The sequence below is a fragment of the Cyphomyrmex costatus genome, unplaced genomic scaffold (genome assembly GCF_001594065.2).
Source record: "Cyphomyrmex costatus isolate MS0001 unplaced genomic scaffold, Ccosl1.0 scaffold390, whole genome shotgun sequence".
Taxonomy (NCBI): Eukaryota; Metazoa; Arthropoda; class Insecta; order Hymenoptera; family Formicidae; genus Cyphomyrmex; species Cyphomyrmex costatus.
Window position 1 is genome coordinate 1 of NW_017278101.1, and position 57,383 is coordinate 57,383.

General features: G+C 32.6%; 9 protein-coding genes across 13 annotated transcripts in view; 4 read left to right on the forward strand and 5 right to left on the reverse strand.

The window, feature by feature from the left end:
- Positions 1-2,355: 2,355 nt before the first annotated feature.
- Alg12 (Alg12 alpha-1,6-mannosyltransferase) lies at positions 2,356-7,514 on the reverse strand. Its single transcript, XM_018543525.1, is given in 8 exon segments — positions 2,356-4,027; positions 4,111-4,359; positions 4,754-4,980; positions 5,267-5,411; positions 5,701-5,854; positions 6,188-6,361; positions 6,443-6,575; positions 7,204-7,514. Coding segments are annotated over 8 exon segments (2,880 nt in total). The 5' UTR covers positions 7,330-7,514.
- Positions 7,515-8,220: 706 nt separating this feature from the next.
- LOC108776860 (pseudouridine-5'-phosphatase) lies at positions 8,221-10,713 on the forward strand. The gene is made up of 6 exons (XM_018543590.1): positions 8,221-8,297; positions 9,413-9,563; positions 9,631-9,849; positions 9,940-10,172; positions 10,340-10,515; positions 10,659-10,713. Exons 2-6 carry the CDS (start codon positions 9,500-9,502, stop codon positions 10,660-10,662), a joined length of 696 nt encoding a protein of 231 aa, XP_018399092.1. The 5' UTR covers positions 8,221-8,297; positions 9,413-9,499; the 3' UTR covers positions 10,663-10,713.
- DNApol-alpha180 (DNA polymerase alpha catalytic subunit) lies at positions 10,537-17,473 on the reverse strand. The gene is made up of 21 exons (XM_018543589.1): positions 17,458-17,473; positions 16,816-17,019; positions 16,302-16,623; positions 15,895-16,219; positions 15,476-15,835; positions 15,011-15,361; positions 14,731-14,932; positions 14,225-14,493; positions 13,928-14,044; positions 13,673-13,856; positions 13,462-13,590; positions 13,205-13,380; positions 12,899-13,139; positions 12,701-12,840; positions 12,387-12,592; positions 12,040-12,304; positions 11,758-11,932; positions 11,520-11,686; positions 11,131-11,379; positions 10,971-11,046; positions 10,537-10,899 (listed from the first exon to the last, which is right to left on the reverse strand). Exons 1-21 carry the CDS (start codon positions 17,471-17,473, stop codon positions 10,679-10,681), a joined length of 4,395 nt encoding a protein of 1,464 aa, XP_018399091.1. The 3' UTR covers positions 10,537-10,678.
- A 4,704-nt stretch (positions 17,474-22,177) lies between these two features.
- Positions 22,178-24,793, forward strand: Tango11 (transport and golgi organization 11). 5 transcript variants are annotated; one of them, XM_018543566.1, is made up of 5 exons: positions 22,178-22,252; positions 23,498-23,734; positions 23,846-23,940; positions 24,003-24,148; positions 24,226-24,793. In XM_018543566.1, the coding sequence occupies exons 2-5, from the start codon at positions 23,509-23,511 to the stop codon at positions 24,431-24,433; spliced, it is 675 nt and encodes a 224-aa protein (XP_018399068.1). In that variant the 5' UTR covers positions 22,178-22,252; positions 23,498-23,508; the 3' UTR covers positions 24,434-24,793. The 5 variants fall into 5 exon arrangements, with proteins under 5 accessions (XP_018399068.1, XP_018399071.1, XP_018399070.1 ...); XM_018543569.1 differs by having other exon boundaries at positions 22,195-22,243; XM_018543568.1 differs by lacking the exon at positions 22,178-22,252 and adding an exon at positions 22,368-22,425.
- Positions 24,794-26,677: 1,884 nt separating this feature from the next.
- Ythdf (YTH domain-containing family protein) lies at positions 26,678-31,007 on the forward strand. Its single transcript, XM_018543542.1, has 4 exons — positions 26,678-27,368; positions 27,613-27,640; positions 28,307-30,084; positions 30,183-31,007. The coding sequence occupies exons 1-4, from the start codon at positions 27,333-27,335 to the stop codon at positions 30,222-30,224; spliced, it is 1,884 nt and encodes a 627-aa protein (XP_018399044.1). The 5' UTR covers positions 26,678-27,332; the 3' UTR covers positions 30,225-31,007.
- A 1,298-nt stretch (positions 31,008-32,305) lies between these two features.
- Positions 32,306-42,834, reverse strand: LOC108776811 (EF-hand domain-containing protein 1). Its single transcript, XM_018543526.1, is given in 6 exon segments — positions 32,306-32,351; positions 32,353-33,104; positions 33,580-34,031; positions 41,537-41,859; positions 42,479-42,615; positions 42,787-42,834. Coding segments are annotated over 6 exon segments (1,758 nt in total).
- A 2,318-nt stretch (positions 42,835-45,152) lies between these two features.
- Positions 45,153-48,258, reverse strand: NaPi-III (Na[+]-dependent inorganic phosphate cotransporter type III). The gene is made up of 5 exons (XM_018543563.1): positions 47,784-48,258; positions 47,006-47,212; positions 46,710-46,920; positions 45,887-46,542; positions 45,153-45,533 (listed from the first exon to the last, which is right to left on the reverse strand). The coding sequence occupies exons 1-5, from the start codon at positions 47,985-47,987 to the stop codon at positions 45,303-45,305; spliced, it is 1,509 nt and encodes a 502-aa protein (XP_018399065.1). The 5' UTR covers positions 47,988-48,258; the 3' UTR covers positions 45,153-45,302.
- A 4,120-nt stretch (positions 48,259-52,378) lies between these two features.
- Positions 52,379-53,674, reverse strand: LOC108776849 (cytochrome b-c1 complex subunit 7). Its single transcript, XM_018543579.1, has 4 exons — positions 53,520-53,674; positions 53,346-53,396; positions 52,645-52,817; positions 52,379-52,576 (listed from the first exon to the last, which is right to left on the reverse strand). The coding sequence occupies exons 1-4, from the start codon at positions 53,545-53,547 to the stop codon at positions 52,499-52,501; spliced, it is 330 nt and encodes a 109-aa protein (XP_018399081.1). The 5' UTR covers positions 53,548-53,674; the 3' UTR covers positions 52,379-52,498.
- A 2,828-nt stretch (positions 53,675-56,502) lies between these two features.
- Positions 56,503-57,383, forward strand: part of LOC108776821 (polyadenylate-binding protein 4-like) — a 10,888-nt gene continuing 10,007 nt past the window's right edge. Inside the window, exon 1 of the mRNA XM_018543539.1 lies at positions 56,503-57,296. Within this exon, the coding sequence (XP_018399041.1) occupies positions 57,104-57,296 (193 nt within the window). The 5' untranslated portion in view covers positions 56,503-57,103. The remainder of the gene's footprint in view (positions 57,297-57,383) is intronic.

The window sequence follows — 57,383 nt, forward strand, 5'->3', positions numbered from 1 at the left end:
TGTTCCACCACCGTCATTGGTTAATCATCTCCTTGCGCAACAGCACACCTCTATTTTATTCCATCATGCTGTGGGCCTGTGGGTGCGACCCACTTGGCGCTACAAATGCTTCGAAGTTTTTGACTGACCAATCAGATGAAAGAATTATACTAATTATCCAATCAAAAAATGCTTCGGAGCATATCAAATGGACAGCAGCCTGTTTCAGCAACAAAAGTATCACGAGATCAAAATTGACGAATGGAAATTAAGAGGAAGATCAATTACATTATAAATTATTATTATTATTATCAATTATTTTACACATGCGTTTCGATGTCACGTGACTAGGCGAATTAATTGAAATAAATAATGAATGGTTTATAATTTTAATTTTTTGCCTGAAAAACAGAATTATAATTATTGTGACTGAATTGATAATATCAACAGAAGATTAAATTATAATATCTTTGAATGTATTATCTTTTTCTGCAATAATTATCTCTTTTTAAAAATATATATCCCTTTTCTAAACATTTAATTGGTTTCTTAGTAACCACGAACAAAAAAGATAAGATCATTAATACTTATTTATTTTTGTGAGATCTAAATATTAGCAAAACAACTGGATTATCATTAAATCAGGAATTTCGAAAATGTTTAAATGGAATATGCACAAGGTAACACAATATAAGTAGCACAGAAATTTTTAATAACACGTTAAATATTATTATTAATTGTCAGTAATCACCATTGCTGTATAAAAAGAATCGTAATTCTTAATCTCGTTCATACAGCTTTAAATTATTGTATTATTGAGTTAATGTTAAAATGTATATCTATTTTAATAATAAATAAAAGTGAGAAATCTAATCACATATAGAGAGTTTCAAAGTACTTTTATATATATATAATAATTAAAATTATTTTATATTTTTCCTATAAATAAAATTTCTCAAGAGCTCATATTTATATACATAAAGCAGAACTTGATAAAAACAGAACAAATCTTTTGTGCCAACTTAATAAGTAAACGTAGAATATTGAATTTTGAGAAAACATTAAGAAATCTTTAACACTCTCAAATTAGATACGTATGTACAATGCTCCATTATCACGAAGACTATTCAGCACAAACCAATCGCTTCTAGAGTGCAACAAGGAGTTCCAGAAATTTAAATTGAAGCAGGCAAAGATGCAGGTATAGCTAAAATTCGAAGTAATCCTTAAAACTTGACTTAAGAATTGTATGAGAAAATCAATATTAATGCTTGCATCGTGAATTTATAGTGTGCCGATGGGCTTCCAGTCTATTTAAAAGGTGGCTTACGCAATAAAATTATATTTTACATTTTATCAAGTGTGGTCCTTTGTAACACAATAGAATCATTCTACATACTTAGTCAAATGGCACGTCCTGATTATGTACCAAAGAGTTCATAAAGAGTTCTTTTTAATAGTAGTTCATGTTGATACTTTTTCTCTAGAAGTTCAAATATTTTATTTGATATATCGAATTTTTGTAAATTAGAATATCTAAAAATTTCATTTTATGTAAAACATAAATACATCTGGTATATTACACACGCATTCAAATGTACATACGCGACTACATACGTTCATATACATTTATGTTTTCAATATCATTTCTAACTTTGAAAGAAATTTAATAAGGCGATTATTAGATATTCTGCAAATGTCGAATTATTCATTAAAAAAATGTCGAAAATTATTTATTAGTCTATTAAATATTGCATGATAAATTCTGCAGAACATAGAAATTTATAATTTACTTCACCCTAAATTTATTTAACATATAGTTTGCTACAAGCATGATGTAATATAATCAAAAATTTCTATATAATTCAAGTAATATTAAATGCAAAAATTATAAGAAGACAACAGTGTAACTCATACTATAATTTAATGTTTACAACTTATAGATATATTTATGTCCGTAATTAATTTCAAATAATGAGTAAAAATATATGTATAATAAGTCAAAATATAATTACAAATAAAGGCTATAAAATATATCTTTGTATTGTAATTATACATTATTAGCATATTTTGGCGTATTTGTATAATTTTGCACTCATAACGACTTAAATCACATCCATGATATAAATATGATATTAAAAATTGTATAGCACTTGTTTTCTATATCGTAGGTAGGAAAGTAAAAAAATGTTGTACTTTCTATATTGATAATAAGCGAGCATATATTAAAAAATACAATATCTTATGATATCACAGAAAAACATATTTACATTATGTTACAATATTACACATTTGTTTTGCTAGTAACACTTAATAAAGTTGGAAACATTATTAAATAAAATTTCTTACAACTCATTTTCTACTTCTGATACTTTTTTATAAGCTTTCTTTTCCATCAATATTTAAAATATTTAAATTGAATTTCTATGTAACTGATTTTCTTTGATTTTCTTGTATATAACTATCTTTATTATTGTGTAAGTTGGCTGCATATTCTTTTGATAAAAATTTTTTTCTTTGTTGTACTAGAGTTTTTAAAGCTTCGTTGAATTGCAGCAATGTTTCAGCGATTGGTCTTTCCATATATTTAGCAGCAATTTCGTCGAATTCATCATCCTCCTCAGAAGTTAACTCATGTTTAATGTATTTAAATTGATCTATTATTTCTTTAAGGCTTTCTCTAGCATCTTTCACCATTACTTGACCGTCATTTTCTCCAGAATAATCCAATTCCATAGGCGAATCGCTTTCAATATGATTTGCATTACTCATATCATTTGTTTCTATTGTATCATCATGAATGAAATTTTTTTCAAATTCTTTAAACTGATTTATTATGTTTCTTATACTTTCTCTTACATTCATTAATTTAGATGTTTTAATTTTCTCTTCCTTATTCTCTTTCTCTGCAATTTTGGCCTCAGGGAATTCTGCGTTAACTTTATGTTGTGACTTCACAATCTTTTTTGCATCTGTTTTTACATCTACAATTTTGTTTTCTTCATCTGTTATATCTTCAAATTGTGGTTCTAAATTATCTTTTATTATCTTCATTTTATCTCTCTTTTGTAAAATTAGTTTCTGTTTACTAATGGTACGTTCATCATCTTTTACGTGTTCTTTCTTGAATTCTTCCATTATTGCTAACTTATCTATAAAAATGGGTGGGTCTTTTAATTCCTGTTTTGATATTTCTACTTTTTTTATCATGTGTGCTCCTTTCTTTTTCATTGATTTTATTGGAAGTTCTACATTTTTGCGTTCATCATTAACCTCTCTCCTATGTTTAGCTTCTAGCATTTTTTCTTGAATAATTTTTTTAATACTTTCTTTAATACCTTGAGTTTCCTGACGTAGATTTGTATCCTCTTTAGATTTTCCCTTAATATTTTCTTCAAATTTTGTTTTTTTATTGGATTTCACATCACTGATATCTGAAACATCATTGAAATCTTCCTGAAAATCAATAACTTTTTCGTTATTATCTTTCGAATCCGACGATAATTTATTTGCACTTTCAGTTTCCCATGTAGTGGTATTTTCTGTAGATATCATGTTATCATCTATTAAATCAAGTATTTCTACTTCTTTTTTTATTGTGTCATTTTCTTTTTTAGTCTCTTCAAATTCGACATCCGAAAAATTTTGTTCAACAGTTCTTTTTGTTTCCTCAAGTTCTTTTAATGAGTCTACAACTTTATTAACTATTTCTTCTTTGAAAGATACATTTAGTTTTATATCTTTTATATCATCTACTTGGTCTATAAAATATCTTACAGAAGTTTGTAAACTTGTTTTATTAGTATCATACTTAATATTCGATTTTCTTTTCATAATAAATATGCTAGGTTTTGTTTTAATTCTAATAGATAGAAACATATTATAATTTAATGCTACATGCGAAAATCCATCAATTGAATCAATAATATCATGAGTTTTAAGATAAGCTTTTATATTCGGTGAAAATTTGCTTCTTCCTTCTATCAAGAGATGAGTAAATTGTAGCATTTCAGGATCATCAATAGTAAGGTTTTCTTGTTTTGAATAACTGTAACATAATAAATAATCTTATTATCAAAAGTTATTATCATAATGGAGATATTAGTACAAGAGTTAAGCAAAGTAACTTACATCCAAGAAGCATTTGTCTGTGTAAATCTTGATACTCCGGTTTGTGCAGTTAATACATCAATATGCACATGTACTGGCTTGATAGAGCCTCTCTCAAGTCTGTGTAATCTAGCAATTGCTAAACCTCCAGGGTAATTAAAACTGGCCACACACAGTAGAAACATGGAAAATATAGCATTTAATGCAAGATGAGTCAAAACTGCTATCGCAAGAAAACTATTCCACGTCGTTTTTGCTCTGTTTTCCCATCTAATTTTCAAACAATAAAAAACAATTTTTTAATTATTACATATATAGCTACAAAGATTTATAATCTAAAACTTAATTCTTCATCAATGGCGATTTGATGTCTATAACTATTAATTCTAAACTATTTTGTTGACAAAAAATAAATATGCATTTATTTAAAAATATATTTATTTAAAATCATATATAATTATTAAAAGAAAGATGATATCAGCATTTATCTCTTATATTTTTACTAAGAGCAAAAAATGTCTGTATAAAAATATGTATATAATAATCGTAATTTTGTAATCCTTATAATTAAAATATATTTGAAAAAATAATGTTGGTAAATTAAAATAAAATTACTGAGGGAAAATGAATTAAATCATAATTTAAATAACATACATATACTTACATTCTATGGCAAGCAGCAGCTGCGGCAACATTCAACAATGGAAATACATATATTATAAATCTCAATTCCTTATGTGGTAAAAACGAAAATAATAGAACGAATAAGATAGCTGGAACTGCAAGCACGCGAACTCTAGTATCCCAAAACATCCCAAAAGGAATTAGAACATATGAAAATGCTAGACCTCTTGGCAGTGCTGAATAGAAGTACCATAAAAATGGTAATGTCTATTTATGCGTTAAGTTCATTTACGTACTGATATACATATTACAAAATTACAAACATATTTAAAAATCTCTAGCAAACGAAATATCTCAACAATCAAAAGTGTCTTTTTCAGAATTTATGAGATATCGCATACTATAACGTGAGATTTGAAGCCTAGCTTAGGAATCGATCATATTTTGTAACGTGATAGATCAATTTTTTCTGACATTATACAATCTAAAATTATTCTGCAAGATATTGGAAATCCTTAACAAAAAATCTTATTATTACATCTGCAAAGGATACACCCCATTCACTGCTTTTGTTAAGAATAGTATTGAAATAAAACACTTCGCCTTCCGGCCACACTAAGCGTCTCCAGAATATTGAATCTGTAGCAATAGTAAGTGCTAAGAACAATACACCAGCTGGAACCGCAATTTTAAGTAGTCTAAAAATTATTATAAAACATTATTGTGTAATAAGCAAAGTAATTTGGAAAGAACATTATAAAGATTAGATATTTTTTTAATGGTGTGAAATTGAATCGGGCTTGTGGCTCAATGAAATCCGAGGAATTTTCATGGTAATATATTTAATACATATAATGATTAGAGATTTTACTTGAAAGCTTACAAATTTGTGCAGTTTTGCAGAAGACCCCATGATGATTTTAATTTCTGTTTGTAATCTTACAGCCATATTAGGAATCAATGGTCCATGACATAATATGTAAATACCTTTGTACAGAAAGTGTCTGGCTCGCTATATTGTGTAAGAGGAACAATCCCAAAAGTATGGCAAGTTCTGTTCTGAATATTATTATCGCTGCAGCCGATGACCAGATAAACAACACGTGACTTTTCCTCAACCATCCAAATAAGGCCAGTAGTACTACAATATCATATCCATTAATTAAAAAAAAAATATATATATATATATGAAATTGCATAACAATCATTTGCTACAACATATTTTGAAATACAATATATAATTTTGGTGTAATAATTAATTATATAAGAATATAATATATTCTTTAAAAATACACTCTTTTTTCCTTTTTTATGTTTCCATTCTTATTCCATTCTTATTCCTAACTCCAAAATGACAATTTTTTAGTTGTAGCAAATGGGCAAATCGAGTTAAATGAACATTTTAATACGATAAAAGAAATGTAAAAAATTAGCAAAAATGTATATATACACATAGAAAGTTTTATTTTATTACCTAAAGGCATAGCCATTATGTTTGGCAGTGGACGACTAAGATAGTATATAAAATGATATTGTGTCACAGTTATAGCCACAAACCACTTTGTAAACTGTATCCCAAAGATTTTTTGTAAAGCTTGTCTATACAACTTGAGCGTAAATATTACCAATAGTCCCAATGTTGCCCTTACTTAAAAAAAAACATAATATTAAACCTTTTATTCTACAAAAATATATAGGATTATTATATAAAAAAAATTACTGAACTTACCCACATATTGAGCAAAAAATTTATTGAGCTTTAAGTAATTAATACATGCCACCAATGGTGAAGCAAAACCAGATACAATAATAGGTCCTAAAAAAGAACGTGGCACAACTCCAGGAAATTCATGATGATCATACTGGAAAACAATAACAAAAATAACATTAATGAAAAATTACTATTTCTTAGATAATAAAAAAATTGACTTTAGACTATATATAAATTAATATATTTTTATGGACACAACATATTTGTAGATTATTTGTTTAAATAAAAGTGTCATAATTTTAGTAAGGTGAGAGGATGAAATTTATATTACATTACAGTTACAGTGTTCAAAAACTCATGACATAATTTTAATGAAAACACAATTAAAAGTAACATAAAAAGAATAAAGTAGAAATTCTATATGTTCACTTATTCTAATTAAAACATTGTTTCAACTTAAACTGTTCAAATTACTCTACTAAAAAATTGTTAATTTTGAGAATCACTTTTCTATCAAAAAGCAGTAATATATTTACCAGAAGTGTCAATATAGAAAAGATAACACTTGAATAAAGAATGAAAAAATACGAAATCGCCCGCTAATGCATTAAATGGATTCGGAGCGGCATCAGCTGATCGCGAGTTTATAAATACGTGTATCTGGTTACTAAATATAATACGGCACTTTTTGTGCGCTGGCTGCCTAATCACAATCAGTTGGCCAGGGTGGATCAATGATCGTCGAGTAACACCAATCCGTTTAATGTTTTAGTCATTACCTCCGTTAAATTGAAGCCGTGATAGAGAACATCGTGCATCGCCTGCAGATTGAAACTTTCCTCGACTTTTGTAAATGGACAGTATAATAGGTGAATCACCGACACCAAGATAATTAGCTGATCCATGATTAATCGTACTTGTGCTTTTCATGCAAAGTATACGTTGCCACCGTTTGACCTCTTGGATTCTGTCATGATATAAATTCGACGTATCGACACAAAGAGCACTTTTTTCTTTCGTTTTGCCCAAAGCACCGCGTGTCACCGTGACGTTATTACACGGCAAGTACCACGTATACTGTTACAAAACGAAGCAATGTACAAAACTTGGCGCATGCGTCTTCTTTAGTTCTCACTCCACAAATTGATTTCTTGGTCCGATATGCATATTCTACCTGTTTTTCTTTATTTCAAGATTTTTTAAGTAAATGTCTTAACCTTTAGATAGATGCACTGACAAAATTATACAATGATTGAAGGCTTTGGAACTTTCCTTCTTCAAGGAGGCTAAATACTGGATCGTACATACAATATCTGGTCTTTCACTCGTGATATTGTAATTTCTTTTAAACAGATTGGAGGTTCCAAGAAATTTATTCGGGAGATTAAAAAGATGAAGAAAAAGTAATTCTGACTTTATACGCTTACTTGAAAGTTAAGATGCTAATATTACGGCTTTGAGATTAGTTTACGATATCTTAAGCATGATATACGTCATGATCTTAAGTACTGTACTTAAGACGATTTTAAATGTAAAAACTGACTGAATACTTAATCGGAATTTGGTCGAAGTCATTCCAGAAAAATTTATCTTTGTGCTCATTTATGTCTAGCCGAAAAATATTTCTACCTGGGGACATTTTTTTTGATGATTGACCGGGATTAATCGGCTTGACTCTCGCGCGAAAAACGAGGATTTTGTTGCGCAAGCTCACCGATAAAGAGGTGAATGATCGTCATCTGGTGACGAGAACTGAGAAGCAGCATTCATGTCTCATTTTCAGTAGATTTTCAGCAGCACAAGCAGTCTAGTCTCTAGTGCAATTCGGAATTTACGATAAACTGACGATAACATCGTGTGCATCGAGAATAAGGTAGTGCTAGGTTTTAGAAAACTTCTCTAACCTTTTACTAAACCTGGCAAAGCTGAACTATTTCGGCGTTATTTACAATTCCATTTGGTCTGTCAACTGATCAATTGCTCTCCTGCGATCTTTCGTAGATAGGTTACCGGCAAAAAATCAATCGATTACACTCTTCACGTTCTCGAACATATTCGTCCCATTTTCTATTTATCATTTTTTATTTCAAGAATTTTCTGTCAAACGAATCGTTACAAAAAAACACTTGTAATATATATTATACATATATGATGTATTATATTATACATATATTGATGTATGTATGTACATAAAATATATTCATGTATAGATGTAAATTAGTGTGTATATTAATTTAAGATGAAATTAAGAGAATAAAACATAGGGTCTGTATGATTCGGCATGCAAAGCAATTGCCTATATGAATTTTTTTTAATTTTAAGTTGAATATTTAAATAGTTTTTAATATAAAAAATTGTTATCTTTCTACAATTCTTTCTTAGATCTGTACTTGTAAATTTTACTTTTATCTATTTTTATTTACTAATTGTTTTCATATAAATATTTTCTCTATTTCGAGACTTGAATATTTAAATATTGTTTATTATGAAAATATGTATCTTATTTTTGTATTTATATAAATTATTTTTTACAATTTTTTCGTGGAGCTATACTCGTTAAAACATTGTTTGTGTGTGATATGAGAAATGCTATACTAGAACTGCTAAAATACACTGCTTTTGTTTACTAAAAGTTTAATATAAATACAAATATACATATCAAAAATGAATCAAAAACAACTTTAATATTTTCTGCGATTAAAAACAAATATTCTCTTATTTTATTTTTGAATATATATTTTTTACATACCTAGTAACCAACACTCTCAAAGGAATTATATGTATCATATCAAAAATAAAGCTTCACTCTCATTTCCTTCATAAATTCATAAAACTTGTTCGAAATAAAAAACATTTGTCTTATTATATAAGATATCAATTTCGGTATCGAAGTTAATATGATGAAAATAGAAAAATGTATTATATAATATAATAATAAGAAATAATAGATAAGTTAGTGAGATATTGACGTAATACCACTGTTTGCAGCATCGTATTTTCGTTCGTCTTCGCTGTTCCATCTTGTTTATGTTCAAAACATTTGATTTTTAAATATCCTAAAATTTAAATTGCAAAATGTCCATCAACACATACAACAAAGTCACGCACTGTATTTTCGATATGGACGGTTTGTTGCTCAGTAAGTATTGAGATATGTTTCTAACTATACAATTCATAATTAGTCTTTATCATGTTTTGTTTTTTAGATACAGAGCATCTGTATAGCAAGGCTTTCAACCACATCACTAATCGTTATGGCAAAGAATTCACATGGGAGCATAAGGCGCAAACGATGGGTTTCAAGACCAAGGATGTTGCTGGATACGTGGTTGAGACGTTAGAATTACCGTTAACAACGGAAGAATTCAAGAAAGAAATTGTTGGACTCTATCAAGAGTTGTTTCCGCATACCAATCCCATGCCTGGTAATACTCTATATCAAGATACATATATTGATATTGGACTATTCATTAGTTAATTCTGATTGAATTACTAAACAACAATCTGTGTAACAGGCGCCGTTAGATTATTGAAGCACCTGAAAGAGAATAATGTTCCAATTGCGTTAGCCACGAGCTCGGATCAAGAAAACTATGAATTGAAAACTAGTCGCTGGCAGGACCTCTTTGAACTCTTTCATCATAAGGTACTCGGCGGCTCGGATCCCGAGGTGGCGCACGGAAAACCGGAGCCTGACATATTTCTCATAGCTGCCAAGCGTTTCCCTGACAATCCAGATCCTTCGAAGGTAACGTGACAATCTAGATTCGTCAAAGAGACGATCATTTAATTGTCAAACATAGCATGTGAGATATTTTTTATTAGGTTTCAAACTACTATATTTAAAGACCAAAAGTGACTGAAATCTAAAAACTGAGTATCTTACAGTGTCGAAGATTACAAATTTCTTTTTAGTGTCTAGTTTTCGAAGATGCACCGAATGGTGTGAAAGCGGCACTTAACGCCGGAATGCAGGTCGTTATGGTGCCAGATCCGATGCTGCCCAAACGTTATACAACTGAAGCGACCCTAGTCTTAGACAGTCTTGAGAAATTTCAACCGGAAAAGTTTGGACTACCTCCATACGAGATGTAATACATCTTTCTTTGAATTTATCGTATGTGTTACGGACTCGTGCTAATGAGCCGTATATGCACGGAATTACCTCATAAATAATTTAATTTATACGATTTTCTTAGTCACAGTCTTTTTGATTTATATCTTATATTTTTAGTTGACCGATGCATTTCTCCTTTAAATTTCTTTATCTGTATCGTCGGATAGATCCCCTAGTTCATCGAAATCTTCGCGCGAACCATGACTCACAAACATTCCCGTAGAATTAGCAGTGGCGTTGCTGAATATTCCTGTGATATTTACACATGAAAATTTATTTCGCTTCAATTGCCTGTCAATTGCCTCTTTTAGGGTGTTATATGCGGCTATCATATCCCGTGAACATTGAGATAGCAGATCTGTAAAGAAAAGTCCAATTCTTACGTTTTTCTAGATATTGTAACGTAAAGTACGATAAAATATTTATTACGTTTGTAAGCCGGTTGAGTGATGTCGAACATTTTATGATAATAGTACAATTGATTGTACAGATCTGTCCCAGAATACTGAAAAAATATACAAAAGTGTATATTAATGTTGTACAGCTTCAAAGTATATAAAAATATATGAAATTGACACAATAAACTTACAACTCGATTCATAGAAACGTCCTTGCACACTGAACAATCTGGAAATTTCTTTGGGAAATCCAACGGCAGTCGTCTCGTTCTGTTGGAACAAAGTGGATTTTCGCATTCCAACCAACCACTGTAATATTTGCTAATTGCTCTTCTCATGGCAAGCTGAACTACATTCTGTATCACATTTACGTATTTCCAAGGTGGTAATTTACAATCCTGATTAGGGCACATGCTAAGTGATAACTGTCGACCAGAATGCTGTAGACAATAATATATATAAATATATAACAATATAATTCTCATTAAAAATAATCAATTTAATTAAAAGAATACTTAAAGAATAATCTTGAAATTATATAAAACACAAAAAATTAAATACAAGAAAGAAACGCACTTACAAATTCTGTAACAGTATCCTTAATAATTATTTCTGTATTACATCGTTCATTGTTGCATTTAAATGTCAAAGGAAGACAATTGTTGAACCTATCATCATTAATAGCTAGCGGTAAGTTCAGAGTTGCCTCGCAAGCTATCGTCTTAGGTTTATAAATAAATTGTAAACCTGATAAACAAATTGATATGTAAATATACTGCATTATTCCATTTCTACAACTTATAAAAACTCTGAAGTACCTAAATTGTTGGCTAAGAAAACATCGTCGATACCCTCGATTGGTTCACAAATTCGTAATACCACAGGGAATATTTGACTTAGCAGATAATAATTAACATCCACCTTTAATTTTTCATTATTCTTTACTTCGTCAATGTGATACGCCCGTTCCGTAGCACTCGCATTGGTTCCGTCCTAATATTTAAATTTTTTCTTATTTTTATATTTTTCTTTTATCGATATTTTTATTTCTATGATTCATTCAGAAAATTTATTAATTTAAATTGTGAAAATAAAAATACCTCACATATAACGTATGGCAGGGTATCACCGGCTTTCCACATTCGACCACCTGCTTTATTTAGTCTAAGTGCTACCATAACATGAGATAATTGTTTTTTATCTGGATACGCATCCGGATTTTTCGACAACTGTTTAGTAATAACAAATGATGACAGTGGCGCCGTTCCTTCTTTTACATTTTTTGCAACATTCTGTAAAATCTGAACGACTTGTTCCAAACGCGTTTCGCTTGATTGATCGCAGAGAAGTATATCCAAAATTTTTCTATAAAAGAAAAAATAATTCAAGAGTAAATTTAAATAAAATTAAAATCTCTAAAAATAACGTCAAATGTGTATTTGCTAACTTTCCAGTGTCGCAGGCTAATGGACACCAATCTCTTCTGACGATATCCAAACCTTTGTGTTCCTGTATCAATTGTATTTGACCATTTGGTAATTTCGACATCGTAACGGCAGCGTATTTCTTCTTTTGTAATAGCAATAGATATTTGAATACCCCGTCGATATCTAACTCGACTTTCTTGTATCGGTTGTTGACTTCACGCATAATCTAAAAAATATTTGACTCTAGTGATGCTAATGATACCTTTGCATAATATAAATGTAAAATGTATTATGAATTATAGTACAAAATCATACGATGGAATATCTTTCTCACCTTTCTGCCGATCGAGAAAACATCGTCATATTCTAAAATATTGGTATTTATCATTAAAGAATCGGTGTCGCCATAAATTACTTCGTACTGCAGTTTTTCAACTAAGTGTTTCGTATCTTCTAGAATCTCCCGACCTTTGGCTGAAAAACCGGTAATGCTTTAAATTATTAACATACGTTTTAAATTTTTATATCTTACCTGTTATTAAAGCGGCAAGGCCTTTAGCATAAAATCGACAATGTATCGCTCCCAAACATCCATACATGGAATTAGCCGTGAGCTTCAATGCCATTTGCCTGATATGATAATCCATTTTCTGTTCCGGTGATAGATTTGGCGTTTTCATAAGCTGTTTGATTTGCTGTCTACTTTGGACTAATTTCTGAATCTCTGTCGGAACCACACCTGGCTCCAGATTCGACTCAGGAATAGTTAATTGCTACACCATGCAAATTGCGTTTTAATATAAATATGCTGCTCAATGTTTACATGTGAAAAAATTACCTCAACGTCAGTATATGCTGCACCGGGCACAGTGGTAAAACACAAATTGTATTCTTGTATAATGCTCGGATATAGAGAATTGAAGTCCATCAAAAGTACTAGTTTGTCATAAAAACCTTTCTTCGGATCAAGTACAAGACCTCCAGTGTACGCCGCAGCCTTTCTACGTGGACCATCTAACAAATATCTGACATTAATATACAAAGCATAAATAGTAATTTCATAATAACAATATACATAATATATAAATAGCTTACTATCGTTTTGTTTCTTCTTTTCAATTTTTTTATCTGGCGTTATATAATCTTTTAAGTTAAAAGCATGCAGCAACAGATACTCATTCCTTTCCGCTCTTCCGCCTAATAGCGTCCTCGATAAAATATTACCTATATTTATTCAATTATTAATAAAAAAAAAACTAATTGTAATTAATATTTTCTATTAAAAACAAAAAATATTGAAATGTACCTGCTAAACAAGTAATTTGAAGTGCAAGTGGTATAACATTAAGATCCATCACTATGGTTATAATGTATTTTGCTTCTTTTAATGTCACATGCATTAGATTTAACAGTTTATCCGCTGTATTGAAAAATGATAGAGTTTCCGCTGGTGTGATCTCTTTATATTCATGTTCCTTTATCTTTAATACCTAAATATTTGTCAAAATTAATTGTTTGATTGTATAAATAATACAGTATTAATGTGCCGAATATGACTTACTGCGCTGCAAAGTGATTGCAGATCATAACTCCTAACTTTTAAGTTCAATTCTTTTGCCGAAACTTGTATATCACAAATTGGACGACCAACAAACGCTTGATTAAGGATTATTTTTCCCTGTATAAATATTACTAAGATTATTGTATAATCTTGTGTCAGAAAAATTATCCTCAGATGTTCACATATCAATTATATTGTATAAATATAGTTTTAGTATTATACATTATATAAAAATATAATATATTAATTGTACTATTTTAACTTTAATTTATTGAAAAGAAATAAGATATATTTTACCCTAAGTAAGGGAGGAGTCGTTGATTTTAATCTTCCCATTCTGTTCCAATTAGACACTTTCAATGCAAACATTCTCTGCATTAAAACATCAAATTGAAATGCACAGTCGTAGCCTATTATTAAATCAGGATCCACTGTCTGCATTACAGTTAACAGTTCTTCAAGTAAATCGCTTTCAGTTTCACATTTTATTACTTCGGTATTCGGAACTTTCAGAAAGGTATCACGAATTTGCCGCGGCCACGGAGTATCTCGTGGACGTGTGACAACTGTATAAAGGTGCAAATTAATATTTAGCCTTCATTAATGTTTTGATAAAATAAATGAAGAAACATCTACGATTTAAAGGTAAATGGATGTCTTACTTTCTGTCGAGGCTAATAAAAATATTTTTTTCTGTATTTAAATTACAAAATAATATTAACATTCTAAAATATCAATTTAATTATTAAAGAAAGTGAAGAAAACAATTAGTGAATGATATTGTAATGTAAAAATAAACTTACAACAAAATTGACGTTCATAAGGTGGCTTTGGTGGTTCCTTATCGACATTGTACTTACAATGAATTAATACAACAACCATAACTACTTCGTTCTGCAACTTTGCGTTTAAACACATTCTCACATTTAAAGTCGCTATCACCATTGGAGGTTTAGCTTTCTCTTGGGAACACAGCGATATATTGTCCATGTCTGAAGTAACCACCTGTTGCATTATAGTATAAAATTAATGTAACGAATTAATTTTTTATTGTTATAATGTATGTAACATATGTTTACGTACAATCTGTGGGCACCAAGCAAATCGCCCTGCAGTGGGCGATATATTCTTAATGTCTAACCAGCAAGGTCCTTTAATTTTACGTTCAATAAGCAACAGCTCTAATGCATTCACTGTTGTACCAAATACGTATTCTATCGCTGGACCCGAATAATCAGAATCGATTGCTGGATAACGTGCATTATATCTGACTTCCAAGTAGTCCGAAGTTTTCGGTGTACCCTCCTTTTCAAAGGAATAATGCTTTTTCACTTCTTTGCAATTGAACTCCATTATACGCATCTTGTTGGCGTACTCATCGAACTCTTTATATACATCCTCCATGGTAGTTAATTGTGATTCAGAGTTTTTTATCTGCCATTCACAACAATAAAAAAAACATTCATTAGTAACAATTTAAAAATACAAGTAGATCCATATATCAAATAATACTAGAAACAAAAATATAACTTTGAAAAATATACGTACATATTTTCTAGGCAAGAGATATATTCTCCTTGGTATACAATGCACCATAACACAACATGAACAGTATGTATCATAACTAGATACATAAGTTTTACCAAAGAGATACACAGTACCAGGATTCTTGTAAGGATTTTCATATGCATCTAGATAATAGAATCTAAATACTTCCTCATCTTTTATCTTGACTAGTTGCGGCGCTACTTTTGATAAGTCAACGGCATTACCAATTTTCATACTTTTGACAGAAGTTTTAGGAGTAGCAATTTTTACATCTATTTTATTTTTTTGAGATTTAATGTTATTTGCCAATGAGGAAAAGTCAGTATCCATACTTCCATCATCAAAATCTATAGTAGACAGCTGCAACAATTTTATATATAGCACTACTTTAATATAAATAATAAAACAAGACAACTCACATCTGCAACACATTCACTAAGATCCACTGTAGGACTATTTTCTTCTTCAATAATTTGACTTGCATTTTGCTTATTTGATTCTATTGATTTCTTTGCATTTTGATCTTCTGGCTTTGAATTTTCTTCAACTTTTGAACTATTATTTAATTCTACTGATTTACTTGTGCTCTTCTTCTGTGACGCATCAAATAAAGTCATTTCATCTTCATCTTCAATTATTTGACTTTCACTTTGTGCAATATTTTTAAAATTTGACGCATCAGTTTTCACTGATTTTTCAAATATTTTATCAGCTTCTCTTTGGTTTATAAATGAAGCTGTTTGTCTGTAATAAACATATATATATATACATAAAATTAAGTTTTATAAAATAACATACATGTAATAAACAGAACTCATCAACTTACGTAATGTTAGAATGAACCGTATGACAAAATTTATTTTTGTTGCTACCCGATTTAGAACTATTTGTTATCTTTTTATCAGTAGAAATCTCACTAAGCAATTCTCCCAAAATATCATCATCTTTAATCTGAACTACATTAGCATCTTTCTTAGAAGGCATATTCCTAATCATACTTTGAATATCTCCTTTCTTCTTGTTGTCCTCCTTCTTTCTTTTTCTAGGACCAGCCATGTTATTCTTCTGTTTTCTCGCTTCCTGAATACTTTCTTCATCCAGATCATCATCAAAAATTTCCCTTCCATCTTCAATATAACCGCTTTCTCCTTCAATGATTTAATATTAAAGTTTAATATATTTTTCTATATCTTTTTATATCTCTTTGAAGTAGAGATTTTTAGACATATCTTATGAAATATTTTTCAAGTACGTCACTTTTTCAATATAAATTTAAATCTGTTTTAATGATAAAATATTTTTTAGTAATTAATAAAGTAATATAGAAACCCTTTTAGTACCATCATCAACTATCCAATCATCTCGTTGACGTTTTAAAACAGTATTACTATATTCTTTCTCATCTACCTCATCGTAAACATTTTCTAGCTCTTCAATCTCGTACTTGCGCTTACTACCAGTTCGAGCTTCCTTCAATCTTTCCAACGCCGAGAGCCTACCAGTCTTATCAATCTTCTGACGCCTGGACCTGCCAGACGTAGATGCTAAAATATGATTAAGTAAACTAAAATTATAGTGATTATTTTAATAGCACATGATATAAGAACGTAATATAGTGAAATACATATTACTGTACTATGAAACAGACCTATGAAAGAATTATTCTTTCAACAATTATAAAAATATAATTACCACTTACTGAATTACCAAATATACATTATAAACTTGAAGTCTATTTCTCATATGAGCTACAGTAGTATATACTTTTAAAGTTTGAAATAAATATGTTTTTTTAGAGAGATGGAATTTGGCGAAAGAAGATTTGTAGTGCAGTTTAGTGCAGAAATAAAAACAAATCTAAACAAGTAAACAAAAGGTATGACAAAAATACAAATAAAAGATTCAAAGCATTCATAAATGTGTAACACACTTATCGTGGCGTGATGTTTAAAAAATATATTCGGTGGTACACACACACTTACCCTGCGAATCGTCCATTATATTCTTCTCGTGAAACACTTTTGACAACACTGACATGCACGCGGCATTTCACTTCGTAGTTCCATGAATTTTGGCGGGAAATAAAACTCCCAACTTTTATGTTCAGATTCTCACCAGACTGCCACCAAGGTATCAAGCCCAAAACACATGAAATGCGTAAGGCCGCAATCACACTACGCATTGGAGATTGTTAATCAATATGGCAACTTTATGCTGGATGCTTATTGGTTCAACAGTTTTAGGCCGGAATCAGACTACGCATTGAAAATTGAGATTGAAGATTGAAAATTGAAATTTGATCAATAAAGAAATTTTAGCTCCTATTATTTTGAATAGCCAAAATTCAATCTTCAATCTCAATTTTCAATGCGTAGTTTGATTCCGGCCTTAAGATTTGGTACATGAAACAGGCTAGACTGTCCACTCTCAGGTTTCTCTCTGTTTATACTATCTTATTTATGGTTCTTACTGATTCTCATGTGTGTGTGTGTATGGCTTGAAATTTCATCACTTTGACGTCAGAAATGTTGCAAGATTGCATGGTTGCAACCAGGAAGTAAGATATAAGGAGACTCCACTCCGTAAAATAAAGCGGGGAGCACAGACTTTTGCATAACGCATAAAGCATGTGCATAAGGAATTTCATTGGTCCATTTTCTTATGCATGAGTCAGTGGACCAATCAAATTCTTTATGTATATGGTTTATGCGTTATGCAAAAGTCTGTGCTCTCCGCTTAAAAGTGGACCCATTTTAGGTTTCGAGTTCAGCTTCCGATTCTGATGAGTGCGAGTAAAAGAAATGATCATTTCTCTTACTCGCACTCATTATGCGCAGCACTACTAAATTCACGAGCGCTACGAGTGTCGAGAATCGGAAACGGAACTCGAAACCTAAAATGGGTCCACTTTAGGGAATCGATCATGAAACTTTTTCCCTAGGATGAAAAGTGAAAAGTGAAAAATTTCTCCATTAACTTCAATGATAAAAATTCTCACTTTTCACTTTTCATCCTAGGGAAAAAGTTTCATGATCAATACCTAGGTCATGTCTTGTAGACTGGCGAGACCGAGTGGAGTCTCCTTATATCTTCCTTCATGGTTGCAACACTGCATCGCACAGTTTGAAATGGTTTGAAAATACGCGCAATGCAGCGATAGCCATTCAACAATTTTACAGGAATCTGAGTCTATTGTGTATCTTGAAATAAAGTGAAGATTATAAAAGTGAACAAATTCTCTAGATATTGACCAATTAAATTGAATATTCTAGTGAATTTACTCACTTTTGTAATTTTTCACCTCATATTTTGAGATACACAATGACTCCCTGAATATGCTTCCAACCATGCTTTTAACGAGATCTTGCAACAAAATAAAACAAATGAAGAAAAATTGTGAAAGTTGCAGAATGGACAGTAGACAATTTTTTTCGAGGTATCATTGCTCTATCACAAATCTCAAAATTTATAATCTTGCTAATAATTAATAGTAATAGAATGTAAAAAAATTCTTAAGAGTTTAAGTTTTTGCATAAATGCTCGTTTCTATCAATGTAGTTTAATTTTAATTTTTATTCAATTAATTCTTTATTTCTTTCTCATTTTAAGAATTAGAAATAGATGTAGAGGAAATTGAACCAGGATTAAAATTAATTTATTGGTATAAATGAGCCTATATAAATAGATGCTTTGTTGCACCATTGATTTCCTTATCTCTTTTGTGCTGCTACTGCTTTACATCTCATGTTAATTATAATACTTTAATAGTAGTTACTAGTTATCAACTTTTTATATTTTTATTAGCTTTTCATGTAAACCAAAATCCCGCAAACCATTAGAAGGATATATACGTCGTTTGAGTCATCAATATGAACCATATAAAAGGAAAATTTTTCGTAAGGTAAATAATTGATAATATTCTATAGAATTAGATCCAAGTTTGATTATGAAATACTATTAGGTAATGCAATGTAAAACGAGAGTTTTAATTCATTAGTTGAAAATGTGTGATGTGCAAATGTACAGACCTGATTTAAAACGATTTTATGAAGCAAAATTGACGCATAATACAATTGATCAATTAATGAATTAAAAAACTTGTTTATATCTTACTTATCTCTTAAACAGTATATCATTTATAGATTTCTGCTCCATCACTTATGTACGTTCAACCTGTAGCACAAACTAAGTATGAAAACTCTTTTAAAAGTTGTGAAGACTCATCAAAGGAAAGCTTTATAATAGAATCTAAAAAAAACTGTTCATTAACTCAAATTTACCTACCTAGAGGAAGATTTTCTTATTTATTACCGATATCTCTGTCTAGGATAATAATAATAGTTGTTATCATTGGTACAATTATAGCACTAATTTTTTGTACATAACAGAAAAAAGTACAAATTGAAAAAAAAAAACAAGTTAGGTTGATTGTCTATGTAAAAAATATGAAGCATAATATTACAGTCACCAAAATTAGTCACCAAATTTGTTGCAAATTTAGAGCAATTGTGTATTCTATATCACATTTTGTCAGATTTATATCGCCAATAATTTTTATTTTTCATATAATAATTAATTGCTTCATGCTCTTTCTCTAAAATGACAAAATGACTATAAAATTATTAAATCAAAAACTTTAATTTTCTCTGCATCTATGACTAAGTTTTCATCGAAGGTTTGGATTGGGTTGCAATGTATGTAGGAATTGACTAGTCACAGTTAAGTATTCTTCTTTTATAGTTGAATAAGACGCAAGAATGCTTGACTATGGTTGGTCAGTTCTTACACTTTGATCCAGTTTGAATTCTCGATAGAAACTTAGTCTGTAATCAGTGATATTTGTGTGAATAATTGTTATAGATGCAAGAGAAAATTATCAAATTTTTTTCTTAATTTAAGACAACGTAAAATTCAGATTGTTAATATTTGTTATTATTATTTGTTATTGATTTATATATATTATCTATATATACAGACATACATATAATCTATATTTATTATTTTATTATCAGAGTATTATACAAGATTAATTTTATTAAATTAATTTTGAATAAATCTTTTTTGTTATAAAACACTTATACACATATAAAGAAACATCAAAGAAATATAAAAAAATCTTCCAAAAGAAATATAAAGAAGAATAATGATATTACACATACAATGTTATACATATCTAGTGCTTTCAAATGGCATATAATTTCAAAGTGTACTAAATATAATTATTAGAATTATTTTTATATATAATATTGCATTTTTATACAAATGCATAAATTATTAGTATAATAATCAAGCTTTGTCAAATATTGTATTTTGTTTACTACCAATTAATGAAAATTTTGAAACCATAGGGAATATTATAGATCAGTATTACAATTATGCTTATGAAGACAATAGAAATTTGATTTATAACAATAAGATTTTCATTTTGTACGCAAATTATGATTTGATTATATTATTTGTAATAAACAGTTATATTGTAAACGTATTAATCCTTTTTTCTTTCAAAATGTACATTTTATACAGGGAATGGAAGTAACTCGTTACTTGTAACGAAGTTACAGTTACAAGTTACTTTTTTGGTAACTTTACTGGTAACTGCGTTACTTTCTTTTTTTGGTAACTGTAACGGTAACGAGTTACATTTTTTGGGTAACGGTAACGAAATTTACAGTTACTTTTGTCGTTACTTTGCACACGATTGAACACGGTTCGATTGGATACATGCTATTTATAGCGCTTATCAATAAGACTTGAAAGCCCTTAGACATTCGGCCGTTATGATTCAGTAATTATTTTACACTTCTATCTTCTATGTAATACATAGGACATACAAATATTTCAGTTTGCTGCATATTTTACAGGTTTTAGAATTACAAAATTGTGTTTAAAAAAAATTAAAAAATAAATTAAATAATAGTAAAATGAGAAGGGCTACGAACCCAAAAGCGAAGCAGTTTAAAAGACGATGACAATAAGTGTGGAAACATCGTTTGTTTTTATCTTGTTTTATCCATGTTGTTGTTCTAATATATATTTATACATTTAATTACATTGTCATCGTCGTTCTTATCGGAAATAAACTGTTTCATTTTTGGCTCGTAACCCTTCTCATTTTACTTTTATTTAATTTATTATTTGAGCCATTCTACATTGTTTTTTTTTTTTAAATAAAACTATATATATTTATCAGTATTACATATAAAAAAAAATGCAAAAGTACATTTTTAAATTGATTTAAAAAAGTAACGGAAAAGTAACGAAAAGTTATTTTTTAAGTAACGGTAACTGTAACGAGTTACTTTTAAAAAGCGATAACTGTAACTAGTTACATTTTTTACTCGGTAACGAGTAACTGTAACTAGTTACTTTTAAAAAGTAACTTTCCATTCCCTGATTTTATATATATATATTATTTTAGTAATTCATCTTGTAATGAAGTTTTGTAATGTAACTAGTTTTGTAAAAATTAGTACTGAATTTCGCGCGTCATGTTCGATTCAATCATGGCTGTGGTTAAAGTCTCGCTTCGAATCGTTTGATAGACCAATCAAATAAAAGAATTGTATACATTGACCAATCAAAAACGCTTTAAAGCATTTTGTAGCATCGCGTTCATTGTACCCCATCTCCGATTGGATGAATGCAGCTCTCGTAACCACTTTGCATAGTACATACGTCAGCCTTCATGACTACATAACCTATGTTCGAATTTTAACCCGTCAAATTTGTAACGAACTTCGGAGAGAGGTTTTATATCTGACGAACCAGGTATTAAGGGTAAATATTCTTTTCTTTACGGAGAAATGCTCGCATAACAACATTTGTTGGTTGGTTACTAACAATCTGTATCTATTTATAATTGTTTTGCGGATGATAATGTAATACCGGATGATTTCGGCGCAGCCTCGATAATGACTTCTAACCGTATATCTAAAGTTTGTCATGGACGAGTGAGTGATAAAAAAACAAAGAGGAAGATTATACGCTGACCCTTGTGTCTCGACTATTGCTTGTGTGAAATGTGTTGTTGACAAGGAAACATTGTATTGTTCACTTAATTAACCAGTTGAAAAAGAATACTTATTTTGTATTTAAGATAAAGAGTGTTCTTTTTATAGCTGAACTAATATACATTCATTATACTTAAAATAGAAATAGATATATATTTGAAGTTTAACGAGTTGGACAAAGTTGCACTCTGCATAAAACATATGATGTGTGATTTATCATTTTAATTTTGTTCACCAAATATTAAATAGTCAAAGTTTTATAGCATTTTTTACTGGAAAAATTAGTGCAACACTGATACAATTTAGTGCAATTTAATCCTTTTAAGGTTATGAAGTGACAATAAAGAATATGTAATTAACAGGGTTAAATTATTTATTAACACTAAAAATGTGTGAATTGATTTGCATTCAAGTGCATTCTGTATGCACCAGTATTGAACTAATTTTTCTAGTAGAAAACAATGCAATTCAGTATAGAAACAAAAATAGGATTAAAGATATATATTTTAATAACACATATTGTAATTTAAAATACCTATGTCTTTATATGTACATATATCTTTAATCTTATTTTAAACCCTAAATATATATCAATTTTATTTTAAGAAGAGTAATTTAGCTATAAAGAATAAACGAATTAATTTCCTTATATATATTGTTATATATTAGGATTCACACACTGTTCGCACATTATATTAACTCTACATCTGTTTGCAAAACACATTCGTTTTGCACTTTTTTATATGATATATAAAAATTTTGTGTCAATGACAAAACATGGATTGATATTTTCATAGTTCTTTTTTTAAAATAGTCTTAAGCAATGTCTTAAACAGCTAATATGCTCTGTAATTGACTTCTGATATTTTAAAGATTGTATTTGAGACAATCTTCTTAAATATAATAATATCAACTATGAATATCAACCTAAATACCAATCATAAAGCTTTATTTTTTGTGCTCAATATTATACATGGATTTACATAATGATCGTTTTATAATAAAAATGCAGTTTCAGTTATAATGTCAAAGACTCATAGTCCAACACATTTTAACGGAGAAACAGACATCTTTTATGATCCAAATTTTCCTGCGGATATCAATACGCAGATGCGAGTTCCCAAAAGCATTCGTGTAAACGGAGATTACCCAGACGAAAACATTACTATCACAAATAGAGCTATGTGGAATCAAATACCTGCTATGGAGAAACTTGAAATGCATGTTCCAGACAGGATTCTTGTTGTCGGTGAGATTTTATTTTAAATGACTGAAACATTTTGCATTTATTACAGAAATATTTTACTATGTTACTTTGCTTACTCTTTTGTGATAGGCTTGTATAAATTATTCGTTACAGGACAAGAGCAACATGTTGGTACCAAGGCACCACCACCAGAGATAGTTTTAGAAAATGCTGTAATGCGTACCGAGCCTGCTATAGTCAGAGTACAGGTAATATGTTTATAAAATTCTAGATTGACAGTTTGTCATCAAATTTTTATCGTTATCGACAGACACCTCCAAGAATCTTGACTCTGGACAATCACTATTTCCCAGCAGTGGATGAAGATGACCCTCCTATAAATCACAATGAAGTTGCAAAACCAGTGGATGTACCTAAAGCTTATAATGCAGAAACACAGATAACGAGACATGTCAGGTACAACATTTTTGATACTAGGATAAAAAATCTATTACAAAATACTTTATTTCTTATTTTGTTATACTTTTATATAGAGAACAAACACCCTTTAATGCTCTCGACGTATCTCTGCCGCCCACCGAGGAAGTTCAGCATTTACGTCGTCAAGTAGGTAAATTAAACCGCAGAGTGATGGCACTCGAATTAGACATGCTACATCGCCAGCAAAGAGACAAGCTTCTATATATCGCGACCGTAGCATATTTTATTTTAAAAGCCTTCTCCTGGCTAACCAGAAATTGAAGCAATTAAAAAGGAGAAAGGAATAAAAAAGAAAAATGCCAGAGATATTTATTTGTTTAAAACAAAAAGTAATAAACCAGCATCTTGAGCTATTCTTGCTGTAAGAAAGTATAACCAAAGACTTTTTATCACAGTCTCGTATGATCAGTCATTGGAGATAAACGACGACGCAAACACGATATAGTGTATGCGTATGAGTGTTTCTACATCATACAATTAGAAAGACAGATGAAAAGTATAATGATCAGATTGTCTTATCGTATTAAAAGTAAATCTTACTTAACTTTACAGAATATGTACTTTGTTAGATTTGACAATATATTATTGTTAATGTATATAAAATATTCGGGGAATTAATAAACTGGGTCAATTTTCATATGATGAATATACCAGATGATAGTCGCATGTCTACTGAATTCATCACATGAATATCGTTGAATATATCTCGAATTTCTTTTTCAGTATTATAATGACAGTTCTAGAAACGATTTATTTCTTTTTGCGATATATCATGCAAGTGGTATTCGTTGTTACATTAATTGAAGTAGTACGATTTATTCTTAAATAGTTATTTTCTGTGGCCATAGCAATTAGAATTGTAATCTTATCTAATATTGTGACTAATGAGATAAATAAAGTTATTATCAAAATTTTATAACGTTACAACTGTACGTCGTATAAAATTATGTAATTAGGAATCATCTGTACTTATAAAACACTATGAATTAGCATGAAAACTTTCCTTGTGACAAACTTATACTTTATTTTTGTACTTCATATATCTTTTGTCGTTTAGATTATAGCTAATTGCTTTCAACAATTGTAACAAAAGTATGTGCTAATATATTTTGTGAAACATTATCTTTGTTATATTTTATTTAGAATAATATTTAGAATAAAAGTCTCTTATATTTTCCTTTAAAAAGTTAAATTTAAAAAATTTTGGAATTTTTGTTATTTTTAATTTTAATTACATTCCTACACTTATTTTTAAGTTCAGGTAATTTAGATTATTGAAACATTTCTGGCTGTCGATAATTATTTATATTTCTTCAGGTTTCTTATTTTCTATATTTTTATGGAATTGGATGTGATCCGAGCACAATTGGTAAAAAATTATTGATTAAAGCACATGTAATTAATTTTGCTATGATGCTTGCTAATTATTGACAACAAGAAATTTTTTCCAATAATTTAAAATTTAAAATCCCTAAATTAAAAAATAAGTATTGGATCGTAATTACTGGTTAAAAATAGTACCAACCCAAATTTTAAAATTTCCTAGAACTCTAAGAAAGTAAAAAATCTATACTTTCAAAAATCGATAAATTGCTAGATGGGAATAAATAAAAGGGAGGATATTAATTAAATAGAAATAAAATTACAAGAATCGAAAATTTTTAGAATTTGAAGTCTAAGAGTCTAAGATCACAAACCGCAAGAATTTTATTTCTTAAAAATAGACAAAATAAATAAGAAAATAATCAAAGAAAAATCGAAATTTAAATTTTACGATTTCCAAAGATTTATTATAAATTCTTTTTTTCGTTATTTACGTTAAGATTTATCTACACGATCATTGTTTATTTCCATCAATGTAGATTCACTTTAATCCCAGTAAGATTTATTCTCTCTCTCTTTATATTATTCTAATTCTCTTACACCAGTATTCGTAGTTGTTCTTGCGTCTCCAATCTTAAGATGTTATAATCCAATTACAATACTATATATATTAGCATTTTAAGACATTACTTGAGATGGTTTGAAAATATAAGAATGGGATTATAAATACCGGTAATTGGAAAAAAAATAAAAAATGGGTTAAATTAAGATTAAAGTTAACCTACATTGATAAAAATAGACATACTATAACTATTATACTAATGCAATGGACAATTATGGTTGGATATTTAAATGCAATATATCACAACATATGATATTTAAAAAGAGAAAGACACGACATCGCCTTAAAAGGAAAGAGAAAGATATATCCGAAGATGGCTCTTTATCACTGCAGCTAACTTCACGCAATAGATCAGACCAGATATATGTATGTGTGTGTGTATGCATTTTTGTTCTTGATATAAAAATATTTTTGCATTTAACAAGGCAAATCTACATTCAAGTTTTAAAAAGAAGGTACAACGGCACGAAGTAATTAAGGAAAACGATTCTCATCACGACAGATTTTTCAAAGTCTACTTGGGGAAGCCTGGTGACATTCGTTCGAGAGCGCGGGTTGGCGTGCCTGCGAGTGGACACGGGAGGTCAGTGTACATCACGTAGTTGTTGCTCGAAGCCGAGGAATCCGTTCGGAAACTTCGGTTACTCCTGGTGGCCCGTTGTGCCGCAAGTGTAATACGCAGCAACGAACTGTTCCGTCAAAGACTTCCGAGCGGGCCGGGGACATTTGGTGCGCGGTCAGGCTCGGTCTGCTTACGCTTGGTTCGCGCTCGACGAGACTACGGCCACGTCGGGCGAACGCACGCGCGCGCGCGCGCGGAGGAACAGCGGGAAGAATCGCGGTACATAGAGAGAAAGAGCGGAGTCGCGGACGCCGTGCGCGAGACAACCCGGGAGTGCGAAGCAGCAACAGCAGCAGCCGAATTCACCGCGAAGAAGCAAACAAACCAGCGAGTGAACGAGAAAGAAAGGAGAGAGAGAGAGAGAGAGGGAGAAAAACACAAGCAGACGAGATCGCTGGATGCTAATCGCGCTTTCGCGATCGTCCCACACAGCCGGTGCATCCTTCGACTCGACCGCCTAAGTCTATCCTAAGAACCTAGTTCGTCCCCCTCCGATACGATCGCCGCCGCCACCGCCGCCGCCGTCGTTCGACGCCCGCCGCCGACGACGACGACGACGACGACACGCGAGGCAGCCGCGCGAGTCGCAGGTTATGTCAAGCGGATTGGCAGGCGCTGTCTCAAACCAGGTCAGTGTGTTGTGTTGACGCGTTACACGCCGCGCCGCACCGCGCTGTGCTGTGCTGTACCGCGCCGCGCTGTGCTGTGCCGTGCCGTGTCGTGTCGTGTCGCACCGTTGCTGTTGCCGCTCTACCGCGGCAGACAACTCACACATACCTCCCTTCCTCACGTGCCTCCCCCTTGTTACCGTTACGCTGCCGAGGGCTGGCATTTCTCTAAATTTTGTATGTTTTTTCATGCAACGGCATGCAGCGGATGAAAGGACAAACTAGCAATCAAGGTGAGTAACCCCACCAGCAACTCGCACCCTGACGACCTTCCTCCTTGCTGTTATACTCGTCGTCTAGAGCTCTCGTAGAAGAAGCGCGCGAGTTGAATTGAGAGCAGCGAAGAACGAACTCTTTTATTGGAGGATAATACTACGTTAATCATTTGGATACTCGGAGAAATGTAGTTGTGTATATATTGAACGTGTGAGAGGTTTGTGATAGAGCTGAAGAATAGATCTTGTTGCCTACATAATGAAGAGATTGAACCTGTTCTCTACAATAAAATTAAAAGATTTTAAAATGCGCTGTATAATTTAAATCTCTCTAGTAGAATACAACAATGTTGATGTTTTTTTTTTTCTCATTACATTTTAAATCTTTTAACTTATATAATTGTAACTATCGAGTTATATACATTGGATGTGTGTACTTCCCTTTATTAGTTTATTATCTAAATGATGTAATTTCATTGATGTAAGGTAACAATAAAGTGCTATAAATTATACTGTTCTAGTATCTACAATGCGAGTTTATATTTATTTTGAAAAACTTCTTGAAATAATATTAACAATCTATTTGAGGAACGAGCAATATTTCGACTGCTGTCGTGTCATATGCACCTAATTGCTACATATACTTTCGAACACTGAATAAACACAGAGTTTTGTTTCGGATAGTGAGCAATGGTCCTAAGGAACACCAGCAGCAACAACAAACGGAGCATGCCGCTGGCGAGGACACTGGTTTTGACTCGTGGCGGGGTGGCAACAATGCTCAGCATCACTCAAATTATCCAATCGGCACCGGCGATCCGTACAGCCCGTACTATGCCGGTACCTCGTTCTCTTATCAAACCTTCGGCGCCGGCGATGGCACGTGGTCGAACGGTACCGATCCAGTCGCCTTTTTGTCCAGTTATGGCGGTCAAATAAGCCATGATGCGTATGGCATGGATGGCATGTTCTCAGCGTCGGCAGCTGGCGGGGGTTTCAACGCGTTTGGCCAACCGCCATTCAATTACTTCCACGGCAACGGCGACTTCAATACATGGGGTACACCAAGGAGGACCAAGTACGAGGATTACTATCAACCGCCACGCGGCAACGAGAACTATGTTAATCCGACGGCAAGCGGTACCGGCGAGATCAAGACCATTGAGCAGGGTGTGCAGGGTCTGTCTATTGGCGGCAGTGGTGGCAGTGAGCTACCACGACAAGATCAGCAACATCCGCAGCAGGCTACGGCACAACAGATTAAATCTGAGCCAAAGGAACCGAGAAAGATAACGTGGGCAAGTGTGGCGAGTCAGCCGGCGAAACCGGTGCCGCCACTCTCATCCTCGCAAGGAATGAAGAAAAAGGCGGGCATGCCGCCACCGCCTATCGTGCCAGGTAAGCACAACATGGACATCGGAACGTGGGGCGAGGGCAAGTCTTCCGCGCCGCCGCCTACGGCGCTTCCACCGCCGCAGATGCCGCCGATTCCGCCACCGCCTCCGCCCGTCCAGAGGCAGCAACGACCGCAACAGCCCCCACAACCGTGTTGGAACAGGCAGCCGTCCACAACGGCAACTCCACCGATCCCGCAGCCACAGTCACAAACGCAAATTCATATGTCGCCGCAATCACAGCAGCATCAGCAGTCGCATCAACATCACCATCAGCAACAACAACATCAGCAGCAAGTGCAGCAACAGCAACATCAACAGCAGCAGCAACAACAACAACAGCAACTTGTCCAGGGCAATCCATCGCATCCGGTTCTCGATGAACTGAAAGTAAAGAACGACTACAATCCTGTGGATTTTGATCAAGCTGCACCTGGCGCGAGGTTTTTCGTGATCAAATCATATTCAGAGGACGACATCCATCGATCCATTAAGTATGAAATTTGGTGCAGCACGGAGCATGGTAATAAGCGGCTGGATCAGGCTTACCGGGAGGCAAGTCGCGAAGGTGCGCCTCTTTATTTGTTCTTCTCTGTAAATGGATCCGGTCATTTCTGCGGCATGGCGCAGATGGTCTCCCCTGTTGACTATCAGAGCAACAGTAGTGTATGGTCTCAGGACAAGTGGAAGGGTCAGTTTCGCGTCCGTTGGATATATGTGAAAGATGTTCCTAATGTGCAACTGCGACACATTAAACTTGAGAACAATGAGAATAAGCCGGTGACCAACTCGCGAGACGCACAAGAGGTCCCGCACGCGAAAGGTATCACAGTACTCCGTATTCTGCATACCTATCGTCACTCTACGAGCATCTTCGACGACTTCGGGCATTACGAGCGCCGGCAAGCCGAGGAGGATCAGCGTAAAGCCCCAACCAATCCTATACAACATCATCATTCTTCTTCTAATCATAGGAATAGAGGACATGCCTCAGATATGTCCAGAGACCACCATCCGCATGGTCATCAGCCACATCAGCCTCATCAGCCTCATCTGCATCAGCGCAAGGTAGATTCTATTGATTTTTTTTTATCTGTACTATGAAATCTTCAAACAGGATTATTATTTGCTTACGATTTAATGATTATTACATTATTTTGTTTCAGGAGCGTGGTGGTCGTAGTGGTAGAGGAGGTTCGCGCCAGTAGCGCTCAATATTGGAGAGACGTAATGTTGTTAACGAGGGTAATCGATGTAAAGGAAGCACGCTACGACTAATAATCACGTCCTACAATTTATCTTTGTTTTCCCGGATCCACGATGGGCTTCTTCTGATTTCCTGTGATCGAACATTTGTTATTGACCTCGGCCGTGTTGTTCTTTCGTTAAAATGATTAATCAGATAATATTAGCATCGCGTCGGCATCATCGTAAAATAATATATAACCGCAACTTCTAAGGAAAAGGACGAGAAGAGAAAGAGAAAGAGAGACTCCTTAGCGGAAGGATAATGCACTATTTCAAAGGATATTTGTTTAACTCACTGACGATTATAAAGTTTATAGTGTGGTGTTGCGTGCTATTCATCGAAAGGTGTTTCTTAAACGTACAAATCATAAAACAGGATAGAAGACAGGAAGAAAGAGGGAAAGGGGGAGAGGAGAGGGAAAGAAAGAAAACGCGGCATAGAAGAAAAAAAATTAAAAAAACTGTAACATGTGGACTAATCCTTGTAAAATGCTTAAACTTTTGTTGAAAATGAAAAAAATCTATACAAGAACATTATATTATAAACAAGTGTCATTTGGATTGATTATATATCGTTTTAAATACCAATGAACATTCAATCTGGTGCCTGCAGCTCGACAGAAGGGTCGAATTCCCCCTTAATTGTTAATCAGGTGCAGGGGCTTGTTACAACGTTCTCAGTTGTATTTATAACCATCATGCTTCACAAAATGAATTATACAGAAAATTATTGGCGTTTATTTTAGCGCGTATTCTATATCTGTATTGCGAATATATCATCTATTATTATATTATTCATGGACTACAGAGAAATGAGTTGAGAATAATATAACGAAAAGTGAAATAATATTACAATTAATCTACTATAATGTACACAATTACGACGATCATTATTATTGTACCATTTGATGACATTTCATGAGATATGATTCTTATTGTTAAACGCATCTCTGTTCTCTGTTTTTTCATTAGATAATAACATTCTTTGCAATGATGGCAACGTTATATTGTGAGTGATACTGAATAATGTAAACGAATTCATGTTCCTTGATCAATATGAAAACAGGCTCTAGTATGAATTGAAAACAGACTAGTATTATTATGATACTAACATAAGTAAATCTACTCAAGTGTTACACTCCGATTTTGATGAGTTTTTAGTATGTGTTCTCCAGATAAAAATAAGCGACACATATTTTTTTATACAGGCCCATACGCACTTTTAAGGGATGAATCATCCCTTTGAAAAACATCGGTTTTTTTCTTTCAAAGCGAACATCTTCGAAACTATAAGAGGTAGAAAAAAATTTCTAAAATGAAAATTGAAAAATTTCAAGAGTACTTTATAACTATAATAAAAAAAAATTCAATTTATTTATTGTATATCCCCACATAAATAATTAAAATTTTTTTCATTAAAACTATTAAGTATTCTTGAAACCATTCAATTTTCATTTTAGAAATTTTTTTCTCTCTCTTATGCTTTCGAAGATGTTCGCTTTGAAAGAGAAAAACCGATTTTTTCAAAGGGATGTTTTACCCCTTATAAGTACGTATGGATCCGTATAAAAAATATGTGTCGTTTATTTTTATCTGGAGAACAACATACTAAAAACTCGAAATGTAACACTTAGGTAGAACATCTACTTACAATTAAACCTTTACTTGTAAGTAGATGTTCTTTTTTATGATCGATTCTTTGTTGTGAATCGATTTTTTACATTTAAAGTTAATTTTTAAATTTTACAAAATTCATATTTAATTACAAATTTGCCAAATTTTAAATACATTTTTTATTTAATTTTATATCAACTCAAAAACTTGATAATTCGACGTTTAGCTTTTGATTAAAGAGAAATTTTGAATTTGTTTCAAGGAAACAATTTTTTAATATGTCATTCAGGATTACTCTATATAAGGCAGTGCTATTTTTATAAAGGACGAAGAGAAGAATTGTTTGTAAAATTTATTAGCAAACCTCATAAGTCGAAGCAGTGGTATTGAAAACGCCGATAAATCCATTTATGCGTTAATTAATTAATTAAGCCGTTGTCAATTCTTTATGACCAGTCATATCAAATTCTTTCCATGCATTTGCCTATATTAACATCATCCTCGATGTTTTTTGCGGTTACATCCGTGAAAAGCTTTTGTTCATCCTCCAGCGTTTGTATCTTTCTAGCTTCAATGTTCACGTCATCCTGTAACATACCCTGTCGAAGAAAATAATTGCGCAGATTCTCCAGGACTTTCTGGCAAAATTTGTCGCGATTTGCGTCAACATAGCGATACACGAATAGATCAGCGCCAGTAATGATAAAGCGATGACTAAACACGTTGATGCACTCGCCAATGAAAAGATCTTGCGGCGTATAGTACTCCAGATTATTCTTTTCTGTGCTCGGTTTCGGAATCAATCTGGAGGATAGAAAACAGCCCTCATATCGACCAGAATTTGGCTTCTCGGTCTCATTGATTTGAATGGTGCCGTCACTTAGACTATATTCCAGCACGAAATCACGGTCCTCATCCTCTGGGTGTATCGCATCCATTCGTGCGGAATAGCGCAACTTCTTCGGGAAGTTCGCCAGTTGGCGAATGACATTTTTTTTAGGTGGCTTCGGTATAAACGACAAACAGCTGGCATACGTGTCCTCGGGGCTACCGAACTTTATGTGCGGTGGTATCTCGTACTTCGCTGCTGGCCTTTCCACTTTCATGGGGATAGGAATCGTGTCCGGTTGCGGTGTACCTAGCATATCGGAGTAATATTTGCGCGTGAAAGCGTCGCAGTCGTGCAGTAGGAAGCGTCGTCCGAATAGGAGGACTGTTTCGCCTACCTGAAAACAAAGTAAGGCCAAGATTACATATATCCGTTTATTACGACAAATTTTTCAAACCTATTGATTGGCTATAGGATAGAGAGGTACGAGACCCTCTCTGTCCTGAATGTAAAAGTAAAAAATATTCTGAAATGTAAAAGAGAAGGTCGTTTGTTGATCTTTGGATCTTTACTTGGGTCTCCTTTCAGACAATTCTAAGATTATGAAACAAGTAGATTTTATAATTTAATTTAAATCATTGCTTTAAGTTTTATTTATTTCATATTATCTATTTAAACTACAATATTGTACATCAAAATGTATAAGGCCAAAATATTGTGTGTCTTCCAACAAGCGATATAGTACAACACAGTGATTATCTTACCCTTGTTTAACATTGGCGAACAAGGATGTACTAACACACTGTGTTAGTACACCATGTCATCTGTGTTGCTTGTTGGAAGGCACTCATTATAAGTCGATATGGTCTTACTCTAAAATCTCGCGGTGTACAGTACTCCACGATCTCGGGATCTCCACGTTCCATATAGATACTCGGATGCCATGACGGCAAATTCTGCCAGTTCTTAGGCACACGCATTCGCTTCAGCAGCATCGCCACGGGATCCTTGCCATCATTGGGTTCATGAATCTCTCGGATTGCCACGGTGTCGTCCGTTAAGAAATACATCACCCGATAACGATCATCGTTCCACGTTGCATCAAAAACCAGCACCATACCATCGTATTCTAGAAAGCGTCGTCTGGAATCGTCGCCCACCACTCGTGTAACTCCTGTTGGTGTCCTGCACATGGCATCGCGCCGTTCAGTGTAAGGATCCGCAGGAAGATTTTCCTTTTCACCGACATCGATACCTTGACTCGTCAGGAACTCCCTGGTGAACGGGTCACAATCGACGATGTGATAAACCACACCATAAATACCTAGAAAAAATTGTTTCATTTAATTAAAGATCATTTGTACATTCTATCTAACAAAATATAAATGTATACACATATGCATGTGTATATTTATATTTTAATAGTTAAGATTTAACATTTTAATAATATTTTAATAGTAATATTGTAATTTTGTATATACGTGCACATACGTATATCAAATGCTTCAGAATTTCTTTGGACATAATCAAAAAAATTCTGAGGCTTTTGATTGTGATGAAATGAAACGTATTCCAAAGAAGAAAGTTTTATCAAAAAAATACATAAAGATAAAGATGTGTATATAATATGTATACAGGGTGTTTAACAAATAATGAAAAATTCTGTCACATAGAATGGACTAAACTGAGAAGAAAAGTCCTTTACCTTTTCACAATAGTTAATGAGATATTAATTTATAAAAATATCCAAATTCACCCGGCCTACCGCCAAATGCAAGCGCGCGGCTGGATACGACCGCCAAGCGAAGTGCACCGCGCGCGTTCACCGTTATTTATAACAAACAGACAATTGTCTAGCGACAACCATTGCCGTTTGTTATAAACAACGCGTGCCTAGCAACGGCGAATGCGCGCGTATGAGTAATGGACACAGTATGCATGATCTTCACTGGACCATGATCTTCCGTATTGCATTGCTTAAAAAAATGAAAAAGTAGCAGAATAAATTATTACTTTTAGTATAGACTTAAGCAGCCGAAAACTAATCATAACAATGCCGTATTAGTATTATCTTAAAATATTATTTATAAATACTAGTCAAGGATTAGATATAAAACGAGGAGCGCGGCCTTAGTGCCATATAGATTAGAGCGCTCATTTAATTGTTAACTTCGACCTGCTCTCCTTCCAAAACTACTTATTTATCAAACGCAATTTTGTAAAAAGAGAAAAAGTTGTTTCTTTTAGCATAAAGTATCACGTCTTGTACTTTGTAGGCGTAAATTTTGAAACACAAAATTTTAATTATAAATATATATATTACAAATATTTTTAATTTTATTTACAATATATACTTTCATTTTATGCATAATCTTTTATTATTCAACAAAAAATCCTGTTACTTTGTATAATTCAAACATAAGATGATTTGTCTATACATATCGGCTTATAAATATCAGTCACAAATAATCAGTCAATGTTATTAAAAAAATATAGACGTTATCAGTTTGTGAAAATGATTGTAAAAAATTAAATAATTTGCTTCATAATGATTTTATGCAGTAAAATGATCACATTAGCCTACAGTTTTAGATTAATAATTTTGAAATCGAATAAGTGGATTTAAATAATTTATACACAATAAGTATTATTTATATTATTGCTTTATTAGTATATATTGTTTTATACAAAATTTAATTTTATTACTTTTTTCCATCAAATCATAATTTTACATAAAGATCAAGAGAAAAAAGAATTAAATAATTTTCAAACTAATAAGACAAATTTTTTTTAATTTTACATAATAAAATGGTTGCAGAACTTCCTTAAAAAAAACTGAGGACCCAACAGATCAAACTGATATTATCTAGGTAGCATAGGAACAGTTTAAGAAATTGTACACATACATAAAAAATGAAAAAACATATTGACATAACCAATTGTTGAGCAAGTATTTCTTCATTCTGTGTTCGTTGTTTTATCAATCTCATTTTCGTCTAAATGAAGAAAAGACGAAGAACGTAGCGGTTGATTCGATTGCTGAGCAGGTATTTCTTCATTCTTTGTGTTCGTTGCTTCGTCAATCTTATTTTTGGACTTCGTTTCGAGTTCGTCTTTGAACGGATCCTCTTGATCTTTCTTTATTTCTTCCCAGAAATAATCTTCGAATATTTCACAATTCATTACTTGCTCATTTGGCAGAATCAATTCTTCACCAGTTCTATTCGGCAGATAATTATTACATTCAAAATCAAAGTCCTCATCGTCTAATTGTTCCATCGAATCATTACGATTTTCACGTCTTGACACCAGAACCCATTCTTCATCATCGCTACCCAGCAGATAATTATTATTAATATCAGTCTCTTCTACCGCCAAATAATCGAAATAATTATATTGTAGTACGCCAATCATCAATCTGAAATTTTTTTAAGATGTCACACAAAATTCATTTATATTCTAAAAATTTGTTTGAAATAGGTATAGAATTAGATAGTTATAAATAAAGACCCCAGTATCTGAGAATGGATTGAAATGGATTAAAATGGATTCAGATTTTCTGAAATACGGATTCATGAATGTTCAAATGCTTTTCAATCCGAATACGTTTTTATTTATTTATAGCATTTGCATGGAGCATATCTGTATACCTTTCAATCTAAAAATATTTTCAGCTTTTTCAGTGACTATAGTGAATACTCTACAATTTAAAATTTTGAATAGAAAACGCAGTTTTTCAATCCAGTTGCATCCAATTGAATCTAATTGAATCCAATTGAATCAAAAAAAAAAGTTTTCGCTGTTTAAAATACGAATTCGAATAGACAAAATGTCCAATCCATTTTAATCCATTCTCGGATGCTGTGACATATAATTATTCCGGAAATATTATTTCGAGACGAAAACTTTTGAAATAAACAACATAAATTAAAAGGGCGAAGTAAGAGTCAGAAGTAAATTACATTTAAAACAATATTAAAATGTCGACACATTTAATTCTAAAGAAACAAAAGAAATAATTACCAAAAATTGCTTAAAATTAAAAACATGATGCCCGTTATTTAAAATTAAAAACATGCTGCGCGTAACAAGTTTCGACTCCTTGATTGAGTCCTCTTCAGACTTCAAAATAATCTCTTTCGTAGATGAAATTATTATTACTTAGTCAAAATGTGTAATATTGTTGTTGAAAAATTTGATAATTCGTAAGTTAACAAAGTTTCTGTAAAAATTAATGCGACACTATACAAAATGTTATGTGAGAATGTTGTAGTTTATAAGAAAACACTTAGCAAAAAAATTTGAATTTACAAACTGATACTGAAGGTCTCCACAAGGCATATATACCCATTATAAACAAAATATGATCTTTCAATGTTCGTTTCACTTGTCTTCTCGTCCAGTCTGTTATCATGTGTCAAAAGAAGTACATCTCTTTATAAAATGAGCAGAAATTTGTTGTTCTGTACTTTTACAACGCATTGCCGTTGCACTGCATTTTATATATTATACTATTGAACACATTATTCAAACATGGACTTAATTTATATCTATTATTTAATTATTGTTTTGGTAAGTGTTTTCTTATAAACTACAACATTCTCACATAACATTTTGTATAGTGTCGTATTAATTTTTACAGAAACTTTGTTAACTTACAAATTATCAAATTTTTCAACAATAATATTACACACACACATTTTGAATAAGTATTTATAATAATTTTATCTACGAAAAAGATTATTTTGAAGTCTGAAGAGGACTCAATCAAGAAGTCGAAATTTGTTACGCGCAGCATGTTTTTAATTTTAAGTAACGGGCATCATGTTTTTAATTTTAAGCAATTTTTTGTAATTATTTCTTTTGTTTCAAATTTAGAATTAAATGTGTCGACATTTTAATATTGTTTTAAATGTAACTTACTTCTGACTCTTTCTTCACCCTTTTAACTTATGTTGAATATTTTTATATTAAGAGTCCTTGAATATTTTCATCTTATTTGTTTTTGAAATAAAATTTCAAAATTCTCGTATCAAAAATGCATTACTAGAAATAAATCATCGAAATGACTCACCTCGCTAATAATAATCTGTTAATAAAATTCTACAATTGCACCATTATTATTGATAGTTGATCACACTGAACATATAGTTGATGAAATATATAAAAGTAAGTTCAAACACCACGAGTAAACTGGAGTCTGTAACTGGAGTAAACTTCTCACGTCGAGATATCATTCGACACTAAAACTATGTGCTACAGAATTCGACTGTGGCATTTCATGAACGAACAGCACAGTAGGACCAATCACAATTCTGTATAGTCATTATAGGAAGGGGAGAGGGCATACACTTTTTAAGAACGTAAGAACAGCAAACGCAAATGGATTGAGATAGATCAGGGCTCGGCACGAAAGCCGAGCGTCTTAGTACGCTCCTAAGGGTTGAGAGCGGCATTTGGTTTGCGCGTGGGATGGTGAGGTAAGGGGGACAGCGGTAGGCGGAGTCGATTCGAAAATCGGCCATAAGTTGCATTTCGTGCAGAGTCCTGAAAAGTGTTCAGATTCCCACTCGAGTGCCACTCAGGTATCCTTCTATCCTTATTGTTTACCGAATGTTAAACAAGAATGACATGACACCCAGAGAGTACTCGGGTGGGAATCTGAAGACGCTCAATAGATAGTAATCTGTAATATAAAAATTTTAGTCAATTAGAGCTGACTCAATGAGAAATGACAATGAAATCGATGTCGAATCAACATCAATTCAATGTCGATTCCATTGTCATTTCTCACTGGTGAAAGTTTTTAAAAATTCTTGACTGTGATGAATTAATTAATTCTTACGGCACAAAATTACTGTTATGGAAAGTATGTGCGGACCCTCTTAAGTATACACAGCTAGTATACTCTGTATATTCAAATCTTGGAATTTGTATGATATATGAAAGTTCTTTGTTGAAGAACTACAGAAGAGCTACAGAAAGAGTTTTCTTGAAATTATATTGTGCTGTGACGGATACTTATTTTTTTTTTTTTTTTATTAATTATGCTGTTTCTTCGTATATTTCCTGTTATTCCAAAAAAAATTCCAAAAGAACATTAGAGAGAAAAGAAAATTTCTTGTCTATTCATTATAGCAGATAGTATACTTGCAGAGCTTATTCTTCTATAACTCTCAATGCAAAAGTTTCGTTATTATTATAATACTATTGTATATTTTTCATTATTAGTAGTAAGAAAACTGTAACGTTTTTGTTATAGCAATAACGAAACATGCTTCAGGCTTAGTTTCACAACTCACGATTAATTCTTAACCGAGGTTTAATTTATTTTTTATAATTTTTTATAATTATTTCTCATCTGTTTATAATTCTAGAAATGCAAAAAGATGAGAAATAAGTCGAAATAGGGATGCTGGAATGGGGGAAAGGCGCAGGTAACTCTAAAGCCTATATTCTACAATGTGCTTTTTGTTTTCCATTTTTTACTTTTTATTATTTTTCACATTTTGTCTTTTTGCTTCTTATCCCGTTTTTCGTTTTATGTCGCTCGAAATAAAAGTTAACGAATTTCGAAAGAAACAGCGAAACACTTAGCAAGAAATACAATTGTCGATAAAACGATCACAAAGAGGACAAAAGCAAGAAACAGAAAATAAAGAGCATATTGTAGAATAATCACCCAGATAGCCAAACATGCTGAAGCATAGATGAAGTGGCAAGCCATGTTTGTTTGCTACTCCTGTGCCGAATCTAGTGCAGCCACGTGTCGTATATAAAAATTTTAATGTTAAAAAATTATGATTTTAATAATGAAACGTACTCGTATCTTTACATTGTAGCAATACCTCCGTTACCGCGGTCAATGATACACGAAAATGTCTAACGAAGAAATTGTTTGGTTCTGAAAGGGACATGTTTTGATTACTTTGTTTTTTATCTAGATAGAGGCGCCAAAAAGATATGAAGATCACCTCCATTTTTTTAAATAAAATTGTATAATTTTTTTTACACAATATGATTCCTCTAATTATTCTCTGTATATGTATAAAAGTATTAAGGTAGATGTATCAAAAACCCAATGGTTTACGAGATATTTTATGACATATGTATGTTGACACAAAACGTTAAATATCTCGTGAACTGTTATTTTTTTTATATCGTAGATACCTTAATACTTTTATAGATAGAATAATAAGATGAATCAATTAGTGTAAAGAAAACACATTATTGCTTAAAAAAATATTTAGATAAAATTGATACTTTTTTAAATAAGCAATTATGTGTTTTTCTTACACTAATTGATTCATCTCATTATTCTGTTCATAAAAATATTAAGGTATATGTGATTATCAAAAAATTAATAGTTTGTACGAGATATTTTGTGTCAATATATGCCAGAATAAAATATAAAATATCTCGTAAACTATTGATTTCTTGATACATCTACATCTGACGTTAAAGATAAAAAACAAGGTGACCAAAACATGTCCTCCTCCGAACCAAACAATTTCTGCCTTAGACATTTTCGCGTATCGATTGACAGTAACGAAGATATTGCTTTGTAATAGAGTTACTGGGACACCCTGTATATACAATATATATATATATATATATGTATATACATACACACTATTTATATATAGAATATAGTACGTATGTTTTCCCTGTCATTATTACTAGGTACATAAATTCGACAAAGCTTGCCAATATTGTGACAGCAAATCATGTCGCAATGTGTCAGCAAAGAGTGTTGCTCACATGTACGGATGTGCCTCATATGCCGACTCAATTGTTGCAAATATGCCGACACATTGCGCAAACGTGAGTGCACTATGTCGGCACAATATCGACATTTTCGGAAATATGTACCGAGTGTAGTGATGCATTTTGATACAAAAATCTCGAAATATCGTCTCGAAAGTTCTCGTATCATTTCAAGTATAACATTTCAAATAACATTTTAAAATTATCATATATCGTTTGTTTTTCTCGTCTTGCTCGTCTTGAAAAAATTGGAAAATTATCGAGATGATGCGCTGCTTAATTATTAAATGAATATAATAAATAAATGACACGAGATAATCGATATTCTCGACTCTACTGAAAAAAATCACGTCACAAAATTCCATAGATAATGAAACCATGTATAATTAAAACAGGTAAATTACGTAACAGATTGTTCCAAATCAGATTTTTTTTAAATCACGTAATTTGAAAAGTCACACAATGATATGTTTTTTCTTTTTATTCCTATTATTTAATTCTTCAAAATTCGATAACTATAAAATCAGATGATATTATTTCTAATATCATATGATTTTTCAAATTACGAGATTTTAAAAAATATGATAATAATTTGGAACAATCCATTATGTAATTAACTTGTTTTAATTACACGATTTTGTTATGTAACTTTGTGATGTGATTTTTTTTCAGTATGGGAATGTCTCGGTATAAAATTCGAGAATCTCAAGAAAGGAGAATATCGGTCTATCAAGGCGAAACAATTTTATTGATCATTTGTTTTTGTCGAAAATATATCTCGATATCAATATATTTCGAAAAAAATATTTTCTCGTCCCATCTCGTTCGAATGCACCACTAACCGAGTGCCTCCAATAAGTATTAATCTATTCTTGTTATTCACCGAATATTAAATAAATTAATTTTTTTAGGCATTCGGTGCGCATTTCCGAACGCATCAGTCCTACACTGCCATAACTTTTACATTGTGGATACCTCGGAATGTGGATACCTGGAATGTGGATATCGAACGAAAGGGGGAAATCTGGGTTTTCGTAAGAGAATTAATTGTTAATATCTTACAAATGTCAATCCCAACATTGAAGTCTTTCCAGATGAACAGATCTCCCTTGGCATTTTTCGGAATCTTGTCACGTCTCACCAGCTTACCCTGTCTGAAACCAGCGTCCTTCACCACTGGCTCTACTACGCAGAGCGTGTCGTCTTCTAAATAATAAATAATATCTACATGGCGAACGCGATAATGTTCATCCGGGGAGTTAAAGACTCCTTGACGGAAGAAGGCTTTAAAGCAGAGACACTTCTGTGCGAACACCGCGTAATGCGGCACAAATTGCCGGTACACGTAGCAAGACACTGGGCCGTAAATCGACGATGTATCATACCTGTTAATAACAATAAAGATTAAAACCAAATCATATATAACTTTGATTGCGATTAAATAATATACATATGATATATATTATTAATGCATAAGACACTTCCCGCTATTCTCCACAAAATAATCGGGAGACACGGTATATAATATGTTTCGACAAAGCGCATCTTGCGCACAATAGAGGAAATATTAGAAATAGAAATAAATATTAAGATTTCAATCTATCAGATATACCAATTACATTATACGGTTTCTATGTTGATAAATTTAAATCTTAATATTTATTCCTGTTCCTAATATTTGTTCTATATGGTGCGAAATAATAATTTATACTATATTATAGTACATTTTGTAGCAACATGATGTTAATATTAATTTTTAATTATCCTAATAAATAAAAAACTAATGATAATAAATGAGATTCTATGTGTGATTCGACAAATTAAATTCAGAATCACAAAATAATTTTAATTACTTTTCATAACTTTTAAATATTCTTTTAATAATCTCAGTTTAATTAATAAATTTTATACACTATGGTGGGTGGGTTATCGTTTTATAGAGTAATATAATGATATCAATGCGATGTATAGCTTTCTCGAATAGGAAAATTCGCAGTTACTCACTTTACAGGATCAAGACCTTCAGCATATCGAACGGATGCTGCGTCCGTTAATCTCCTTCCAATGCCGTAATTGGTATCGCGTACCACAGGGAAGCCATTTAAAACGTCAAGTTTATGCGGCAATTTGTAATCCTTCACCTTATAAAACGACGAAGTTCAATACGTCCTCATTAGCTATCAAAGCACCAATTTGGAAAACTATACCTCTCGCGCGGAAATCAATAGTCGATATAATTCTTCTAATTTTATAATTTTCTTAATGACGTGAAAATAGAGAGAAAAATTAAGTATAATTATTGCGACACTTACGGTAATGTCTCGAAAAGTGTATCCCGGTAAAAGGGGTAAATTTGCCATATCAGTGATGAAATATCACATCGAAATTAAGAACGACTCTTTGGCTGGAACGTCGACATGTTCGCCGTCGCGTCGATCGACTTGCGGCTGATTTTAAGAGGTTCTGTTTAAACGCGTTTCTATAACAACGTGACTGCCTATCGATTTAATTAATCCCATAGCGGGATTCTCTAAATCTAAATGTCTTATTATCTTATTAATAACTGTCGCTATCGTTAACTAGCGGTAGTCAAAATTCTCATTGGTTAACGATAGCGACAATTGTCGATAAAACGTTTACAGATTGCTGCAACTAATAAAAAGAATCCTATATATCATATTTTTAATATTTTTATATTTTAAATTTATGAAGATATTTCCGAAAAAAGATCTCATAAATTTCTTTAGATTTTATAAATTTTCTTCCGAAATATACATATATGTATATGTCGTAGGAAAAAATAGTAATTTTAGGATAATAGCTTTTGGCCAAGCAAATGCTATTTTGGTATACCTGGTCAAATGGCTTTTAATTGCCCGGTTCAAATACTTAATTACTTTTCATTTCTTTTCTTATTTTCATTTATTTTCTTAGGTAAATAGCATTTACCTGAATGCATACTTGAATTTTTTAGGAAAATGGAAATAATTTTTATTTTATAAAGCAGAAATATAACATAGAAATATATAATATAAGAAAATTCGAATATTTCGGTTTACAAAAATATTTTTTTAAGATAAATTGTTGAAAATGAAATTGTTGAATTTTTTTACAATGTGCTTTTTGAATTAAAATTAATTAAGATTAATTACGATTAATTTATTATTGATTAATTAATAAGATAATTAACTGAAATATACTAAAAACTAATTAAAAAATTGCAAGTTTTAATAAACACATGCTATAAATGTATTATCAATGTAAACTTATGGAGATAAAATGAAATAAATTATCAGATATATAAAGAATTCTAGAAAAGACTAGAAAAAAAACTTTTTTCCTTCTATATTTCTTCTATATACTTTGTGAAAAATATTTCACAAAGTATAAATAAAAAAAATCAGAAATTTTTTAAAAAATTATAAAATTATACAAAAATTCTGTAACGTATATAGAAATACTGACAATATTACCTACGTATAGTAATATTATAGAATAAGAAATCTTAAATTAAAATATATAATTCTAGAAAAGATTAGAAAAAAACTTTTATTTCTTCTATGTATACTTTGTGAGAAATATTTCAACTCGTATAAATAAAAAAATCAGAAATTTTTTAAAAAATTATAAAATTATACAAAAATTCTCTAATGTATATAGAAATACTGATAATATTACGTAGTAATATTACAGAATAAGAAAAATTTTTAATTTAATTATATAATTCTAGAAAAGACTAGACAAAAACTTTTATTTCTTCTATATATACTTCTATATATACTTGTGAGAAAAAATTATATAGCAATAGAAAATAAGACTTTGTATATTATTCTGACACAATATATACAAAGTCATACAATTAAAAGCAAAAAAACACAAACTAAATTATAAATATTACTTATTATATAATTTTTACTCTAACTAAATAATAAAATAAACAATAAGCAAACTTAAAAGCAATAGAGAAAGTAAATCAAATAAGAATAATGTATATATATGTACAGTAATAATATTAAAAATAAAAAAAAATAGAGCTTGTCTTTTGCATTCCGTACTGAACTAAAACTATTGTGTCGATTGCATCGACACAAGTGCTCAAAAGCCGCGAGAGCAGTCGTCAAAATATAAACATAGAGAGACATACATGTAACGAATACAGAAGAATGAGAAACAGGTATATACGAAGGAAATAGCCTTTTAAACCCATGCGTTTCTTGTAGGAGTTTTTTTCAGGAGTTTTATTATATTGGTAGCAAGTATGTGAAAGTAGAGACAAGTGAATAAGAATTATAATGCGGGTATAAAATTATGTATATGTATTAACTGTACAAAAAATCAACGTAATTAAGTGTCGAGCTTACTTGTTTTTCAAATCGCACGATCCAACACAAATCGTAATTTTAATTTTTTTATATTTTAAGTACAACAAGAGTTACAAAGATTAGATTTATAAACTAAAAAATATACAAAACTAAAATAAAAGTAGAATATAAATAATAACAAAATATCTTAGAAAAGAAATGCAAGTACATTTTTAAGTAAAATAAGATTTAAAAAATTAAGACACATACAACTTAAAAAAATTGTAATAAATATTTTCATCGAGACTGTACTACCGCAGTCAATTCCTTCGCAAAAAGGATCATGGATCTATCGTGAATCCGTCGATATTTAAACTTAAAATTTAAACTTTGAAAGAAAATGAGCAACGAAGCGAGTGAAATTTTCTCTGTTTGACCATTTATTTGTTCAGAACTTATTGACAACAGCAGTATTTGGATGGTTTTCTGCGTCTAAAGCGCTTGAGTCGTTTGCGACTGCAAAAAGATCACAAACTAATTATCTCGCGAAAAATGGCCATGCAACCGGCTGACAGACATCCAGCCATCGGCACGGTGATCAACCATGCGAACGCGATATTGCGAAACAGCCTCCACGACACCCCCTCGCCGCCACGCGAGGCCCATCCTACGCACACTACTGATCCCACTTTACAGTGCGTTGTTGACACAGGTAGACCAATTTTACTTGCTAACAGGACTGTCACCGCGGCCCCCACCTACAATTAAGAGTTTTATATCGATTAATGTTATAATAAACGACAAATGTACTTCGCATTCAATAAAGAGAAAGGTGCATAAAATGTCTATAAAATGAAACAGGAAATTGACTTTGTCAATTATGAGTACATATAGTGAAGAGATAAAGAAAAATGGAATATTATTAATCCCTTCAAGTCTATAATATCTATTAATTCTTATTATTATCATAAAAACTGTGTCAGTTTATCTTTGAACTCAAGTATACAGTAATTATACTTTTCAGTATAATAAAAATCAGGGAACCAAAAGAATTAACTCTGTTTTTCGCAAAATTCTCGAAAAATAATCAGCTTTAATCGTACGTGTTTACCTCTATAGTGAACCCGGTCGTGGGAGTGATGCGTGCCAGATCCTGGCCCAGCGTCTGTATTACCCTGCGTCCCCACACCCACAATCCCGCAGAAATACCTAGGCCGCCGTATAGCAGTATGAGTATGGGTGTTTCGGCCTCCTGTCGGGCCGAGCCCTCCGCGTATACCGCCCAGAGCCCGATCAGTGGCCCGATCGCATTACTGACGTCGTTGCCACCGTGTGCGAAGCTGCCGAACATCGCAGTGAGAACTTGCAAAAAGGCGAACAATCTCGATACTTCCGGTTGCGCCTCGTCATCTGCTATCCCGTCCATCTGCGCGTTCTCCACGTCCGCTTGGGCGACCATCAGCAATGGGCTCTCGCTGCTATTACCACGCAAGCCCTTCGGAGCCAGGTCGGCCTTAGCGTTACCGTTGCTACTGCCACAGGGAGTCTCCGAGATCACCGACAATGCCGTCGTCTCGTTGTTCTCTTGGCAGAGGCCAAAGTTCGTCGCCGTCGTTACTGCTTTCTCGTCACTGCCGTTTGATGTTAATAGTATTCTCGCTCTCTGCCGTGGCACCACGTACACGTATACGATTACCGCGGCAAATGTGCCCGCCAATATCGCGACTATCAAGCTAATCCACCACGGCATCTTGTCCATCATTAGTACTAACAAATTAAAAAGACATCTTGAATAAAAAAATAAAAAATTTTAAATAATGCATTATTACATGAAGACATCTTTTCATACTGTATTTCTTCCTTTTACTTTCTTAAAAATATTATTTAAAATCTTGGGGTAAGATAATATGCTTTATCTTTTTAAAAATACTTACGTTTAGGTCCGTCAAGTGCAATTGACATAATATTGACAGCAACGGTCAAACCATATGCTATGGGAAGAATATGAAGACCTTGTTCAAACGGTTTATTAGATTGAAGCACGGTTTTTCTTATTATCCAAAAGATACTGACGGACACGATCCCGCTGAGTATAGGGCTGGCAAACCAAGACGCTGCTATGTTACCAAGAGCTATCCATTTTACCTACGACATCAATACAGCTTAAAGTTAAATTACTACATTCATGAGCTATATTATATGTATCGCAACGCGTCGTGGTGCTACTAACCCCGGCGGTACCCCGGCACACGAGCGAAAATCCAACTGTAGCACCAACAATGGAATGCGTACCGGAAATTGGAAGTCGTAATGCAGTAGCCAACAGTAACCAGATACCGGACCCGGCTAGACTGGATAATGCCCCCAGCATCAACTCCTTTTCATGGTCCTCGTATAATGAGACGTCCAATATACCCTTGCGCATTGTATCGGAGACCTGTAGCGGAGGAATCAATCGTCAAGTGAGAACAATTTTCAAAAGTCAAACTTCCTACTGGGTTGCTCTACATAAATTCTAGGACATACAAAATTGTGCCTTCAGAAGTAAAGAAAATAAGATAGTATAAATTTTAAAAAATATATATACTAAATATTACTCCTTTACCTCTTGGAAAAAAAATTCTTATATCTCATAATATTTTTAAGAATTGTTCATATTTTAAATTTACATGAAAAATTTCAAAAAATATTTTAAATTTTTTCAAATTTTCCCTTTAAAACTATAAAGAGAAATCTTAGAATATTTCAGAATTCAGACAAAAAATTGTATAAAAGATGTAGACTTTTTCAGTATTCTTGAATCGTTTCAATTTGTATTTCTAAAAAATCTGCAAATTTTTCTACAAAATTATAAAATTAGAAATTTTGAAAAATTCTGATATTTGTATAGAAATTCTGAAAAATTATGTGAAGAATTCTAAGGAAAGTTTTCACAAGGATGATTTATCTTATATAACATTCTGATTTATTTATGGAAATTCGATAACCGGCATTATCTCGATACCTGCCTTGTATCCTATCAGAACGGCACCAGCAATCTCGAAAACGGTCGCCAGGGCACAGGCTTGAAATATCGTAAGCACCCCGGCGCCGACGCTCGTTCCAAAGCTGTTGGCGACATCATTGGCGCCGATACCGAACGCCAAAACGAACGCCACTATAAAGCCGACCACTACTATCCAGATTAAGCTCTCATCGTATGGTATACTCATCGTTCTCGTTTTTAACTTAAACCTTAATCTATTCTGCTTGAGCTTTCGATGCGTGTGTTTGTTGCGTGTGTATGCTTCTATGCAATTATCCTCCTACTACACGTGCGTATCCATCAAAAAATTGACAGGCATAAATTATCATTCTCTCTCGTTTTCTTTCCCTAAACGCTTCCATAACAAATAATGTCAATCGACTAAGGACCTCGTAGCAAGGAAGAGTCTTTTCTGATACAGAACTTTATATCAATACTGTGTGTAAACGCTTATCCATCAGAATATATCCTTTCTATATATAATTGGATGAATGTGTATATATAATATATATATATATATATAATTCTTTTATAATATAATAATGTATCTATATTTTTTTCATTGTAGCCCTAATACGATCAATTCTTTAGTAGTTTTGTACATGTAGCAGAGGTAGTGTTTTGGCGCAGCACCTGATTTATCTAACATCATGATTTCATCACACGTGATTATACGTGACTGATGCACAACTGTGTCGAGCTAATATACTCGAAGAAACGAGGAAGGTTACTGGCTGACTATTCTCGCAACGATCGTCGTGCTTTTCCTCGGATCGAGATTGTGACGCGCGATCTTCGTGTCTTCTTGATGCTCCTCTATCAGCGTTTTCCTTGTGTGGAAATACGCCGGTCGCTGTATTCCCCACATCTGCAAATCACACAAAATAATTTCATCGATTATTTTAGATATCAGGTACATTATAGATGATACATAATTTATATTAGGTGGTTGTTGTTCTCAGAGATTTTTCAAAATATATATACTTCGAAACTAAAATTTGATAATCGTAAAATTTAATACTTTAAATTAATTAACTTAATAATAAAAAAAATATTCAATTCTTTAGCGCTAATTTTTCTTTTAGAAAACAATGCTCTGCAATATTTATCGTTAAAAATTCCACTTGTGTTAAAAGGCAATATAAAAACATTTACATTTAATTATGTCTCAGCAAAAATGCAATTACTCCAGTTTTCTTACTTGTTCAAAATAAAAGAATAACATCCGATCGCTAATTTAAGGTATAAACTCGTTACTTACAAACTTTAAAACATATCAAGTTTTTGACATTGAAAATTAGATAAAAAACTTCACACTTTGTAATAAGCTTAATTATCAACAAAAAGGTTGCATCAGTCGTGACGTTTCACAACTTACTTATCTAAGAACAAGTTAAAAACCTTTTGCAAAAAATGGTGTTAATTATAACAGAATTAAAAATGGAGACTTAAATGGTACTGCATTAGCAACAATTAAGGCCTCACACATTATCATTTTTTTCTCTATATCTTTTCGAAAAAGAAAAAAAAATAAAAAGCTTTTCAAACAAAAATGTGTTAATTTTTGAAATATTACAAGAATAATATATCCCGCATTTTCTGACAGGCTTCACAACGCTTGCAAGCATCATTTGTTTCAACATTTGATAAACAAGAAGGATAAATAATTCCAGTATTGCGAGCGCTAAGTGGAACGTAGCCTATAGATCATTAAGATAAAAAAAATTGCATACCTATAAAATGGAATAAAGAAATAAATTATCTTGCATTTTTTAATAAAACTGGAAAAGAATTTTATAAAAATTACAAAAAAATTGTTATCTAATTAATTCGAAATTTTGCCGATTAAGTATTGAGAACGTCTAAGATTTTGTAACAATACTCAGGCTTTCATGAATTGCGACATTTTTCCATCCAAATTAAGATACGAACGGCTGGTGGTGCCGGCTGAATGCAGTTTATGCAGTATTGCATGCACTCTCGAGCAGTATTCGATCGTTATACTCCTACTAATTTCTTCCTCCCTTTCCCCCCACCGCCACGAGGTTCTGACGAAACTATATTCTTGCGCTATATTCCGACACTTTTCTCATATATTTAAAATTTACGCTATATTCAAAATTTATTTCATTATATAGTTTCAACATTTCTGAAATATCATCTCGAGAAATAGCACATTTCACGACAGCGAGACTACAGACAAAAATGATCGAAGCTGTCCAATTGACAACCCTCGTGCAACTTTCACCGCGACCCCTGAGTCATCCACCGCAATTCGATCTTCGATGCGATCACGTGAAAACCGAATACTCGCGTCGTTAAGGCTCTCAAAATATACATTAAATTCGTAAAATATCTTCTCAATTTAGGGACGCTGCCCTCGTAAAAATCTCCCGTGACTCATCGAACGTACAAAAATTCCAACCCCCATACTGCCTTCATTAAGCCTTACATTCATGGGCACATCCGGAGTCCATTTTCGGTCAGAAACCAGGGAAGGCAGAAAAAGACGTCATGATCAAGTCGAAAATTAATTCTCCCCTTCGATTTTTACAGAAAACGTGAGAAACTGTCGGCCTGATTACCGGGTGGAACGCGACCATACAGTTTCTCGATCGAACTCTCCACCGGTCGAAATGTTCCTCGGGGGGAAAAGGCGAGCGGACGCGCTCGATAAATTCATGGCGACTTAATGTCGAGATGATTCAATTTACCACGCTCCGAATCATTTTTTGTGCTGACCAGCGCGCGTCGTGTTCTTCGGCACGTTGCTGGAGAAACGTTGCTGGTCACGCGGGCTCATCCGGCAGGAACGAACTCGCTCGCGTTCGAGAGGGACACTCGACGTTCAGGAGGGCCAGCGATCAGCGGAATCACCAGCAGGATCACCAGCAGCACTCTCCGTCGTCTGACGAGACGACGATGCAATCACGACGGCTTCCTTGAAACTTTAGCGGTCGCACGCTCCTCTCGGCGATGCCGCTCAGCTTAAGCCCGCGTGGGGGTGAGATATTGATCCGACAATTTGCCCGCGAAACGCGTGCCGCACTTACGCAGAGGATGATGCAACTCAATAGCGATTAGTGGATGATCTCCAATGTCATATCCGGTCCAGTCGAATTCCGTTGGAGCATTTTCATTTGGTCTCTCCCTCATTTTCTTCAATTTTCGATATACAAGGCATTCACTCATATGGTTACTAAGGGAAAAATCGAGCAAAGTATTAACTCGTTTCGAGATATCGATTTCGTAATTGTGAGAAAAGCTCGAAATGATTTAACTGAGAATTTGATGCATTATATTCGATGCTAAAAAATAAAAATATAGCAAAATATAGGAACTTTGAAAAATTTCCTAAAAAACGAAGACTTTCTTAAATCACCCTTATTGTTACTTCTAAATATAACTTATGTGATAACAGATTTCCCAGAAAAACACTTTTAAACGGCTTAAAAAATTTTAGTATTTTTCGTGCTCAAAATTAATTAACAGATAAAACTACATTCCTTTAATTTTTATTTTGAAACGTCTACTTAGAAATTAAAGAAAATCAACTTTAATAATATGTAAGTATCAAACTATTTGTGTAAATATTAGAAATCTTAGACATACTCGTTTTATTTCAATCTGTTTGATTCATTATGTCGTTTTTCTGTTTTCTCTTAATCAACTTAATAAAACATACTAACGACATTATTATTATTACTGTTTAATTATCGTTCAATTACCATGTGTATCATCTAAATGATTCATATACACTTACATAAGAGATATTAATCACATTGCGAACGTATATATGAACGCGAAAACAACCGACATTGAAATACAATTTCTTTCCAATTGTCATGTATCTTCCATCGAGATTTATTTTCGCATCTATCTACAATTTATTTAATATCTTCATGTAATAAGTTATGAATTATTTATACACAGCAAATTCGATTGAATGCACTAATATATATTAAACACATTGTACACTGATCTAATTAAAAGTATAAATATATTTTTTATACCAAATAGAAGAATAAAATCTATTGACGACTTCGCGATTTTTCCTCGTTTTTATATACATATATATATTAAACATTATCTTCATTAACAATTTTTGTATGACAGCCTTAATGTTCACCAGTATGCATTGAGTACGTCTGAATGTATGTGCTATTAAAGAGAAAAATATTGTGCATTACAATAATTAAACAATAACATCATAAATATTCTATTAACACTGCAGCATGTCTTTTCCTCCTAAAACTTGTGTCACATTACACATTGGAAATTGAGGAATGCGAATTAGATATTAGAATTTGGCCAGTCAAACTTTAATTTTAATTCGTTTTGTTCCAATCGGTTGAATTCTAATCTTCTATTCGCAATCATCAATCTCTAATGTAGTGTGACATGGGCTTAACATGTATTTATTCGCACATATGAATTGGCTTATTATTCAACACAGAGAGTTTATATTGTATTATTCAATATTTGGAATTGGTCATTTGGGAAATTAAATGGATGTTGTAACATGATCAATACACAACATTACTGAATACTTATAACTGTTTCACACAAACCAATTAATTTAATTTATTTAATCTCTATTTCATCTTAATATATACAAACCAGCTCTACTTCACAAAGTGTACATTAAAGAATGGAGAGAGTGTCACATTACTGTAGTAATATACGTTAAGTTACACTTTATAACTCTTCCCATTTCTTTTTCTCGTCAAGCTCTTTTTCAACTTCATCGAGATATGGTGTAAGATAGGGTACATCCTGCAAAAAAAATTCTTTTAGCTAAGAAAATTTTGAATCAATTGCGATAATGATTATCAGTAACTGACCTCTTCAAACTTAGTCCATTGTTCTTTGGGCAAGACCCTGTGACAAGCACTCAAATGCAAAGCTCTTACTATACGGAAGTTGCGTTCATCTAAAAGTTTTTGAGGAAGGCGTCTAATTGCTTCTTTTACTATAGGATCTAATGCATCATTATATAAATCATCCTTCATTAAACCTGAACAGAAACGTTTTTTAAATAAAATTAGAATTAATTCTAAGTATATAATATTAAAATAATTTCTATATAACTAATATAGCTTCCGAATATATTAGGTCTATTTAGATAAACTTCTTGTTCATCCTTTCTCTAATATAAAAATAAAAGGAGGAAAGATGAACTACGAAGATATAAATTTTACTAAAAAAAAAATACAGATTTGTTATCATATTCTTTAGTGTCAAATTTCTTCACAAACTGTGCACACACATATATATATAACTAGTAGTGTTGGAATGCTGATCAGTTTGTTATAAAAAAAAATATAGAAAACACATGAGAAAACAGCTATAGTATACTTTATTGGTATATCATTTCAAATGTATTAAACGTTTGTCTGTACTAGTTCAATAAAACAAGTTAAAAATATCAATCTCTACACAATGAAATATATCAATAAAAAAAGTTAGGTTAGGGTTAAGAATTTTACCCGTTTTTATGCGATTAATTAACTAATTGACAATGTAAAATATCACTTTTTATTACCCATTTGATTAAATCCGGTGACATTATAGCACCATTTCCTCAAACCGACGCCTGAAACAAATAAATCGTTATGTAATAAACAGAATCATCTGTATCTCACTTGCGATCATTCACGAAAGAAACAGAAACGTATCGACATTTTATTAGACATAAAATATGCAATTGGCTATTTACTGATCAATCGATTCATTGGCTTGCTCATTTCAGAGGATATAACGCTTTCTATACAGACTGCGAAGAAATTTTATGGATTTGATGGACTTCACCTGCACAGAACTTTACGTCATTCACAGATGGATGCATTCAAAATTAAATGGCGACTGCGTATGTATGTTATGTATACATACATACACTGAGCGTAGCTGCCAGTGTTATATTCGTGAAAATATAGCCCAGAAAAAAATTTAGAACGACTCCAAAATTAATTTTAAAATATAATTAGAAAGATTTAACTGATAATTTCAGAGATCATTTTAAAATTAATTTTTACTCTCACACTATACAATTAACCGACTTAAATAAACCATTTATATTTTGAGTACAAACCCATTTTGCCCATTTCCACCAATGCAGATTAACTTTAATCTCGGTTCAATTTGCTCTTTGTCTTTTTCTAGTTTTAAAATTTAGAAAAAAATAAACAGTAATTTCAGAGATAAAAGCGCGCTTTTATCGATACAAGTGCGTTCTGAATACGGGCCTAAGGCTGGAATCAGACTACGCATTGAAAATTGAAATTTGACCAATGAGGGTAAAGAAATTTTAGCTCCTATTATTTTGATTAAACAAAATTCAATTTTTCAATCTTCAATCTCAATTTTCAATGCGTAGTCTGATTCCGGCCTAAGTTAAGCCAAGATTAAAGTTAATCTTTATTGGTGGAAATTAAAGTATAATTAAAAGGATTTTATAGTTATTGCTGTGTGCGTGAATAACTTAAATATAATTAAACACACACATACGTAAAATATATAACTATTATACAAATTACGCGATAAAAATTGAAGATTGCCAATTGAAAATTAATTCTTTCAATCATATAATTTTAGTTTTTATCTATTTTATTTTGATAATAATTGGTTGCATTCAGCAAAAGAAGCAGCTTTGCAACTGTATATAATTCTTTAATGTGATTGGTCTTGCCATTATTTCTTTCTAGAATCTAAATATATAAACCAATTATATTAAAGAATTTTACAGCTATACAAAGCTGTTTCTTCTGCTGAACACAGCTATTGGACGCGTTTAGGTTGCGTTCGGACAGCGCGCTATTAGCGCCATTTGTGTAGTACTGTTCTTGTCTCGCGTCTAATGGATGATTAAGATAAAATGAAACAAATAGCGTTAATAGCGTCTCCCCGAATTCAGCCTTAGGGCCTCTTTCACCAACGCCGATTAACTTAATCGACGATTAGTTCATTGGAATCGACCAATCGCATTTATCATTTAGTTTTGACGACAGACGCGATTGGTCAATTCCAATGGACTAATCGTCGATTAATTTAATCGGCGTTGGTGAAAGAGGCCCTAAGATATTACTTAAGATGGTTTATTGGTTGAATTTTAGGATCTTGGGATTAAAACTTGAAGCATAAACCAGGCATTAAAATAAGAACGGACTATGGCCGGTATTCATAGTTAGTTTTTATATTCAAGACCGTCTTAAGTTCAGTCTTGCGGAGTTACGAACCAATCAGAGGCCGGTATTCATAGTCGATTCTTATTTCAAGACCGTCTTATGCCTGATTTATGCTTCAGGTCTTAATCCCAAGATCCTAAAATTCAACCAATAAAGCTGCCAGTTCTAATCGAAATTTGAACTCTATTGGCTAAATTTTAGGATTAAGTCCTTAAGACCGAAACATAAACCAGGCAATAAGTAATGTCTTAAGTCGTTAATACGGCCTTCTGATTGGTTTGTGAGACCTTAAGACTGAGTTTAAGATCGTCTTGAATATAAGAACTGACTATGAATACCGGCCAGAGAGTCGCTTTAGCATCTTTTAAGACATTACTTAAGACAGTCTTGAAATAAGAACCGACTATGAATATCGCCCTAAGAGCATATTAAAGCGTGTTAAAGCATATGAAGCTATAAGGCCGCAGCACACACTTTTGCATAACGCATAAACCATATATATAAAGAATTTGATTGGTCCATTGACTCATGCATAAGAAAATGGGCCAATGAAATTCCTTATGCACATGCTCTATGCGTTATGCAAAAGTATGTGTTTCTCGCCATAGTGATAAGTTTCAACTTATCAGAAATCGAATACACCGGAATACACACGTTTTTGATAGGTTGAAACTTATCGCTATCGCTATTCCCTCGCATTGGGTGCATTCAGAAGCACGACCACTCATTGGGCGCGTTCAGCGGACTCAACAGTTGAGTGAGCGCTCGCTATTATTAGTGCATTCTTCTGGATTAAAAATTCTGATTGGATGATCTAAAAGAATACACCAATAATAGCGAGCGCTCACTCAACTGAGGAAAAGGAAACCGACGGAAAGGGAACCGACAAGGAAAAGGAAACCGACTGGCGCTCAGTGAGCTCTTGTACCTGTTTGGTTTATATATTTAGATCTAATAGAATATGCCAATCAGATAAAAAAGCTCATTGAGCGCTTAATGAGCGGTCGTGCTTCTGGATGCACCTATTGTGTCTTGGCTTAATGCGAACAGATCTTTATTATGTGATTGTGACTAAAACTTGTAGCATTTTCATTGGAAAATTTAGTGCAACACTGGTGCACTTGAATGCAAATCAAGTTATATATTTTCAGTGTTAATTAATAATTTAAGCTCTTTAACGTTATGAGATTATCGTGATAACAAAGAATATGTATTTAATATTAAAAGTAATAATTAGTAAATTAATGTAATTGAAAAAGAGTTATATTATTATTTATTAACATATTGAAGATAAATAAATTGGTTTGTATTTAAATGCATTCAAGTATTGTACTATAGTTTTCCCAACAGAGAATAAAAAACGCTATTGGAGTTTTTCCATTGGACTAACCAATAAAAAAGTGTTCTGGATGAACCAATAGAAACATGAGGAAACGTTTCTCACTTTGACAGAAGAGGGAACTACTTTGCGGAGGAGTAGGCGATCGTTGCGCGGCTCATCGGATATATAAATGCGTGCAAGAACGCCATACGTCGCTTTTTTGCCTCAGTAAAGGTAGAGTTGTGTCGCGTTGCGCGTTTGTTGTGTCGGTTTCCTTTTCCCCAGAAGTAGGCCACATAACCTAATGTCCATTTCGTGAAACTAACTCTCCTAGAAAACCCCAAAAAAAGCAAAAAAATTGTGAAAAAACGCATTTAAAAAAATCGCAAAACCACAAGCGAAAATCGTCGTGTCCTCGATGACAAAGGAATAGAAAGGGAAGTAAAATACACCGAGCCCGGAGCCAAGAGTGTGTTCGCAAGCAGACGTACGTTCGCAGGCAGAAACAGACGGAGGAATTCCATCTACTCACAGGCACGCAAAAAAAAGTACCCACGCACGCACGCACGTAGTGGAAGCGGGAGAGGTGAAGAAGAGGAAAACGTGTGCGAGAGGACACGCGAACGTCGTGACACGGGCAGGTGCGCCGGAGGAGGGTAAAGAGCCATCCCGCGCGACGGTAGAGAAGGAAGAAGCCAAACGATATATATTAAAGCGTCGCGACCAGCGCGCGACGCTCAACAACGCCGTCCCGTTTTCTTTCTCTTTTCTCAGTGCTGATCCGCCGCCGCTGCCGCCATGAATCCTGGAGCACCCAACTATCCCATGGCTTCGCTCTACGTGGGCAATCTGCACACCGACATCACCGAGGCGATGCTGTTCGAGAAGTTCTCGACGGCTGGACCTGTGCTGTCGATCCGCGTATGCCGCGACATGATTACCCGCCGCTCGCTCGGCTACGCATATGTCAACTTTCAGCAACCAGCCGATGGTGAGTTATCATTATTATTATTTTATTATTGCGCAATTCTCATGATGGTGGTGCTGGCGGTGGTGGCGGTGGTGGCGGTGGTGGTGG

Coding starts and splice junctions, on each gene's coding strand:
- LOC108776849 (XM_018543579.1), bottom strand. CDS start 53,547: ATGAGCAAGCCAATGAATCGATTGATCA. Junction 53,397..53,519: donor GCCAATGAATCGATTGATCA/GTAAATAGCCAA, acceptor TATTTGTTTCAG/GCGTCGGTTTGAGGAAATGG. Junction 52,577..52,644: donor AATGGACTAAGTTTGAAGAG/GTCAGTTACTGA, acceptor TTTTTTTTGCAG/GATGTACCCTATCTTACACC.
- LOC108776860 (XM_018543590.1), top strand. CDS start 9,500: ATGTCCATCAACACATACAACAAAGTCACGCACTGTATTTTCGATATG. Junction 9,564..9,630: donor TATGGACGGTTTGTTGCTCA/GTAAGTATTGAG, acceptor TTTGTTTTTTAG/ATACAGAGCATCTGTATAGC. Junction 10,173..10,339: donor ACAATCCAGATCCTTCGAAG/GTAACGTGACAA, acceptor ATTTCTTTTTAG/TGTCTAGTTTTCGAAGATGC.
- NaPi-III (XM_018543563.1), bottom strand. CDS start 47,987: ATGAGTATACCATACGATGAGAGCTTAATCTGGATAGTAGTGGTCGGC. Junction 46,921..47,005: donor TGTGCCGGGGTACCGCCGGG/GTTAGTAGCACC, acceptor TTGATGTCGTAG/GTAAAATGGATAGCTCTTGG. Junction 46,543..46,709: donor TGCACTTGACGGACCTAAAC/GTAAGTATTTTT, acceptor TTAATTTGTTAG/TACTAATGATGGACAAGATG.
- Ythdf (XM_018543542.1), top strand. CDS start 27,333: ATGTCAAGCGGATTGGCAGGCGCTGTCTCAAACCAG. Junction 27,641..28,306: donor AGGACAAACTAGCAATCAAG/GTGAGTAACCCC, acceptor TGTTTCGGATAG/TGAGCAATGGTCCTAAGGAA. Junction 30,085..30,182: donor CTCATCTGCATCAGCGCAAG/GTAGATTCTATT, acceptor ATTTTGTTTCAG/GAGCGTGGTGGTCGTAGTGG.
- Tango11 (XM_018543566.1), top strand. CDS start 23,509: ATGTCAAAGACTCATAGTCCAACACATTTTAACGGAGAAACAGACATC. Junction 23,941..24,002: donor CTGCTATAGTCAGAGTACAG/GTAATATGTTTA, acceptor CGTTATCGACAG/ACACCTCCAAGAATCTTGAC. Junction 24,149..24,225: donor CAGATAACGAGACATGTCAG/GTACAACATTTT, acceptor ACTTTTATATAG/AGAACAAACACCCTTTAATG.
- DNApol-alpha180 (XM_018543589.1), bottom strand. Junction 13,381..13,461: donor AAAGAAGAAACAAAACGATA/GTAAGCTATTTA, acceptor GATATTTGTTAG/ATGGTCCACGTAGAAAGGCT. Junction 11,380..11,519: donor AGGATACTGTTACAGAATTT/GTAAGTGCGTTT, acceptor TATTGTCTACAG/CATTCTGGTCGACAGTTATC.